The sequence below is a fragment of the Anomalospiza imberbis genome, chromosome 1, assembly GCF_031753505.1.
Source record: "Anomalospiza imberbis isolate Cuckoo-Finch-1a 21T00152 chromosome 1, ASM3175350v1, whole genome shotgun sequence".
Classification (NCBI taxonomy): domain Eukaryota; kingdom Metazoa; phylum Chordata; class Aves; order Passeriformes; family Viduidae; genus Anomalospiza; species Anomalospiza imberbis.
The window spans coordinates 49,186,244-49,239,189 of NC_089681.1; the positions used below are offsets into that span (position 1 = coordinate 49,186,244).

Consider the following 52,946-nt stretch of genomic DNA (forward strand, 5'->3'; position numbering starts at 1 on the left):
ATACCCAGAATCTGCCGCTGCCTGTGCTAGGATGGTTTAAGCCCTCATAATGCAGCGTAGCTGATACTTGTACACTGCTATAGGGCATTCCCTAAACTGTGTCACAGCAGGACGCAATCCCAGCACCTTGAGGACACCTTTAGATTTTCAGGGACATCTTCGCATTCATCTCCAGCTGTGTGGGTGGGTAAAGCTATGACCTTTTACAAGGAACCTCTATCTAAGATTCCCACCTTTGCTAAGGGAGATTTGACCCTTAATTTGCACTTCCTTGGTAATTGCTGTAATCAGGGTAGGTGGCTTGGTTCCTCCTAATGAGGGTATTTTCCTGGAGCTTTCAAGGTCGGATATTCACCCACCTGGGAAGACCACTGGGATGTAGCCCATCCATAGGGAAAGGGAGAATGGAACCTGAGTTTGTCTCTGCTCCAGTCAATGCTTGTATTAAATAATAATGTAAAAGCTGTAAGAGAATCGGGCACAAATGAATTCATAGGCCTGACGAGGGTTGGCTCCACACAGAGCAACCCAGCTTCAAAGGAAGGAGCAAGAGCTCTCCTCCAGAATACCTGAGCTTGCATTGTAAATGACACAGCATTTACATCTTTGGTGAGAATCAGCAGCAGCACACAGAAAAACCTGCACTGAAAGGAGCATTTCTCACTGTGGGTTTATGATTTGACTGTCACATCCAGGAGAATCCACAAGCTCAAATAGGAAGCATCTGTTAACTGAGAAAGCCTTTAAAAAATCCAGGACAGGTGCCTGTTTCACAGATCACAGTGCTACCTTTTAGACCTGTTTGGTAGGTAGTTTAGTAATGCAGTATATGAGAATTACAAGACTCTTAGACAATACAGTACCTGTTGGGCCAAGAGCTCTAATTTGACATCAAAAGAGGAAGAAACTCAGAAAGAAGAAACTCACCTTCTACCAGGTGAAGCTGTACAGGCAGATGTGTGTCTGACAGTACCTCAGCCAGGCATGAGCCCTGCTGTTCCTCAGGGACTGCAAATATCCAAACCAGATGAGTCTCCAGGGCAGCATCACTTGAGACAGGTGAGTTCCCAGAGGCAGGGCTTTAGCAGCCAGAACATCTGAAGCCAAGCCAGCATGCTGACAGCCAGAGAGACTTGCCTCTGGCCAAACATGGCAAGTGTATCCTAAAACCCCAATGTGACATATAAATCAGTCATATCCCCAGGAAGGACTGCAGCAAAGCAGGAATGCCAATTTTCACAGCAAAAAGTGTAAAAAAATTCTACCTCATTATTTTAATTTGCTATTAACACCTCTGGAGACAGCAAAGACATTTTTCTACTGTCCACTTTGAGAACACTCAAAGCTATGAGGGCTTTCTGTGGTATTCCACCACATTTCCTTTCAGCGTATACCAGGCTAGTTGCAGCAGCTTTGAGCACTGAGTGTCACTGAGACTCTAGGTGGTTTGGTGAAACCAACTGGCCCAACAAGAAAAATAAAAAATAATCAAGCAAGCTGGAGGTGGAAAGCATAAGAAAGCAACTTGAAACAACATGCCCATCACCACCCCATGCAGCTTTAAAATGTGCTGGGAATGCAAGGTAAAGAGCTCCCCACCTGCAATCAGGAGATTCAAATCAGGATTGAACTCTTTCCTGAGAATACAGCACGCATTTTTTTGCTGATTAGCTAAGTCCTTTTATTAGAGCTCGGTAGTGGTTATGGGTCTCTTTCACTAAAACTAGAAATGCATTTACAGTCTCAGCTTGGAGATGAGCACTCCACTGAGACTTGCTCAGCAGGTACAGGTCAGCTGCTGGTTGCTCCTGGATAATGGCACAGAGTTCCAATCATCCTGCTACCAGGAACACCTGGAGGCAGTCTCCTGTCATCACAAGATACTTGTGCTCCAGCCAATGTAACCTTTTTGCAATATACCCTGCAGACTTGGGATGCAGAACAGCAGCTCTGCCAATTTTTGTATATGGGAGACTTCAAACAACACCTTGTAATGTGTTACTGCATAAGCAGGTTTTGGCATTTAATTCACTGTCTTGTGAAAAAAAAAGGAATATTATTAACATTTTTCAGAAAAAACAGTGCATTTCAAAGTATGCTTTAGGTGTGCATGTCTATACATATATTCATGCATATATAAAAATAATCTCAAAGGGGGAAAGAAATATCCAGGAACATGAAGAAACTGTGTGACAGAAAACAACTGCAGATATGTCCAAATAAAGCCTACCTCTTGTGTAATGCCTTGATGCTCTTTTGCTTTCCAGGGAATACAGCAGCACTGCAAACCAAAATTTTTGCTCTCTTCTCCACTGCCTTTAGAACTGCAGTTTCTGGCTTCTCAGTCAAGCTTTCACGTGGATTTGAAATGATTTTTCAGTGTTAAGCACTGTTACATAGGCCTTGTAGTACATAGAAATTCTGCCAACACTGCTCTTGTCCATCTTAGTTGCTCAGTCGCTGCCCCAATTCCTGGCAAAGATGGTATTTCAGTTGCAAGGGACCTACAACAATCACCTACTCCAAGTGCCTGACCAACTCAGGGCTGGACAAAAGCTAAAGCATGTTGGTCAAAGGCATTATCCTTTGCCTTTAGTGCCTCTTAAACACTGACAGGATTGGGGATCCTGAGATGGCCCCTCCACTCCCCCAGCATGGAAGGGGCAGAGCCCACAGGGGCAGGATCTGGCATCTGCAGGGCTGAGCCTGCCACTGCTGCAGTGAGACTGTGCCTGCCTCACAAGCAGATGGAGCAAGGGCTGTCCGTGCCTGGGAGTGCTGAGCAGCTGCACAGACCACTCCTGGGCTGCATTCCCCTCCATCCATCCTGCTGGCATGGGCTATGTTTCCCAGTGACTGAGAGTGTGGGCAGCCAGTCATTCCCTGGCAGGACACCCTTCTGTGTGGTGCATCAAAGCAGCTTGAAGTTCAAGAGCATGGGGAATCCCGGGTGGCTTCCAGGGAAAAGGAAGTGTCCAATGCCATGTGGGTAGTGCACTTGGCTGCCTTACACACAAGAGATTCCATAAACGCTGTAGTTTTGGGGTCTTTGGGGGTTATTACTTGTTTGTTTGTTTGTTTGTTCATTCTTTTTTGTTTGTTTGTTCATTTTTACCAATCATTTCGCATTTGTCCTGGTTCTGGCTTGGACAGAGCAGTGTTTTGCAGCTGGATATGAAATGTACACTCTGCTGTTCCTATCACTGTTGTTACTGTTCCTTATTTCACTGCTGTTTCTAGTAAATTGTTCTTATCTCAACCTGTGATCTTTAGCTCTCTGTGCCTCCAGCTGTCATTTCCAGCCCTCCATGGGGGAAGGGAGGGAGCTGGAGGAAGGGTGAGAAAGCTCAGTGGTCTGAGGTATTTCAGCAGGAATACCACGACAACATTGCAGAGCAGAGCTGCCCAGCGCTCCTCTCCATCTAGATCTCTCTGCAAGGCCTTGTCCCTCAAGAGTGAACAGCATCTCCCACTTTGGCATTGTCAGCAAACTTGCAAAGGGTACATTTGGCTCCTGCATCCAGACCACTGACAAATATATTGAACAGAACTGGCCCTGGAACTGAGCCTTGAGGAACACCACCCACCACCAGCCAGAATTTCACTGGTGGTGAAATTCTTCCCTTTCACAACCCTTTGAGCCCTGCCCTTCAGCCAGTTCTAGGCTGAGGAGCTCATCCTGTTGCTTGTGATCACCAGAGCATGTACACAGGAAGTATCATCAGAGGTGGGGAATGCAAGATTAGAGACAGTAAGGCAGGAAGGTGAATTATAAAGAGATGGCAGAGAAAGTTTGGCTAAAAGACATGACCAGGAAGAACATGAAGTGTACCAGTGCTCAAGTGGGACAGAAACACCAGCAGGGATTAATTTAAGACAAAGGAAAGGAGGAAACACATTGCACAGGAGTGGCCACCTCTGCCAGGCAGAAGACCCTGACAAACCCTTGCAATGCCCAACAGTGAAACCTCTGAGCACACAGAGCACAGGGGACATCTGCCCAGAAAACCCTGCTGAGCTGACTCTGTGCTCAGCTCACCACTGGCACGAGAGCTCAGCTGGCAACAAGTGGGAACATACTCATACTTCCCACCACAACGGTGCAGGGCTGCAGGCCCTCAGTGCACCAACTGCATGACATAACTCCAGGCACACTGTTCTGCACAGAGAAAGTGCCTGTTCCTGGAAAGAGTGATCCTAGTCTTTACACATTGAAGCCAGCTGCTCCAAGACAGAAAAATCCATCCACCAAGAACAAGACCACCCTAGTAGGAGTGCATTACAGTTAAGATGGACACAAAAGAAACAATGCCAGCTCAGAAAAGTTTTTGCAACAGATCCAAACATTTGGCATACAGAGGACACACCACCCTTCTGTTGCTTGCGCTGGCAGAATCACTCACTGCAGCACCAAGGATGCAGGGGGACCCAGGTGTGAAAGATGGGCAGTGAGCAGACTGTGGTGGGAGGAATGAGTGCAGTGTGTCAGCAGAGTCGTGGGGGAAACTTGGTAGGAACACAGGAGGTGATAAAACAGCAGTAGCACCAATGACACCACAGAAGGACCAAAAGGCACAGCATCACTGACCTTTTCATGCAGATCCATCATAATGTGACTGAACAGTCAGGTTTTCTATGTAGGCTGCTAGTTGACTGCATTTACCAAGAGCAGCAAAAGCGACCAGGAAAATCAATTTCTACTGAAGGCTTGAGGCCCCTTTTCCAAGATGGCCTCACAATATTTGCTTCAAACCCTTTAACAACTGCTGTGGAAGACAATACTCTTTGCCTTGAAAGGGAAAAATTAACTTTGATGGCAACAGGATAAAACTCCAAATTAGGGCACATTTACAAGAGCTCAAACTGCAGTTACAACATTCTCTTCAAGGCAGCTTGTACATTCCCAAGTCATGCCTCTGTTACCTGATACTTTATATTACCAAGTGCATGTTTGCTTTTCATTATAGTTGTAACCCAGTATTGGTACTGGCACAGAAGTTAAGCTTGATGACAGCAATTTTGTATCAGCTGTATAAATACTCTGAAAAAAAGTAAATCAAGCCTGAAAGAAAGCAAATGTACTGTATCCTGAGAAGCCCAACTTGAATTCTATGTTAAACATAAATACAATTTTAATAGCCCCGTGTTTAGTCATTCAGCAGTACAATAAAGAATTACCAAATACAAAGTAAAGAGAAATTTCACTTAAATCTGTTTTTATTGTGATAACATTGTTCTGAACATCAATAAACATTGCACTGAAGTGTGGGTTGCTGCACCCAAGACAGTCCAGTCTTAACAAAAACCACTGTATTGGTATGAACACAGATTTGACATTTTAAACACACTACTTTTTTAGTGATTTGGTTGCTTAACGATCAAGTATTCCACATCTTCAAGATAAAAATGAAACAAATGACTGAAGAGAGTTTTCCCACCCTCAAAATAAACCAACATTTTACTTTAATCTGGAAGTAATTCCCACTGTAAAAGAGTCCCAAACAATTCCTTTCTATTTAGCAGATTTTAACTCTGGAAATTGAAATTTCTTCAGGCAAAAGTGACACTTTAAAGGCATCTCAAATTCGCCATCTTATCTGTGATGTTTCATAGGGAATTTGCATTACACTCATTTAAACAACTCATTCATGAGACAGCTTTTCCTAAAAGACTTGCATGAAATATTAACATGAAATCTCATCTCTTTTGCGTTTACCATAAACAGATTCAGAGTTTGCTTCAGAAGTCCCATAATGGAGTTGACGAAAGTGTTAAAACTTTTCTAGTTGAAAAGAAAAAAAACGGGTTTTGGAAGGCATATACTGATGACAGAAAGTTAAGAAGACATGAGCCAGGATTGCACATGCACTTGTATACTGTTGGGAATGAAAGCCCAATCTTTTGAAGTACAAACATGCTCGGTACAGTAAATAAATAAAAAACAATTAAATCCAGAAATGCATACCCTTTAAACTGCTGATCTTTAAATCATTATAGAAACAGGTAATGTCCAAGTCACTAACAAGTTTTGAATTGCAATGTTCCTTATTTACTCACAGACAGGTGTCATCGACTCAGCCTTTGAGGGGTTCCAACGCTAAGAGGATCTGCATCTTCAACAACACAGTCTTAACAGGGGTGTGCGTGTGCCCACAGCCAGGCACACTTAGAAGTTCCTCTTTCACAGAAAGAATGATGTAGCTTGCGCTAATTTTACATCAGTATAGCACAACTTGCTCTCAAACATTAGTTCCAGGGCACTTCTCTCCACTAAGGTAACAAAGGACAGGCTAATGCATAATTCTTATTTACCCCCTCCACATTGATATTGCAGCACAAGCCCACAGCTTGATAGCAACGAGATGTCTGCTCTAGAGTCAGTAAAGTGCCCAGCAGCCCCAAGAACACAGGTACACAACGACAGGCCCCATATTCTGTCCCTAAATGGGGCTAACAAACAATCTGAAAAGCTTCAAATACAAGCTGGAGTTAGAAAAACCAAACCCCCCTGCCCTACTCATATCAGAAAGACTCAACAGCATTTACATTTTATCAAAAAACAAATATCAAACTGTAGCTGTTACAGAGAAAAACAAATCTATTTTTTAAATTAAGCAACCTTTTGGACACTCCTACAATACAAAGTGACATGCTAGCAGAATGAGGAGCTTTCAACAAAACTCACAAAAGCCCCATTTTCATACCAGCTGAAAGTATATGTATTTGGAGATATACCTGATACTATTTTTCCACGCTTCTCATTTACTCAAGTCCCCACCTTGAAATCCACAGCTTATATTTATGACAGTCTGAAAAGTTGAAGGGAATTGAAGGAAAAAAAAAAGTGAAAAAAGAATATTAACCAAAAAAGACACAGCCAAACCATATAACAATGTGTCCCATTTGGGAACTCATCATGGTTTCATGAAGTGCTTTTATTTTTAGAAAAGCTGTGTCATACCAGGGCTACCAAGAGTAACCTTAAGCGTGGTAAAGGAAATTTTGACATCCACAAAAAGACTGTTTTAGGAAAGGCTGCTTCACTCCCCTTATGCAAAATAGAATCTTTAGATAGAATATTTAATCTTGTAATTAAAATACTTTATTACGTTGGATTCTTACTTATTCATTTTAAAGTATTTAAGTGACTTAAAAGCTCAAATCACATTGATATTCAAAGCACTTGGTGATCATGAAAATTTTAGTTTCTAATGAAATCTATGGGATAAAAGGTAAGAGAAAAGGGAAAACATACACAGAAGGATGTTTGCACGCATCTGACATTGAAAAAAACACAAGAAAAAAGCAGTAAAATATCCTTTGAGTTGAATCCTGTGAAAGGATTCAACTCTTTACTTAAAGACTGAGTAGACTGGTGACCAAGAACCATAGAAGTTATTGTGCTCACAGTACAAAAATGAGGATGGCTTTCAATTCACTGACATGCATGACACACTGTGACAGGTAAGTTTTTTTTATCCCACTCTCCTTCTCCTGCTCTGAAAGAGATTCCAGGTTGATTTTGCTTGTCTCCACTTTTTATCCAGTGTTTTATAAATATAGGAATCCACTAGAATTTTATAATGGGGGGGGGGAATAATTTCATTTATACAGTGATTTAAAAATGCTCCCCCCCCACAGGCAGCTCACCAATTGTCCAGAGTTAGCTGACGTTACATCAGAACTGAGGGTTAAGACAGCCTGACAATGGAGAAAAAATACTCCTGGAGGAGATGTAAAATTCTCTAAATGTATGCTTTTGCAGGTAGTAAAACCGAGTGATCCGGTGTTTAAATGATGTTTAAATTACTGTAGTCCTTAAGCCCTTTGGGCTGGTGGAATGATATATATGATATATTCTCACCAGAGTTTCATCCAAAAGAAATTAAATGCGCTAATTCAACTTAAAAAACAGCCACCTTTTCCTTCAAGTACTTTTGGAGAAAGAACAATTAGCTGCTTTTATAGTTGATAAACACCAGAACTGGAATGTAATTTGTTCATAGGCTCTAACTGGAACCTGAGGAATGACCAGCATGATGTTCGCAAATAACCCAAAACTTCTAAAAAAAAAAAAAAAAAAGGAAAAAAGTTTTATTCTACTCTGCAGCATTTAACCATTCTCACAGCTGGAACCTCACTACTGAGTTGCACTTTCTTCCAGCTACTGAAAACCTGCAATACAGAACTCTGTAAATACCTGCAGTAGACAATTAAAAAATTAAATACATTATTTTTTTTTTTAGTATTGCAATTCCCTGAATATAATCTATACATACATTTTACTGGCCTACACAGCGTACACACACATATGCATTATCTCTTTGCTGAAAAAGGAAATAAAAATGCCAGCTCCCCAACTCTTACAGAAATGTTCCAAGATTTTTCTTGATGAAAATTTAACATGGCACAGCACAGCCTGAAAACAACAAAAGCCATACAAGTGTCTGAAGACAATTTTCATTTTAACAAGCTCATGAAACAGTTTAAACATTGTGTGTAAAAAAAAGTATTAAGCAGAGTTAGTTTGAGAGTGATTTGTACAAGCCCAGTCTTGTAACAAAAGGCATATTCACATTTAAAGAGGGATTTTATGTCTTCAGAATCTGCCATGCTAGTAAGGTCTGTACATTTTCTGTATTCTAGCTGAGAAAGAACACAGGAGTCTTAGGCTCTGGCTCCTTTCAAAAATGGCCTAAATGCCCATCTGAACATTAAACCACATTTTTCATTAATAGGTCTGACATTCCATTTGGCAGTTTCCATACACTTTTTGGCTTAGTTTTAGAAAATATACTTAAGACAACTTAAAAAGGATAATCTATGTTTACAATAAGGTCTGTATTGATGAAAATGCAAAGTCATATTTTACCTCAGCATTTGGCTGCCCTGAAGCACTTGGGTACCACGACCAACAATGACAGGCCAATCTCAAGTGCCTTAGAACAGGTATATAGTAACAACCAATAAACAAACACACACAAAAATCCACACACCCTCCCACAAAAAATAAACAGTAGCTTTGCATTTTCTTTGTTTAAACCAATGAAATTAAAGTGATTTCTTTAGTAAGACTTGTGGTACCAATATATAAATTAGCATCCTCATTAATAAAGTCCTTCACATTTAAACTGAAGTTGAGTAGCTCAATATGAAATTCCATCTCTGGTGAGAAGTACTTTTCAGGCCAGGTCATCCATATTAAGGTCAGGGAGAGGCTCTCTCCAGTAGCAAAAAGAGCTGAATTCTGGGCACGGAAATGCAGAATTCTGTTCTTTATTAATCAGTGGGAACACATATTCCACAAGCTCACTTAGTCTGTAATACCTGTATTAAAGGAGAAGAAAGCCATTATTTAACAGTCTAGTTACTGTTCAGCTGTAGCCAAAAGCAGCTTTAGAAGTCCAGACCAGAAAGTTCTAGTCAATTAAGGTCCTACTACCACAAAAGCGATTGTCAACTCTATTTTTCCAATTTTTATTTTGAAAAGTTTCATTCAAGTATTGAAAGCTGTAAGTTCCCGGCAAATAAGGTTCTGCACATGTTACATGTAAAAGGAAATCATAGTCATAAATGCAATTATTTTATAATCCCATTTCTAAACACTTTCTTTAGCTGAAATAATAAAAATGGTCTTACGAAGATTTGTTTCCCTTAGTCTGTTCTTGGATCAGTTCACCCTTTGGATTCACAGTAAATATTCTGCAGTCTGGAACTCCCACTTGCATGTAGGCATATACATCCTGCAAAAGCACCAATACAAGTACATGCTTCAGCATTTCCTTATTGAATGTGATAACAAGCAATTTATTAAAGGAATGAGAAAAACTGATCCAAAAAGGCTACAGTGCCCCTTAAAAAAAAGTGCCCGAAAACAGTGAAAAAACTCCACCCCCAAAACATACACACACACTAAAAAAAATATTCCCCCTGCCCCCAAACACTTAACTCCCGTGCCCAAGCCTAGGACCACGAACATACACGAAGTCTAGACCACACAACACCACTCCCTGTGACAATACTCTTCTTACAATAACCCTCTTTCTTTCACTTAATTACAGAAGCACTTAGCTGCAGAGAGAATACAGGAACCATACAACAGGAAAAGGGATTGAAGACTGTAAAGCACTGAATTAATGCCCTTAGGTCACAAAGCAGTCAAAAATACTTTAAAAGAATTCAGAGAGGTAGTACATATTCAATAAACTGAGAATACCAATGCATCTTTGCAACCTTTCTCATATAAGCAGTTGTAGCAACTTTTATTTAAGGTATCTGCATGTGGCTTTTCCCAATCAAACCCATAAAAGCATCAGTGTCCCATTTCCATATTCAAATTTTCATAAACACAAAAAGAAAAGCCTATTTGTTTGCTTCTCAAGTACATGCATTTTAACCACTCAGTTAGAAAGGGGCACTTACATTTGGCCTGTTTCCAAAAGCAGCATAGAAAGGCTGTTTACTGGGAGCAAACAAGTTCTTGATATCATTCAAACATTCGATTTTGAACTTTTCAGGCTTCTTTTCTATGACTTCCCTAAAATAAAATTTCAACAGTCAAATTCTAAATCATGATTTGATAGAAGGTATCCTCCATTCCCCATTTATCTGGTATATATATTCTCATTGCTTCCTGTTGCTAGCACTGGTAGTTATATAGGCAGTGCTAAGTAGCTCTCCAAGAACAATACAAGAAACAATCAAACATTCCCTATTTTCCAACACCCACAGTAAAAAAAAAAAAAAAAAAAAAAAAAAAAAAAAAAAAAAAAAAAAAAAAACCAAAAAAAACCAAAAAAAAAAAAACAGGTGAATACTGTGCATAGGCTAAGTATAAATGGAAATGGAACTCCTAGCTGTGAATGCAGCTGTGAGCTGCTTTTTTGTAGCTGACTATCTGAATCAGAAGATCTAATCAAGTACACTTAAGTGTACTTGTTAAAACTCCTGTCTGACAAAAGTGCGTAAAGCCCATGACATTAATGGAAGTTGCTGTCATTGCAATCCGTGACAAAATAAAAAACAAATAAATAAAAAAACCCAACAAAATGCAAACAAACAAAATCCCCTCCACAAACAACCAATCCCAACAACTGTCCATTATTAGCTCCTCCCATCAAGAACAGGTAGACTATGGCTGGTCCAAAAGATCAACTGAGTTGAACCATACCTAAACTCCATACACTTTTTTTAAGCAGCTGTATATGGAGCAATCCCAACACCACAAGATCATTACACATGACAGTCTATATTCCCCAGATTTTTTTTCTTTTCTCTCTACCTTCTGTAGTGGCAGTGCACTGCAAACCTTGAAGATATGCTTGAAAAAGACAAAAATGTACTGATATAAACAGAATCTAAGAATCATCAGTCATGGACTAGATGAATAAAGAGAAGGGAATATGAGTTCCTCTTGGACTGATATGTTGTGTTTTGTAGCCACTTCTAACATGACCACAGGAACAGAAGTATGCAAGTGAAATTAAGACAAAACAAAGTTTTTAAATGACCACTAGAGGGACATCAAGTCTCAGTAGCAAATATAGTCCGGAGTGGAACGTTTTGTTACAGCTGCAATGCCAAATACTTTTAATCTTCTCTTTCTCTGAAATGGGGAGGAAACTGATACAAGAAATCCCACATGCTTACCTATGAAAGGCAGAAAACAAACTGCTGGGGGACAACATGAGAGGGCCCCTGGGGAGAATTGTTCCTTTGTCATTCACCCAGTGCAGGTATCCTCTGGTGATATCTGCCATCCCAATGGCACGGGCAGAACAGTACAGGAACTTGTAGCCATTTCTAGAAAATAAATTACCAACTTAGTCAATAATTCTGCTGAAGTTTCTTTGCAAAGGTAAGTACACAATTATAGCAATGTCCAGAGGTACCAGTTTAGGTACTGAATTGCTGCACAGCTCTGCACACACACAAGGAAAAGACTTTTCTATTGTTAAAAGAATCTACAAGGCATGTAGTAGTCTAATACACGAGTTAATCAAAACTGAGAAACAGGAAGTGCAAACAGAATAGGGATGGTGTAACTCAGAGGACACAATTAGATGGACTAGACAGTGTTTAAATAAGTGCCACATTGGTTTTATTCAGCTTCTTTCAGCCCAGCTGTAGGATGACAGCAATTATTTAAATTATCTGCATCACAAAATAATGGGTGCCAGATCTCCTGTCTTTTTCAGGTTGTTGGCAGATTTTGCAGTGCAGAATGAACAATGGATAACAACAAGCATTCATTAAATCCCTAAATTCTTCCTGCAGACTTTGTATGTTCATCTGTTACACAGATTTGTATACAGTTACTGCATGCACAAAAGGCTTGAGTGTTTATGTGCATTTCCAAATTCTTGATTCAATTTGGCAAATAATTCCAAAACTGCTCTTCTGTTAATGCACTGAATAAACAAAAAAACCCACCCCAAGCCACCCAAACAAAACCCAACAAAACACATGTTATCTCCCATGAAGCACAAGTGGCCAACAATAGATTCTAAGACCCCCAATATTTTTGTGGAAAGGAAGACTACTAAAAAACAAAGACAAAAAGTTTATTATTTTAATTTAATTCTGAAGTTTCTAACAGTTGATGGTCCTCAGTTAGCAAGTATTATTTCTGGCATCACTGTATTTTTGAAAAAAGTTGTTCCACAACATAAAATATAAGCTATGGAGCATTCACTTGGCTTTGGAAGCAAACCCATTAAACCAGAAAACACTAATGCATTGGAAGGACACTATCTAGTTTTAAATTTATGCCATATGATAGTTCTGATAGGCTTAGTGACCAACCTGAGTTGGTGGAAAACCGATATGCATGCTTGAGAAATTATTTCTATTATGGTTCTCCTTTGTATTCATGAAAATATTACACAACGTTTTTAAAAGCTAAAATGCAGAACCCCTCCTGAGAAGGGAGCTAGTAAAAGTGGTGGCTTGCATTCCTGTAAAAGTATGCATCGGTGGAAAGAACTTAGTTTCATTTGTGTATGACACAAGTTGCTCACTTCCCAGCATTTCGACCAGTACATTTTAATAAACTGTGTTATTTTTAACAACTATAAGACACCTATACATTAATTCCCATATTCCAGAAAATCCTAATTGTTTTATAGATTGCATACTCACTCATTTATGGAATGATAGAGTTTTGCAATGCCCTGATGAGTCCAGTCCTTGCCAAACTGAGGGAGTATATGTCCCAAAGCATCAGACCTATAAGGAGAATCAAAGGTACCTGACACATGGCATGAATTTTGTTAAAGACAACCACTAATGAACATACAATTTAGAAAGAATATTTACAGAAATATTTCTGCAGAAGGTCCTAACTATCTGAAAAGAGAATTAATAAATAGTCCAGACAGAGCAATTAGTGGGGTCATACAAGTCAGTTTCCAAGGTAACCTGTGGCTATTAAACCTGGAGAAGTCTAATAGAGGGAACAATCACATGGTAAATGTCATCATCTTGGCATTATTCTTTTAAAATACATTTTCTAGTTTTCTTCAAAGGCAAGTACAAATTAAAACCAAAGCAACATTATAAATGAACATCCTTTAATAGCTGTCTTAAATAAAGTTTCTTTACCTTGTTTTGAAAAGCAGGATAGGATAAACAGAGCAAGATTTTAAAAAAAAAAAGAAAGAAAACCCCCTAAGATACTTACTTGGTTATTGTTCCATCAATGTCTGATATTATGATTTTATCATTCCAGTTCCAGAGGTATATTGTTCCTGCACAACGGCAAGTCCCTTGATACTGTGTTGTAATGCTAAATACAACATCATTAGGGCCATCTCTGAGCTTCAACTTTGCCTGTAGAGTAAAAATAACTGAAAATGTAAGTTGTCCGCCCTCTAAAATTTATATGATTTTAGAATCACAAATGAGCTGCACAAAATGGCTCATATATTCTTCCTTGTCTATTTTGATTGACTCATCAAAAAGTGAACCATGGCTTAAGACAAGCAGTTTTGCTGTCCAAGTCTGTTGCAGCCTGGGTACGTGTGTATGTCCACAGTTCTTGTACTGCCAACAGCAGCAGGTATTTCACCCTCTGCCACTTTAATTCTTGCTACTACAGCAGACTTGTAGCACTGTCAAACTGAACTCCCAATTCACCATAGGATACAAACAGTATCTTCTACTTAGTGGATGCTTTCCTCAAAATTCTCTCTGATGAAAATAATACATTTAGACAGTAGCAGAACTAACTTTTAAATTAAGTTAGACCATGGTGAATAAACTGCACACCAATTTTAATGTATGCTATTACACACATGTGCAGATCCCAGGATATCCAAACTGCAGAAGCAAACAATGCCACTTTTCTGGCAACATTTTAATAGGAAGTTTCATTGTAGAACTTCATAAAAAATTACTATTTTTTAATCCAAACAGATTCCTAAAAAAACACTACAGAAAAAAATTATCAGAAATTCCCTGCCACTGCCTACCCTTGCACAGGAATACATGTTACATTTCTTTTTAAATAATTTTTTTTAAGGATTATTAATCATCCTACGCACAAGACACGCATGTCACTTACTATCTGGTCTGAAGACAGTCTAAGTGACTTCTTGTAAGATGTAACGTTGCCATGGGGTGGATGCTCTGCTGGGGCAGAATCCATTTTCAGGGATTCCTTCAACTCCTGGGATGCTTCATCACTAGAAGAATCATCCTCTGGAGGCCTAACGTGACATCAACCACAATAAATGTAAGCTACATAAAATTCTTCTTTAACGGAGTAAGATTCTTATGCCAGAGTAATTTCTGCTTATGCTGAGGATTTGCTGCTACCCAATAACACAAATTAAGGAAGTCCATGGTCTAGTGAATGCCCAGATAAATCCAGTACATGCCAGTAAGCAAGTAAGACTTGGAATGCCAGTACTGGTGGAGCTCTAAACATGACTATTCCCAACTGGCTCCACACACAATGCGTTTAGTAAAGACACAGTGTTAAGGTGGTCACTAATACTGTGTTTATGAATTAGGTAAACTGCAGATGAAAAGGGACACTGAATGGGTAGCAGAGCTTTGTTTTTAAAAAAAAGCTGCCTCAGTTACTACGGCACTTAAACTGTGGGTGTTAGTGGAGGAGCTCACCTTTTAAGGTTATTCACAGACTTATTTTCCTGCTCATTAGAGATTTCAAGATTAAAAGCAGCATTTAGTTTCTCTGAAGTATTAAATCACAACATATTTAGTTCTTTAAATCTTTAAGACATCAACATTTACAAGTACCTTTGCAAAATCATGCAAGAATATGCATATACATAATAAATACCCTAGAATGGGAGAGTTTTGTGCTAAGCGCTGTCTACCACAACTTGGGCAATATGTGCACTGTGATTAATACTACTTTATTGTTTCAGTTATTTAATGTTACAAAAAAATCCACATGGTTCAAATTATTAATACAATATTAGGCCTTCACAAAAGAAAAAAGTGTATTACAAAGTGTATCAGAAACAATATCACTGTATTTACAGAGCAGTGGCCTATTGATAAAGGTTACCATTTGTTCTGTCAGTTCTGTTATAAAAAATAAACACAACAGCATTTAGGAAATAATTGTAGTCTATTTGTAGTTCCAACGTTTGCTGCCACATTATTTTGCTGAATTGTTTGCTATACAAATCTGGTTCCTCTTCAGTAGCTTACAGGAAAATGTTTCTCCCCACAGTACATTACTACCGAATTCTTCATTCAAAAAAAGAAAAAAAAAAAGGGAAAAAAAGGCACTATTCAGTCCACAGGTAAGTCTTCAGACAGGAACACACCTACTATTAACTTGCTCTTTTATAGTTGCTGGCAGTTCATTCGCTCTCTGCGTCTCAGTTTTCCCCTCTTTTGCCTCTGGTATCTAAAACAACATGATAATAAGGAACATATAAGCTTTTTAAACAAATCCAAGTTAAAAACAGCTACCAAAATAGTACATAAACTATATTAAGTCTCAGAATCACTATTCTACATAATAATTTCTAAAATTTATTTTTTAAAAGGATGCTTATGAAGAAATTATCTATTAAAGCTTTTTCTTATTTCAGGAAACAAAACTATGTGTGCCAGAAACTGGGAACTGCTAGTTTAACATGATGAATTTAGCATTAAAAGGAGCTTATAAATAACTTTTTTGTGGGGAAGTAAGTTTAGGGCTTATATGCAAGGTTTGGAAAGCTTTAGTCTAAATTTAGTCTAAAATGGGGTGTCTCAGCTTAACTACTGTGCAGTGCAGCACCTACTTATTTGTGTGTACATTCCTAAAACATACTGCAGTAACTGAAGAGCAGCTCTGATAACTGCTTATGGCTTAGAATAAAGAATTTTAAGAATTATGTATAATAAATTTTGTTGACGCAACTAATAGCACCAGGCAATGGTGCAGTATTTGAGGCTAAATAAACAGATGCAGCTACAACTACTGCAACATCAGCTGGAAATCAGTGACACTGAACTATATGAGCAGTGTTTTGAGGTACTTCTGACAAATAACTATTTTTTTATCTTTTAACACCTAACAGAAAAAAAATTACAATAGGTCTCAGCCACCTGCTTAGTCATGCCTTCTTTCTTGCGCCAGAACCACCACCTTCCAGACTTCTTTGGCATCTTTTCTTTGACCCAAGACTCAACAGTAGCCTGAAAAATTAGACATGTTTTTAATTAGTATAGATAAACAGAGATAATCAGGTGTTACTACATACAGAATTTCAAAGAAAGTATGCATGGATCTGTTTACCTTAGGCAAACTCTTCTGAAACACCTGCAAACTCAGAATCATCGGAGCAGCCAATGCCCAGTTATAATACCTGTTTTAAAACATTTTATTGGTAAGATATTACAAAATCTACAGATCAATAAATATCACCATGATATTTATTTTATCAGCATGATATTTATCAGCATGCCCTTGTGTAGATGAAAACATGTATTTGCTGCCAACCACTAACACTAACATTTTCTTCAAGCAGAGTCATTTTAATATATGCAACTCAACATCAGTGACAATTAGAGAAAAAAAATCTCTTAAGCTAAAGCTAAATTTAATGCAAATCTTTGGTTCAAACAGATTCACACACAAACTGCAATGGAAGCTGAGAAACATGCTAATTTCAGAGACTAGATCTGAAATGGGATTTTCTATGACCTAATTACAAGACACAGCGAATTTACCTGTTATAAATCCGTATTACCAAATTAGGATTGTCTATGAGTCCAGGGTTTTCAGCAAATTCATGATAAGTAATAATATGTTCCATGAATTTTTCTGCAATAGAAAGAGATTTTTAACTAGAAAGTAATAACATAAAATCCCAAGATGTCTGATTAGTTTACATCTAGGAAAACCCTTTCTGTCATTTCAGAGTCTCTGCTGATCTTGCAGCATCACTAAAGATGTGCTAATTGAGGCCCACCTGTGTTGGGTTCTGTGACTGCCTCCTCCCTACAGAAAAAGCCTCGGACCAGTTTAACAATCACATTAAAAGGGCATTAAGAAATCAAAAGGGGAAGGATAAGGAGGAACTAATTCAGTTCAAAAGCTAGAAAAAGAAAGTTATACTTGTCTAGGCAAGTTTACTTCAAAAATATGATGGCAGGCAAGGGGCCTACATACTACACTAGAAGAAGCAGGGGAAGGATGATGCCAGCTTTTACGGTTTGAAAAACTACTACTATCACTAACTAGCATTTTCACAACTAATTTCTATATATGTTTGCAGAAATGCATGATTCAGTGTAAGATCCCTGCAATCAAGACATCCTTTTTTCCAATCAAATCCAGTATTACTACCATGTTACCACAAGAACAGTCCTGAGTCTTTACTAATAAGCACCTAAATGCCATTTAATGTATTAGAGACTGGATGAGCATTTAAAAAAGTAATGTTAAAACACTGCAGGATATGTCCTTATGCTTCTAAGAGCTCCCTCAAAAATACATACAACTTCCATAGTAAATAGACTAACGCATTAAGAGAGAAAAATCAGCTAGTAAAAATCTAGAGGTTAAAAATCATTTAGGACAGAAGTAGAGCAAAAATCACAGTCCAACACAAAGGGGTTTTTTAAGCACTTCAAAAAAACTGAAAAACAAGAAAAGTTGTCAGGCAATTAGAAAAAGATGAATTGTTAAGATTTACATAGGGCTAAGCAAGGACTGGCAACCAGAAATCAATGTAGCTGGTCAGATAAATAATATAGAATACAAAAAATGAGACAGAACGCTTCTCAAGACATCAAGTGTCCTTGATTAATGAGGTTCAATTCTGCTAGTTCTGCTTGGCAAATGCTTGAGAATCTTAGAAAAATGAAAGACTTTTTATCCTCTTATCTCAATGTGAGCATAAGTCAAAGTTTGTTAAGGAGGAAATCAGAGCATCCAAGCCACTTCATTTGTTTAGCTGCCTGAGTTCTATTCCTCTTTATGTTTTAGTCTTTCACATACCTTTAGAAATCTCTCCGTTTTCATTGAGACCTCCACAAAGTGAAAGTGTAACATCAGGCAAGTCCATTGCAGAATCAGACATGCACTCTGTACCACTATCAGCAGCAGCACTTCCCACTGACTGGGGTGACTGGGAACCAGAAAGGGTATCTGACTCTGTCCACTGCCTGAAGCCAGGATCAGAATCACTAAAGGAAAGTGAAAAGTTTTTTTTACTTGCAAAAAAATGTACAGATCTTAGGTTACAGAACATACTATATGATTACTCCCCCCCAAAAAAATCCTGCTTTTGAATTTTTACATCATTTCACAATATTAATTTAAAACCAACCTAACAAAAAACCCAGTCAACACACACCCACACCAACCCTTCATAATACTGCAGACTGTTTCCAGTTCTCCTAACATCCCCCTCAATTCGGCAATAATTGCATTTCTTGCCAAAATTGGATTTAAATGAAGAAAACATCCTCTATATAATACTGTACTCCTCAATCTTTACCAGAATGTTGCAAAGTAAGAAGGGAAAAAGGGCACTGCTTTTAGGGTTTTTAGAGCACTGTCTGTGGCAGAATGTACAACAGAAAAGAAAAATGATGTTTAAAAAACATCATTTAAACGTCATTTAAATCACATTGTCATTTAAGGCTGGAGTCACTAGTTCGATCCACTGAAAAGTTTATAATATGGCTGAAGAAGAGTACTGGTACAAAAGTAGTTTAAACATATTCCCCTCTATGTCTGCAGAACATACTGGTTCCACAAAGAGGAAAATTCTCAGTAGTCACTTCCCGTGTGATCTTTCAATGTGTTTCTTGTCAAATTAGAATTTTCACAATGAGATAAGTACTGAATACTTCACAAAAGCCTAAAAACCTGAAGTCCAATTCTTTTTATCAGAACTGGCACATAAATAATACATGTAATGACTCAGATCAGGCAACTGCAGAATTACTCTGATTTATAGCATTTTACTTCAAAATTACCTTTTGGGAAAGTAGAGTGCTGCAACTTCAGGTTCCAATGCCTTTAGGTCATCCAAGTAAATATCATCAGGGCCTTGATGATGACTTCGCTTGTGCACCCCTGTTAATTTTAACAGTTAAGAGATGAAGTTACCCAGACACATTAAATACAAGCATAATCATGAAAGATTCACACTTATTTGTATGATTTTTAAGTTCAAGAGTTTTCACTATAATTTTAGTCAGATAAAACTTTAAATAGGAAAAACTGAAAAGGCACATTTACATTTTTTCCACTATGACCTCAAGTTTGGTAGATCACACTGAGGGCAAGAATCAAGAGCTTTATTCCACACCTTTCTTTTTCGAAGGAGAGTCAGTTTTTGCTGTTGGTTTTGTTTCTGGTAAAGGATCCATCAATATTCTGGACTGAGGATCACCATCCAATGGCAACGGAACTTGCGGTTCAATGACTGCAGAAGCAAGAGAGTCTTTAACATCCATCTGCTTAAGGAGAGGATGAGTTCTTGGCTCAGGTTTCAGTACTGTACAGACAGAATCTTTCACATCATCATCGTCTTCAACTTCATCAGAGCTGAGGATAACCCTAAAATGAGTCTTCTCTGATGGAGTAATGGTAGCTGTTCTGCAGTGTTCCAGTTTTTCTTTCTTACTTATCTGAAAGACAAAAGTCTAGTCAATCCTTTCACTTCACCTGTTTGTTTTATTCCATTCTAACATTAAATTTGTACTTGTGGTACAAGTTCTCATCACACAAGGAAACCAGAAAATAACTTAAACAAGTACTGTAGCAACATGAAACACGTCTCACCATATTAGTAAAGTTCCCTGCAAAAGAATTTTCATAGGAGCTTATTTACAAGTTCAGTAAAGAAACTGGCATAGAGAAAGCACTGACTTGACCAAACCACAGCAAGGAGAAAGTGTAAGTGTGGATTTACCAGGGCCTCTGTTAGATATCAAATTTACTCTTATCAAAGCTACAGTTCCTCTAGAATGAAACAAAACATACTCTACAATAAAGAAAATTAATTTCTTAAATTGTTTCCTTCAGGTTCTAACTAAAAATTCAAGAATTTCAGAGTTTCACTGCTAGGTTTCCAGAGATTACTTTGTTGAGCAACTTTTGAACTCAACAAAGCTGACTCTCTGCCTGCCACAAGGGGCTGCTACTTCTCCATTTCAGCTGTATCTGAACAACAGCAGCAGATTTCCAATCCTCTCCTGAGACAGTCTTAAATATGCCAAAAGTCAGTTACAAATTTAGAGACAATAAAGACATTTACCTTGGTTGACTCTGGAAATCCTCCCCATGTCCATTCCATGTGAGATTCAGATCTGAGCAAACTCTCAGCAGGCTTAACTTCTAGTTCTGAATCACTTTTAGGGCAGACTTGCTCAGAGAAAGGGCTACCAAATCAAGAAGAATTAAAAAAAAAAAAAAGAAAAAAAGAAAATAAAAAGGAAAAAGTAAAAAAGAAAGCCAGTGTTTAAAATGCATTAATGCATTTGTTGTCCAGCTACTGTTGGTAGAGTTTTCAACAGCTTAACAGAGCTTCAATTATTTGGCAACATGGCAAGAAGCCCAGCAGGGTTTTCAAATGGTGAGAAATTAGGTTAAAACCAAAATCACATTAAAGACATTAAAGGACTTACATAGTGATCACACTAAACAGATTCCTGCACTGCATCTGCAGTGCAGGAATAGCTCTCCCCTCAGCCCACATTCCATTTTTCAAACAAAACAAGAACAAATCTAAAGAGTTTATCAAAAAGTAAGACAGAAAATAGTTTTGAGTTCCTTACCTCTGTAAAAATATAGCATTTCAGCTTGCTATGCAGAGACTTGAGTAATAAAAGTCTTGCAAACATAACTCACAAGTGCACAAAACAACATCAATTCCCAATGCAGGGAAAAAACCGTTCAGAAGATAACTTAGGAGGGGGAAAAGAGATTACTTGGAAACTTCCTTCAGATGTGTTTGGACTACATGACATTTAAAATCCATCCTATTTTTCCTACACTGGTTATTATTCATAAATCAGAAAGAGACTTCTAAAATTTACCTCAGTAGAGATTACTTTTAAGCCAGAGGAACACCCCACAAAACACTAGAAAGGAGTGATTTCAAAGTCATTTTGCACACAGGATGTTAGAGATTAAAGGAAACTCAAGGTTTTGTCTACCCTTCCTTGAATAAGGCAATTATATCGCATATTATGGAAATGCTGCTCTTTTTGCACTTTGACATTCATAAACATATTATGGTTTGGTTTATATAAACAAACCTCAGTATTTGAATTTGAACTGTAGGGACCAGAACTGGACACAGACCTCCATGTGTGGCCTGACCAGCACTAAGAGGAGAGGGATAATCACATCTCTGTCTCTGCCACTAATGCCCTGTGGATGCAGCCCAGGATCCAGTTTGCCTTTGCTGCTGCAGTTGTGCTTTGCTGCCTCAGGCTCAGCTTGTTGTCCCCCGGGTCAGCAAGGCTGCTCCCAACCACACAGATCCCAGCTTGTACTGGGCTTTTTGGTTGTGTCATCCCAGTACACAACTGCACACTTGTCTTTGCACTTGTTGCACTTGTAATTTGTGACTGGGTCCTAGACAATCTCTTTGAGGCACCCTCTCCCAGGAAAGGTTGGGCCAGATAAATTTTTGAGGTCACTCCCAATTTAGGTTGTTCAATGATTTAATACTGAAAAATTTAAAGTAACTCCCTACAGATATTTAATTTATGGAATTTTTTTTCCATACAAAATTCCTGCAAGGATTAGTTACCTAATTCACCACCATATATCAAACTTTCTGAAGGTTTGAGGAACTCAGGTTTTATAGTCTCATACAGGACGAAACTGTGATCACAATTCAGACTGCAAAAATAGACATTACATAGATCACAATCCAGACAGTAATAATCCCTCACATTGCTCTAAGAGGACACCACAAAAATCTAAGATATCAGGACATTTAAATATCTCTACAATGGTGAGTTGTCATCTCAGTTGACTTCCAGCCTTCATCACCCATGGACACAAAAAGAAAAGTGGTATTTTCCCCTCAGTTCACCATTAACAATGTCATACAGGAACGACACTTTCTGTACTGTTCTAAGGGCTTGTTTAAAGTGACACAATGATGAAAATACATGTATACCTTTGTCTTCAGGAAGAATATGAACTAACTTTCCCTACATGTCAAATAATTTATTCCACCTACACCTCAAGTCAACTGGAAGCTACGCACAACATTAACCTGTTTCTAAGCCTATTTCTTAATATTCAGGAGTTCCTGGAAAAGATTGAATATTTCAGGGCTTTTGGACCCTAAGTCTATTCTACTTCCCTCAAAGTACGTTTTTCACTGTTACTCTCAGGCAGAAGTCTTTAGCCAAAAGGCCCATGCTTGTAATAGTGACCTAGTTGTGCCAACATTGCCTGTTAAAACAGGAAGAATACTGATGGCATCAGGTATCAATTAGTTAATGGTTATGCTTTCCATCTTATTATACTGAGTAGGGCAAACAAATGTCCTCATGGAAAGGACTTGTGCTATTTTCTTCCTTGAGCTCCCAGCAAGGGTTCTGAAGAGTAAGACAATCAATTGAACTACAAGTTAGTTAGCTTCTTCAGATCTCCAAAAAGGAGGTTATTAAAACCTCCCATTTCTCTTCCTCTGTACGATAGCTACATGATAAAATCTTTCTTTGATAGCTTAGGAGAAGTAATTTAAAGAAAAAATTCTCTTCTCCTAGATGGCTTGTGTCAGAGAATCCCTGACCCAACATCTTCCCCAACGACAAAAAGGAAAATTGCCAATTTTTCTGTTGAACTGCAATCTGGACAGGGTAGCTTTTTGTTAAGAACAACCCCAGAACTGTGAAAAGCCTAGATACCTCACATGAGGCACAAACAAGTTATTAGAGCAGACTGGCTCCATAATACATAAATGAGAAAAGATGCATAAATTATCTCTCCCAGATATGACCTGCTAGTCTATGTTAGCTCAGATTTTTATAAAGTGAAAATGAGTATCAGCCTCCATGCTACAGTCATCTGGGTCATATAATCCACACAGCAACGTGTCAGTCCTAAGGGTCAAGCACTGTGACTGCTTTTCAGTCACAAACCACAAACCTTTGGGGAACACTTGAAGACTGCATCTCATTAAGTGTAATTGAGGATGTGGTTGTCAGCCCAAAATAAAAAAAGGAATGATAATGAGATTTCCTGTCCAGCTGCTTCTGTTCATTAAGAAGCTATGCACTGGGGGAAGTAGCAGGCACCAAGAATGGTGTGGTACATTCTGACTCCACTCCACTGAGGCCACAGCCCTGCAAACACCTGAACCAGAGAGATCATACACACTTCAAAAAATATTGGCTGAAGAGTTCAATATGGGTTGAAGTCTTCCATTCTTCACCACCTATTGATGCAGAAGGACAGGTGCCTGTGCACTGAGCAAGTAACAAGCAAAAATGGCCATCATGGAAGGCTGACCAGTAATTCTCATTGACCTTGTGAATGTACCTGCTATAAGGCAGATTCTTCCATCAAATTGAAAAGCAGTACAACTAGACACTTGCCAAAGAGTTCAGATTAATCAAGATACTACTTAGCATGTTATGTGAGACATATATGCCCTCTCCTGTATATCTAAGGCTCAGGAAAAGTCCAAAATTTACCTCAAATACTACCACATATGCACAAAATGCTTTCTTACGCATATAGAAACTGAGGTTAGAGTGCTGAAATCCAAAGTGTGAGCCTTGAAAAATTACCAGCTGAATGCAAGAGGAAGAGCATGAACATCAGAAACTGAAGAATGTACTTGAATGTAGATATAGAAGTGCCCTGGTCACTGAAAACTGACTGGCAATCTCTATTATGCCATTTTTAAGAATTCACAGTCAACTGATGAAGATTTCAGTATCTCTGGACAAAGAAAGATACCAGAACTCCAGCAAATCCCCTGTTCCAAAGGGGAATATGATTCAACTTTAGGATCTGGCTTTACCTTGAGCAATTTGGATTACTTCACACAGTAAAATGTACCTTAACATACCCATCACTTTTGTGCTGTGGCAGATCAAGTATTGCTTATGCTAGGGTGAATCATAGGGAACATACCAGCTTTCCATACCCTTCTCAGCTTGAGGGAATTTTATTAACTGTATTTCCTCTCTTTAACAGCAAAATAATACATTTTGTAAATTTCCCAAAGTTTCAAATTAGTATCGAGTGCTGCATTTGATGTCACAGAAGTTGGGCAAGTCTGATAGTTTTACAGATCAGGGGGAAAATGAATAAAAAGGCATAGTAATCTTTATTTATAATTACTCATCATTACACAAATGATGACATTACAAAGTGACTTACTTCTCCAGAGGGGACCAGTCTCCATCAGATAAGGGGTAATGGTCTTTCGAATGATAAATCAAAGATTCCTTTTGTTCTTCACCCTTTGGTGATGAATTTGAGGATCCTCTGTGGAGACACATAAGGTATTAAGTCAGCTATGTGAAATTGGAGTTACTAATTCAGTAAAAGAAACTACATAGATGTTATTAAAAAAAATCTAAGAGCAAAAGTAAGGAGTGCATGGCTTAAAGGATTTGTTGTTTGCAAGACACCTCTACATAACTTAAAAAGTATTTAAAAACTATTATTAATTCCTGAATATATTGCAAATTTGAAAATCTATTACTCCTGGAAGTTAATACTGAAGAAATCACAATAGCCTATATGATACTACACTACATGAGTAATGGTTAGTGATTTTACTCTACACAGGCAGACAATATTAACAAAACACAAAGATGAACATAAATTTTTACACTGTAAACTTTACAATGTGAATTTTACAATCACTGTAAAAGTTGAACTAGAAAGGTTAGTTTTGACGATGTACTTTTGACAAATTAAAACAGTAAGAAACCAGGGGTAGGTACTAGCATCACAACTTACCCAAGAGCTTACAGATTAACATCAACTACAACAAGGAGATAAAATAATGCACTTTTCTGAACAGTGAGGCTTGTTTTGCACTGGGAAGTGCAAATATTCAATATCTACATCAAAGACCCAAACCCAACCAACAGTAAGTTCAGTATGCCACTGAACAGGCATACACCCTATTTTACTCAGAAGTCCCCTTGAAATATTACCATCATAAAGTACTTCAGATCTTTTTACAGCTTTCTGAATTTAACTCAATAAATACCTATTCTCAGGATACAACTAACTTGTCTGAGGTTAGATCAAGGGCATCATGGCTATACAGTAGACAAGAATATAAGGAAGACATGACTAGAATTTGAGTGCAAAATGCAACAGAAATTATTTTAAGCCATTATTAGAAAGAAAAAACTACTTTTATTCCAGTGCACAGTTGCATGGATTTGTTTTGGAATGCTAATGCGCATTTCTCTTATGGAGGAAGAAAACATTCTGCTATTATCAAATGTGTAAATATTTAGAATTTGCATGCCTACTCAATTAGACACTAAGCAGTTACAATAATCTACCTCATTTGTACAAGTCTTTCATTTAAAAGACAGTGTGGGTAAATGCTGAACTCTAAAACTGTCTTTTTAGCTCCACTTCTTATTCCACAGTAGTATTCTTATGAAACCTGATTGATGATGCTGCCTGACTTAAGATGAGAACTGCAGAGACTGTACATAGTTTGTATTCATAAATTAAGCTAAATGTGACAGAAATATGTTTCATACGATCATTGTCAGCAATAATAAGTATCTCCAAAGAAGGGAAAAAAAAGTATGATTGAACAACTAAATAAAACAAAAAAAAAAAAATTAAAGAGGTACTCAATAGCTTTACTTCAGTGGGGAGGGAGGCAGGATGACACATGGGTGGTACTGAACAAATTTTATTGACTGGAAATTAGCAACAAGAAGGGTTCATACAAAGGATGCAAAAATCAATTTTAACTGATAAGTGGATAAACACAAAAGTTAAAAATCCAAACGCAAAGATTATTGAAAATACAAGGGGAAAATCAGTATGCATCAGCTTATAACTTCAATCTGCACCATCTACTCTAAGCTATTTATTTTGTGACATTTATAAATAGTACTACCATGTCTTCTCATTGTTGTCCACTTTACATATAGTCTAAATAAATACATACAATTGAGAGACAGATAACCACTTTACATATCTAAATCATAGCTGGAAAAGACAAAGAACATACTTTGAAAAAAGCTGATAAACACTTGGTAATAGATTTTCCCAAGGAACAGAAAACATCTTGTTTTTTGCTTTCTAAAAAATCCAAAGAGATAAGACATTATATACTGGCACCTGTGACTGAATTTTTGACCTTCCTGTTAAAACATCAGCCCCCCTTTTCCTTTCCTAGTTTCACTTTGAAACCTGAAGCCATGCCTAAGAACAGTTAATCTTATCTTTCTTTTTCCTTTTCAGAGCCACATATTTATAACTAAAAAAAAAAAAAAAAAAAAAAAAAAAAAAAAAAACACCCAAGAAACAACCAACCAAAACAACACAATCTCAAACAAAACTACTGATTCCACCTTATGTCCCCACAGGGTTTGAAAAGAAAACTTACAAACACTTTTTCACAACCTTTAGCTGGGAAGAAAACAAATGCATGCCTATTGAAAGGCATTTTATTTCCTGCCCTGGTAGCCCACTGAAATGAGTGTATATAAACTTGACTAACCAACACAGAGCCACAAACCTAATGTATTTGGGCTTTCACCATTACAATGTTATTTTTTTGTTTCAGTCCTGCATTTACTTGCTGTTCACAAGAAAACACCATTCTTTTACAAACATCTTCTTTTTGTTTTATAGAACCCTGTCTCAATGTATTTCTACTGCTGTTTCTGCTTATACATGTTAAAAAAAAGTTTAGAAATAAAAAGCCTTGCCAAACTTTCATTCTAAACAGTACAAAAAATAAAACCAGAGTAAACTTGATGAAAACACCATTTTTTATTCACCTCTAGACAAAGTAAGATAATTGCTAGAATAGCAATCTGAATCCTAAACACTAGATTAAAGCAGCCATTATTACAGCCATTACATGACACTCCTAAATACTTCATACATTTGTAATGACACATTAAATAAAGAATAAAAAATTATTGGGTTATATTTTCTCTCTTCCTGTACTTGAAAGTTATTTTTATTTTTGATGCTTTTACTATGACAAGTTTATTGTTGTCTTAATAACTGTACGCTAAAGACTAAGCAAAGGTCTTCCTTTTCTTAAACTGAAAAAAAATAAAAATTTCAAACCAAACAAAATGCCAAGACTTAAACAAAGAGGTGAATATCTAAATGACAATTCAGTGACATAAATATGACACTAACTAATAAAATAAGGCAAATTAGCTAAGAAACTCTATAAAACACTTTAAAATCCACATTTTGTTTGTTGTGCTTTATTGGTCATAAATATGATAACAGATTCATGTTCTCCTGTTGCACTAACCTTTTTGTCTGATACTTACTAAATCTGAGACTCCTATGAAGATCCATACTGAAGGAGTTTTTTCAGTTATATTTTATTCTCTTACACCAAAACATTCTTGCAATTCCCAGACCTGATCTTGAATTTATTCAGCCAGTATTACATTTAACAACAATGCTGCCCAGTGAAACACCTAGCTTTCTTTGAAAACCAAGTCCTGATGAGCAAGCTTTTCCTGGATTTGAAACATTTAAATGCTTGATAGCTTTCATCTATAACCTTCATCTTTCCTGTTACCCTATAGACCTCTTCAGCTTATTAATATGTGCTATCACCTTAGCCCAGGCTCCCCTTTACTAAGAGTTTATCCACCTCAAAATACAGGATTGATTGTTTTTTCTCTTCCCCCCCCACCTTCTCTTCACACACGTATAAAGAATTTTCTTTACTAACATGAAGGGACATTCATTTATATACTTTTCAGTTGCCATAGTAAACTTCAGGTTACAGATAAGCCAAATTCAGATGTGGTGTGCTACAGGCATTCCACACTGCAGTCTATCTAGAGGCTACCAGACATACCAGAAGATCACTCTGCCTCATCAGAGAAATTACACTGAAACTTTCTCAGTCACAACAGAGTATTGCAACATTTCTTCACCAGAATGCGCTTAACTGCATTTCATGCTCATTAAAAAATGGCCCAATTTTAAGGGGAATCTGTGAAGATTTGGAAGATACCTGTTTGGAATTTTGTTTGTTTCTTTGAGGAAAGGCCTAGGCAGAGCCTACCAAAACTTGTGCAATACTTGCATGGAGGAAATGAACAAGTCACCTTTTAAATGTTCAGTGATAACAGTGAAAACAGCAACTATCTAAGAGCTTACCTTAGGGGTTGTACAGTTTTCTCATCATCTGAGCTTATTTCCATCTCAAAAATGTCTTCAGTCCCAGCAGAAGAGATCTGATCTTCTTTCCTGCTATCTTGTTTGTATTTCTTTCTTCTTCTTTTTTTCTTTTTCACAGAACCTGGGGTGAATACAGTCTCTGTTTCCCCAGAATGTGGAATTTCTGAGTTTGCACATGTCCTCTCATTTTCTCCTGATTTCAAATGATTGTCAGTGTCTTTAAAAAACTGATCTTCAGTGGGTATCGGAGATGTTGCCAAATAAGCAGGAACTTTTTCCTGGGGAATAAAAAAGAAAAAAAAAAGAAAAAGCTATTTTTTCCCATTTTGTTTTGTGCACACAGGGTGGTTGTCAGCTACAGATTAATCCTTGTACCTATATTTAGACACAAAGCCATACAGATGCCCAGTGGTATGAAGCTGATATCTAGAAAGGAACCAAGTTCACCAAGAGTGATTACAAAAAATTCTGAAATATGCATGTTAGTATTCTTACAGTTTTCAGACACAAACAACTGATTTTTCCAGCAAAGCAAACATCCAGTCAGTGGAATGTTTTTGAAGTTATCTACCCTGAGCACACCAGTTCCAGGCTTATTAAATGTGTTAATAAAAAAAAGGCTAATTAAATCCACTGCTGTTTATTTTGAAACAGATTCATGGGAAGGTATAGGTTGAAAGGGACATCTGGACACCATCTGGTCTAATCTTCTGTCAAAAAGGGGCCTCAGGTTAGGTTATCCAGGGCCTTGTCACGCCAAAGGTTGAGTATTTCTAGTGAGGGAATCTATCACTTTTCTAGTCAACCTATTCCTACTTTTGTACAGAAGGATTTTCCTTGTATCTAGCTGATATTTTCCCCATGCCCTGTGCCCCATCTTATGATTAGACAGATTTGTGAAGAGAGCGTCTCTGTTCTGTAACTACCTTGTAGGTACTGCAAGACTGTGATTAAGATTCTCCTGAATCCTCTCTAGGCTCAATAGCAAAAGTTCCAGCAACTTTTTTTTCTATTTCAATTTCTCCAGCCCTCCACTGGGCTCTCTCCAACTTTCCATGTCTCTCCTGAACTGGGAAGGCCAGAGCTGTGTTCCAGATTTGATCTAAAACACCACAAGACTGAGGAGGACAACCCCACATCCCTTCACCTGCTGGTTGTGCTACTGCTGATGCTACCTGGGATGCATTTGCCGTCACTGCAGCCAGGTCACGCTGCTGGCCAGGTGATGCAGAGCTGCATTTCATCCAGTCAGATCCCAGCCTGCACTGCTGTGGGTGCCAGCCTGCACTTCCAAGCCTTATGTGAGACTGCATGTGCATCCTGGTTAAACCCTGGTGTAAATCTTGTTGGCCCAGTCTCCCAGCCTGCCAAGCTGGCTCTCTGTGGTGGCTCTTTTTCTGACCTGTCTACCCCTCCTCTCAGTTCAGTGTTACCCACAAAATTATAAAGGTGCCTTCAGTCATGTCATACATGTCAGACATTATTTATGTAAAGTATCTTTCAAAAAGAAAAAGTCAACTATAATTTACTCACCTCAAAACCAACATACAAACAACCAACCCTCAACTAATTACAACCCACTGCCCTTTGAAGGAAAAGCTTTAGCTATGGACTGCCTGAGGTTTATTTACATTGTAACAAGAAACTGAAAAGACACTAACACCTAGTCTGAAAGAAACACACTGTGAAGGGTCAAAGACAAGATGGAACAAAAGCAGAAGAGAATGGAATTTGCATAGCGAAGAGAAAAAGTTATGGAACTCAATTTCATGGTAGAGAATAGAAGTAATTACAAGATGTCTGTTATTTTACTCCTGTAGAATACTCTTGTGAAGAAGGTTAGTCAGAAACACTGAGACACAGCCAGAGCACTGAAACTACTTTAGCTGTGCTCAAAGTCTTATCTACTATTTAAAACTAAATTCAAATTTTCATTGAATTAAATGTTACAGAACAAATTTTGTTCACTGGCTGTAAAGTAGAGTGAAGTAGAGAAAGGAGAACAAAATACAGCCTTATACAACGGTGATGACACACAGATTTTGCATTGTGAAAAACCTTGAAATCAAATGCCAGCATCTAAACTGAAGTTAATATTCTGCACAATTAGTGATAAGTAACCAAGAATAATAAAAATAAATAAAAAAATAAACACTCAGTAAAAGTTAAAAGAAAACTGGCTGGAAATTGTCCTGATTTACATGGACAGTGGTATTTACCTGGTGAGTGGTATAATTACTTCTGATTGTCAAGATGTGAAAATTGCAAAGACTTATCCCTTTAAAGGACCTTTCTGAATCCCCCCAAAGGGGAAACAAAAGAAATCAATGAGAGGTTTATGAGTTATCCCATAAGCATACCTTCAAGAGGCAAATAAAGATGTTGATGAGTTGCAGAGGGAAAAAATGCCTAAAAGCAGTAAAAATAACTCAATTTTGTTTTGTAGCGAATTTGATCTATATTTTCAGCGTGAATTACCAGCTTTCAAGAACACATACAAAGATAAAGCACTCTTGTTATAAATCAAAATGTACTATGCAAGTGCAATAGCTCCTTTAAAACACTCCACTGGGGACAAAGGCAGTGGTTATCACCCTTGCTTTCTGAAAGTCTGAGACTGATCAGTTCCCATCAATGTCTGACATGGCCTAGATCTGTAAAAACTGCTTTCAGTTTTTATTTTAATCATGGTGTACACTGACACAGAACCCAACCTTCCTTTTGTGTAGGTGTTATGAATCCCTACCCCAAGTTCATTTGGGGTATTAACACCTATTTTTTCCTTACTCTTTAAATTGTATTTAACTCCTTTCAATATGAGAACTCCCTCTGATGCCCCAAAGGAAACAAGTAGCACCCTAAACTAAAAATTGGATCATTCTCATTTCCTTGAAAGACTGATTCCTAATAAACAGAAAATTAACACTTTTGCTTCTCGTGGACAAATTTTTTTCCTCTCTTCTCTGACTATTTTTCATTAAACCTTTTGTAGCCTTGTATTTAGAATTACTTTCCTTCAGACTTGCTGAAAAATGCCAACAGACTCAAAAGCCATGCTCAGAACTGACCAATACTGTGATTGCGTATATCCCATATCCTTAGGAAATCAGAGTAAAAATGAACCATTATTCCTGTTTTTCAGAGGCTCATTAGTTTCCAGTTGCAAAAGATTATTGGGAAATAAATTCACAAGTCCAAGATGTTATTGTTACCTGGTGAAAATTTCATAAATTGTGAAAAAATTGTGGAAAAATCGTGGAAAATCGTGGAAAACTAGGCTAGGATTTGTAAGGCAAATTAAAAATATGCCCAAAAAACAGACTACCTTTATTAGTAGAGGCACAAGCTGTAATAACTTAAAGCAAAAATTATTCTAAGATACATCAATCAGTATAACTGCATAACAAGAATGAATTAACTAAAACAAACAAAAAATACTTCAGCACATCTTCCAAATAATGCTCTAATTAATGAAAATAATTAGTTACTTTATTCTTACTGGCAGCAAAATTGTACAAAGCATCAAGCATCTTGGCAGCATATGAAAGAGATGTTAAGATTCAGTTACAGAAAATCTAGCTTTCACAGAAGTCAGGATATTGACAACACTAGGAAGCACTTTTAACCCATTACTGTGTTATTACTACATTGTAGCCATCAAGAAGCATAAAGTCCTTACATCTTCCTCCTCGGTTTCTTGCACAAAGAAAGCTTCTCCATTGTCACCCAATTTCATATGCAGATCAACAGCATCACCATTAATTTCTATATCAATCTGTGGAAAGAGACAATTTATTGTAAATAATTCATCACAGGGAAAGTGCTGACCTCATGGTCCACTTAGCTCTGAGAGTAAACTTTGTTTCACTGTATAATGGTGTCCCTTTCTCCTCTCTCTTTCTCACAAAAATCTGCCATAATGGTCTTTAATTTGCTCACCTGCAAAATACATGATACTCCTGGCAGAGAGACTAATACCCACAAGAAAAATAAGAAAAAAAAACTTGATATAAAGACTGAATCTTGTTCATACAGTTATTGATATAGTCTTCAATTTAATGGAAGAATGACTGTTCAGATGTTTAAATATCAGTCTGAAATGGAGCCTGCTATGAACCTGAATCCTGAACACCAGAAGTTCCACCTGGAGGCCTCTTGGAGGCAGGCTTTGTCTGAAAGTGATAAGAGACTTGCCACAATTATTTCTGCTACTCAAATTAGTGTTTCAGATTTTCCTGCTCATGAGTTAATGGGGGTATTACATAGGACCCCAACCCATCTGCAACCATAGTGTTTTCATCAGATAATAATGGTTTTATTGTGCTAAAAAGGTATTTTTGGCCAAGAAAACCCGGTATTAGTATTGGTAAATAACCAAATATGCATGAGGACTATACCCAAATCATTAAGATAATCACTTTTCTTCTTCTCCAAAATAACAGGCTGATTTTGATCTGAAAATCATATATATTTCACTACTGTTTAGTTCAAAAATATTTTATTGTATTTCCAATTCAGTAACATGAGTTTAAAAAAAACCTCACCTTTTCTTTATGCTGGTTTAGACATACAAACATCTCTAAGTTTAGTACCTATACCTCACACTGCTTTCTGGAGACATTCATATATACCTGAAGCTGAAGCACAGGCACACATACTTTGTGTTCCCACACATCTTGGGACTACAAATTGATCTTGGGCTCATAACATGCCAGAGAAAAATGCATCCACAATGCAGTAACAAACATTCAACTGACTATTGAGAGAATTGTGCGTACAGTAACTCCAAGGATGGAGAAAACAAGGAGTAGCAGTCATCTACAGAAGCAAAAGCTGAGAATTATACTGACAGTCTACCCACAAGTACCAAGAGTAGATGTTTCTACTATTCAACAGCTTTTTAGAGGTACTCAGAAGCTGAAAACCTCTCAAATTTGGTTCAGCTACGCACAAGTGTATAAAGACATTTAACAAAATCGAATTTCAGACACTCCTGTTGTAAGCATATCTCGCTTGTCTAGATGTCAGAAAAAGTACAGCTATACCACCTCTTTTGCACCCAGTTGAAAACTGTAATCTGTTACAAAATTATTTAAGGTACATAAATTCTTTGTCATCAGCAAGCTTGTTAAAATAAACACTAATAAATGGGAAATCAAACAAAAAATAAACACAAAACCTGCTACTATGACAAACATACAACTTGAATGCATATAAGTCCAACTACTGACCTTAAACAACAAAATGCCCTGACCTAACTACTCTTTCAGTTTCATTTTATTCTCTTTTTACAATCAAAATATAAAGATAGGGGTAGCTTCCTGCAATAACCATTTACTCCTTAAGAAAGCAGAATATAATCCTGAGGGTTTATGTCCTCTTTAAATCAATTTATCTTTTGGAGCACACCCACATGTCATACACAGTATTCCTTACTGACAGTAAAGTTCCCCTACAACAGCTCCATTTTCCAGCCAACCCAGTCCAACTCACTCTCTTAGCATGATTAACAAAGCCAGTGGGAAGAGGATGGAAGGACAATCTGCTTGGGTAGCACCACCATCTCAGAACGGCTGGATGGGAAATTGTACCAGGTTCTCTTTCAAACACACCCACATAGGAGCAAAGCGTCAGTCTCAGTTTTCAGTTGCTTGTGGATGTTAACAACTGCATTTTTTATTGTAAATCAGCCTTGAGCACAGCTAACAAGGAGCAATATTTATAATAGGTCACTAACTCTTAACATATGCTTTGTCCTTCAGACATTCCAAAAAGAGTTGCTTACATCAGGGATCAGTTAAATAGCATTAAGTATTTCTTTCCCAGCATATTTGGATAAATAAACAAATAGCTCCACATAAACATTTTTAAACTGTGAAGTCCATATATTGGTATTTGTCTTTCACAGCCTTTTTGCAGAGTCCTTAGATTACCACAAGAAATTCTGTTTTGCCTTCCAAAACCACCACCCTGTACAGCATTTATGAGTAACTGTTCTGGACTAAACCGGCCTGCTAACTGGGAATGTGGGGAGCTGGGGAAGGAAGGAAGGAAGAGGTGGGGGAAAAAAAAAGGAATTAACTGGTCCTCAAAACTTTGTTTTGACCCACTTTCTGAACTTACCACTTTTTCTTTAGAGCGCAGTACACCAAGCTTCCCAAAGCGGACATGGAAAGGAGAACACTGGTATGTCCCATCCTGCTGCCGCACCACAATGACATCAATGCATCCCGAAAGGGTTGCCTGATTAATGCCTTTGTACAGCTCCTTCACAGTAACCAGGACTTGTCCTGCAAGTTGCCCCACGTAGTTCATAGTCTGAGACTATGGGAGAGAAAGACAAAAAAAAGTAAGTAAATTTAAAACACAGTAGGTTTTATGAAATTAAATTTTTTAAAAAAATATATAGGCGAGCAATGCCATTTATCAATTACTCTATTGTAACAAGCTTTACACAAATCTTTTCAAGAATCAACAGGACTTTGAGACAATCCTTATATTACTAAAAGTATCCAGTTATAAAACCTATTCCTAATGCTTTATCAACTTGAATCTAAGACTAATTAAACACTTCAAAGAAAATTCTGAAGCATGTAATTTTTACACTTCAAAGCCTAAAATTAAGTAATGCTTAATAATTCAGATAAGCTAAAACGAAAAATTCATTCTCCAGAGGACTGCCTGTTTAATACAAACAATCTTATACAGAAAATAGAAATAACTGTAGGTAAGGATGCAAAAAAAATCTTACAAATCAGGAAAAGGCATGTAGAACATACTGCATGTAACTCTTCCTTTACAGCTCTGTATTTCAAAAAAAGCTGAGTCATCTTTGAGAAATTATCAAAGTATGTAATGGGAGAAAATAGATATATACATTAATAAGATAATGCTATAGTCAAACAGGATAATGAGCATAGAATCACTAATTGAAAATTCTGTTTAATCCATTAAAAATACTTCAGTAAATGAATGAATTCTGAATGACTGCAAGTCCTTCAGACTAAGAACATAATTTGAACTATGACTGCCAATAAGAAATGAAAGTCCAAAGATTTCTCAGAACATCTGAGTTTGAACAGGAAGAGGAGGGAAAACTGTGAAGATGTTCGGATAGAAACCTAAGTGCAACTCTTCCTCATTCTACCTACCATCTTCTGCCTCCCACGCAAAAGTCTGCTACAAGCTCATTTCAAAAACATCCAAGCAACTGCAGCCTCTGAAGTTAAGGATATTTAGGAGAACAAAGAACCACTGCCAACAAGCAAAACCCACAACACAGAACACATAAAAGAGCCTAAATTATATATATTTTAAAAAACTGTTTTGGGATATTATTTCTAGAAAAAATCTACAATTACTTTTTTTCTTATTTGCATTTCTATTACTCATTGAACAAGGTTTAGGATTCTTCTTAATATCTCTAAACAAAACCATACTGCCTTACAACAGTTCTTCCTACTCATACTGCTTTATTGTCTATATAATTAATCAGTAATTTCTCTTTTGAACCTCCAAAGTCTTCCTTACAGTAACACAGAGTGTCTTATACTCACACAAAAGTGACCATTTCTGTGGCATCTCTATACTGATATAATTGAAAACAGGTAAATCTAAAACTACTTTCACACAGCAGCCATGGAAATGTTTTTCTCCATCTCAGGCTTCTCATACATTACCAAATCTCATTAATGTTTTTTAAAAATAATTTCTTCCTTTTCACAAGACTTACAAAGGAAGGTGGAGGGTTTCCAATACAGATTTAACACTGTGTTGAAATTATCCACAGAATTACTATGCTAGGTAATGTGCTAGAAATTTTTTTTTCCTGTAACCTGTTGATGAAGACAAAAAGAACAGACTGTCATTGAGTGAGTAATGAGATCAGGAGGATGGACTCTCTATCAACATTAGCCATTAATTCAATTTCACCTGTAAGTAGCTTCACCTACATCTATAAAACTGATTGCTTGATAGTGAAGTAATAGCTCACTCCTGCTGAAGAGGGAAGGTCTCACTTCAACCTTTCCTCATCTGACCCTCTTAATGAGCTGATTTTAGCTCCCTGACACAGCTGGCAAAAGTCTACCATTTTTTGTTGTTTGTTTCAGCGAGTTGTAAGTAAGTTAGATTAGCTCATTAAGCAGAACATGACAAACACCTGAGTCATGAGGCCCTGAGCAGCACCAGAGAGCCAGGGAAGAAAAAAAAAAAAGGCAGGGAACTGAACATCTTTTTGACAAGTGAAGTATTTGCTGCATCTCATGGAACTGTAACTCAGCACAGAGACATTACAGTATCTCTGCTTTCCTGTTGAAGCAATTAGTCCTCACCTAATATGACAGCCATGTTTAAACTTAATCTCATGAAAAAAAAAAAAAAAAAAATCTTTAATGCATAATCATTATCATTCCTGGCTCTAACTTGGCCACTTCCAAGAGCTGTCTATGGTATCACAGCTATGTCTATGGTAGTTTAGAAAGAAAAGTTGTGTCACCAAGGAGACTGCATTTGTTAAAAGAAATGTCTGACACAATCAGGAGTAAGTCTTTAATAGGGTCCCCATTCCATGTATTTCATTTCAGTGAACAGGACTTGAGAAGTGGGCATTAGCAAGAAATTCTCTAGGATTTAAGCAGTGACTTAAAAGATCAAAATTTCACACCTTCTGCTAAGAACTGAGTTCAGATGATAAATAACCTCATTTTTCTCACATACTTGCTAACTTGACCATAGAAATTCACCACACAACCCACACAAGACCAAAGCATTCACCCATTTTACACATATTCTTGCTTTTCTGTAGCAAGAATATCCTGCAGCAATGTTCTCTCTTCTACAGGTATCAGTTTCATTTCTGTAGCTCACAGCACAGCCACTTTTATGAACATACATACACTGAACAACCTCTTACATTTGAAAGTTCATAGCTGGTTCACTCTTAGATGTGGAAAAGTTATGAACTTCTGTACCTACTGAGTATTAAGAACAATGCTTATAAGGAAAGTAGCTTTCTATGATCCAAGTCTTAATGTAAACGTTGTTTTGTACATTGCAAGTAAACCAAACTAGAAAAAGGTAATAAACTAATGCACATTATTGCTTACCAGGCTGCACTTCAGCTTTTAACATAATGGTTCACTTTGCAAGATAAACATGCTATATAAGAAGGTCCAAACTGTAGCAAGAAAATGATCACATAGAACTTAAGTGTCACTACATACCTGAAAAACATGCCATTTTATCTCAAATGCCACTAGAAGCCCAGCTGGGAGATTTTAACATTTGGGGGTTATATATGGGTTTGAGCTTTCCTTGGGTTTGTTTGTTATCCTTAAATGTTATGGTATATTGTTGAAAAGCTTGTGCTGAGCAAGTACAGAATCAGACTACGGTGAGAAAGGAACAGTGTAAAACGTTATTGTGTTAATTTTTGCAAATGCAATAGAAATATTCTGATCATGGCATAACCAAGTAAGACAAAATATTTCCTCAATAATACTCTTTATTTCATGCTTAGTAAACATTTCTTAAATGTCATTGCCTTGAAAGCAGAGAGCAGTATGCCTTCCTAACCTCCTGTAAGAGCCTAAAAAGCATGCTGATTGCCAGTTTTGAAATTCAGGACAAAAGCCTGATGGAAAAGACAGACTAAGAAAGGCAAGGCAGTAATACCTCACAATACTGTTAAGCTTTTATTTCTTTTGATATCCAGAATCTATACATTGCCTGATGCAGTGAAATTCCACAGCTCTGCATAAAAACTGAGGATAATGCAGCTCACTATGACTTACTCTTCTCAGACAGCAAATTAAAAGGCTACCGATACCTGAACTATATCAAAGCAGAAACATTCTTTGTGACTTTTGAAGCTCCAGAGAGACTGATTTTTTAATATTTACGCAATACTACCTAGTTTAAAAAAATTCTTACAGCTGCATATAATAATAGCACAAAGGTAAGTGCAACTGTAATTGGAATGGGAGAAAGAATCTCTAGGCCATATCATGAGAATTATGTTTTTTTCTGGCAAGAAGCCATTGCACTGCCAAAAGCAGAAACTGAAACTGCTTTGGTTTTTTAACTTACTTTTTCTGAGAGAGCATAATAGTAAATACAAAATGAGAAAAAATATCTGCTTCAGAAGTGCAATAACTAAAATGCTATGCCCTCCACTTATAAAATACTCAAATCAGTGCAACTAAAATTAATCCTGAATATGCTGATTGTTTCCTCATGTTACAGCAATGGCTCTCAGAAATAATAATTAACAGTACTCCACCTCAGAGTATCTGATATGCTTTATATGACAGACAAGACAAATTTTCAAAACTCATTACCAGGAAATGCTTACATTAGCAAAACCTGAGCAGGAGGTTTTGTGGGTAGGAATTATATCTCTGTACCATTAACAAAGATGTTATTTTAGTTGCCACTAGACCAATATGTTTTCTTTAACACTGTTTTTTTTTTTTTTTTTGTGTGTGTTATTTGGTAATATCCATATAGAGGTGCAAGATATAATCAAAAGTCTGTCAACAATAGGTATTTTCTGTGCATATGGAGAACTGCTTTACTAATGGTAAGCTGCATTTTTTGGGTTCTTATAGCCATTGCCTTTTATACAAGTGCACCCATATGAACATGCCTACTACAAGTGCCTAGTTCAACAAGAGAAAAAGAAGAGTGCAATTTTCACAAAGGCAAGATATCAGATTGCTCTAGAAGGCTACAACTTTAGACGGCATGAATTTTAACTATCACTGCAAAAAAAAACGTTACTTAGAAGCAGATCTTAGCTTCCAGTAGCGTAGATATTCATACACACTATTTATTTTGAGATACATTTAGAAGGTTAAAATATGTCTAATGCCACATGATGTAAACAGCAAAGACATTGTATTTGTGTCAAGAGATTAGGTAGAATAAAATAAAAACCATGCAGAGCAGTGGTTTACCTCAATTTAGCTCATTTTGCCTATATTTGCATACATATAAATTTAAGAGGAAGAAGCTTTCCTTAAGCAGAGAAAATCTTTAGCAAGCATTTTACTAGTTTCTATTTTGCACTCTGAAAAAACTGGGGGTAAAATGACCCTGTCAAACAGGACCACTGTAGCATCAGATCTACTCAACAAAAACATCTTTGTTCCCAATTAAAGATTTTAATTGGGGGTTTAGGATTGCTCCTAGTACTGCACAGAGCAGTTATGGAACAAAAACGGGAAACAAAGTAGGTCTGTTGAATGCCTAATTAAAGTCTTCCACATACTATTAAATATAGGCAGTCAATTTTTATCTATTTTAACTGTGTTATAGGAAATTATATACCCATATTTAGCAATAAATCTGTCAAACTCACCAAGATTCCAGAAGGAACCTTTTCATGGGCAGCAACATCACTTCTATTTGAGTCATCTTCAAGAACATCCTTTTCTGAGTTATGCATCTCAGAAAACAGAAAACTAACTTTCCACAATACAGGTAAATGAAAAAATTACAGCCATAAGAAAAGGTTGTAGCAGCATTTCTTCTCTTCTCACAGAAGCAGAAGAACTATGTAAACTTTCTGGTCTCTTAGAGGAAACTGCTTGGTATACATTCCCACGCAGAATTACGAGTAAAAAGGAAGTGCTTCTTTAAGAAAGCTCACACAGAAACTCCCTCACCAATAGCCTTTGCTTGACATGTCCCAGCCCCCTTGCGCTCTCCGAGATAAGTGAGAACATGGCCTGACTTTGCCATATGTTTGCACTGATAGGTGATGATCTTGGTTTGCATCATGTCACGTGACTGCAGCTGAAGCTCCCACAAAAACAGGGATTTAGTTAATGATTCTTAGCAAAGTCTACATTAGCTCACTCGGAGGCTTTTCACCCACTGTTGCAACTCCAGCACTGGCAGCAGCACTCCAAGTACTGGTTCAGCCTAAGTCAAGACTGCCTGCTGACTCTCCATGTGCTGCTCCCTCTGCTGATGGCGTCACTGGGGCAGCCAGTCATGTTTGATACAGCAAATTTCACAACATTTCAGGGTCTGCTATTCGTGAACTTTTCTCCCTCCTTCTTGAAATTGAAATTACATAATAATAGCAAAGAGACAACTGACCTGATGTCAAGTTTATACTAAACCATACAAAACCAACACACACCAAGATAAGCATTTGTTTTCCTGTGGAAATTTTCTTGCCTTCTTCAAACAGAATTGTAAAGCACTACAATGTGAGTATGTGGACAAAACATACAAGCTTTTTTAATAACTAGCTCCATGACTCAGAATAAGAATTGATTTTTCATCTGAGGAATTCTGAAATGCCATTACCTATCTAAATAAAGTAACGGATAGGTGAAATAACTTGAGGAAGAGCAGTAGTTTAAGGAACCAATTCTGTGCCAGAATGCGAGAGACATTCTCTGAGGACCATCAATATTCCCTCAACACAGACAAGTTCTCACTACCCTAAACCCATGCACCTCCTTTCCACCCTCATGGGGTTGGGGTTATTGTGTGTCTGCTCAGAAGACTCTGGAGGATTGCTTCTTGAATTACAAGCTTAAAAAAACAAATTTATCCAGGATCCTACTACTATTCCTCCTCTAAGTTTTGTAAATCATGTAAAAGACTGATGGAAGGACAGTGAACCAAATTATAGGATGCAGCCAAATAGCTTGTAGGTTTCCAAAATAATTAATGAACTACACTCAAGTCCAAAACTGCATCAGTGTCAATGACAAAATCCTAAATAGAGTGTTGAGATTGCTATGTCTGCAGTAAGGTTGTAATAAACTGCTACCATCTCTGAGCCCTTTTCTATACATTGAATAGTTCACCTGGCTCTTACAGGAAAAAACGAATGAGTTTTTTAGCAAACATGACAAGTATTTTCCTAGAATATTAAGAACTACTAGACACACTCCATTTCTCCTTCCTTTTCATCATTCCTTTATCCTGTATGTTCCATTAAAATACAGAATAAAACATAGTTATGAGCAAAATGGAAGCTAAATTCATAAGCCAGTGCTTCTTTTCCAACACTACTGACTTCATTTTATGTTGGGATTTTTTTCTGTGATATCTCTACTATTTCAATATCGTTCAGTATTTCAGATGGACATTATTTTCTTCAAAGCTTATAAGAGTGTTTTAGACAACAGCTTTTCTGGAATACAGATAAAATTGTGTCACTGTAGTAAGGTAAGACTTAGGCAGGTAATAAGCTTTGCACATTTTGTTAGCTCTCTTGCCTTTTATTTCTCAGTATTAACAAGGTATGTAAAATATAATTCCTGCTGAGTAAGTTTCAGCACTAGGTTATGTACTTATAAGTTGCACAGGAAAATCAGCTTTTATTTTGAAAAGCAAATACCTCAAATTTGGAAGTGTTAGAAGCAATGTTTCCCATGCAACCTTAATGAAGCTCTTTGGTGTAGGTAGGTTTTCCTGTGGGGTAGTCTCAGAAAGCACTTAGGAGTTTTCTCACTTGACTCACACAAGTTAATAACGCTGACAAAGATCATTCACCATCCTATGTTCTGTCTTTGACCTGTTCTTTGTGAGTCTACACATTTTATCCTGTTGCTCAATAGTCAAAATCCCTGATGGGAAGTATGATTCCATTTTTAAAACATAGTTTTCTGCAGGAATTGTGATAATATATTCAATTGCATTTCATTTAGTTTTATAGCATCTCAGAGATGCAGCATTTTTTTCACCTATGCAATGAAAACTTCAGGACCAATTAAGAACTAAACATGCAGGGGGGTTTAGCACATTTAGAACTTGATTTTTCAGGTTTTCCCTCTTTTACCTCTTTGCACATTGCCTCAATAAGCTACTTTTGCAGTTGTAAATCAGATTTCTTTTTAATGACCATCTGTGACATGCAAAAGTCGGACTGCCTGTGAAAATGACATTTAAGTGAATATTGGATTGTACTGTATAGGAACTGTAGAACAAACGCCACCAGAAAACAGCTATAGGACATTCCCCCAACTTTTAGCAGTGCATACCATTCTGAGTTCTGTAAGGAAGGAAGCACAAATCCTATAGACATAGCTTCTATCAGCACACTATCCCAATTCACTCAGGGATCAGAATAAGTATGCCAAGACAAATGAATGGACCAAATCCTTCTCTAATTAACATACCCTAATGGATATGACAAGTATGGGACAACCTTTGTTCGTGTTCCAATTGTCTCCTTCACCCCACCTTGCCACACATAATTTTACCTACTATTAACCAAGAATGAAACACCACAGTTCTCAATGTCAGGATGGGGTGTGACAGTTCTTAGTCTCACACCCCATCCTGACACTGGAAAAGGTCCTTTCTCCACAAAGCTCAACTCCAGTTCCAAAATTCCAACACCTCTCAATTTTCACGCACTTTTACACTTTGCTTATTATGTGCAAAAAAAAAAAAAAAAGTGGAGGAGTTCCCACTTCTCCTACAAAATTACACAAATCAGACTGGGTCTGAAAACACTCTTCTGTGCCCTAGTTCTTGGTCCCAGCCCTGGTTTGAAGCATCTGCTTACTGAGACTGGAAATAAAGCTCTGCTCATTCCAGAATGTGCTAAAAAACATTTAGCACAACATCTCTGATACTTTTAAGTGCAAAATCTTCCCATTCTCTATATTAACCTAATTCAAAGATTATTAACTTTGCTAAAATAAAATAAATTTTACATGACTAACAGAAAACATACTGAATGAAGATTATCTGCCTGAGATGCCTCCTGACAGGGACACATGAATTTGTCTAAAAGAAAACAGCTAGAGTTTGTGCTCTAACAGAATGGAAAAATACCATCAAGTGTCACTTTTCATTAAAAAAAAATAATACACTTGCTAAGATTTTCCATACAAAAACTGAAGGTACTTAAAATATAACATGGAATTACATTTTTAACATTAGCAAGTTACATGCAACTAAAAAATAAATTCTGTTCAACAACGTTGAAAAATACTACTAGGCAGTACTACCTGCTTTTACCTGCAATTCCCAGCTGTCCAAAAAATAAAGAAAAAAAAAAAAAGAAAAAGCTCTACCACAAGTAATAATAGCAGGTACAAAAATTCAAGCAGTTGACAGATGTTAGAGAAACACTAGTGACACAAAAGTAATGTATTGTTGACTAAACTGGTGGTTAAAAAATAAAATCAAATTCATTTTGCACCTATGATGCAAATGCCTTCAAGATCTCCTGTCAGGTAGAATCAAGAGCCATTTAAAACAAAATATTTTGCAGTGCAACTTAACTACTTTTTATCATTGGGGAAAAAATAGCAAGAAAGGAAATCCACAGTTTATTTGGAGTTAGTGCTTTTGTAATTGTGTCAACAGTTTTATCTGTACGATCTGCTATGATTCATCTGACTTCAGTGTTACAGTATCTGTCCTTGTACTAATTTGAGCATTTTCTTTTTTTAAAAAGTTATCCTTTTTTTCTGTTTACAAAGGAACATCAGTGAGGACAAAGAATACTTTAAAAGTTCATAAATTGAGTTTTACGAGCAAAATGATCAGTTTAATCAAAAACTTAAGTTACACATACACAAAATGTTCTTATGCATGTGAAGACCTTAACTTCATTCAAGGTACTGGAAAAAGTACCTGGCTAATCCAAGAGTGCAGCCCTTTGGAATCTGCATGGGCATATCCCCTGCCACAGTCGACATATTTCCAGCAACACAGACTTTTCTAAGGCCACATCATCCTTGGCTGAACTTATTTCCAAACACATAACACAGAAACCAATGTTTCAAAACTGAAATTCTATCAATCTCATTTTTGGATGAAATGAGAGAAAGCAGATGAAGCTTTTCCTGTATGTTTCTACAAAGCACTAAGCATTTCCTTAATAAGCAATCCAGCAAGCCCTTATCTTTGTTTCCTCTTTTAAACAACATTTCTTTGCAGGTACTTATCTGCCCCAGGTGTATTTAAATTTTCTTGCAACCTCCCAGGGTTTTGAAGTCAAAGCAAAAAAAAACAGTCATGTGTGCATGCACGAAATCTAACTAATCTATCTATTCATGGTAAATAATTTGGTTACAGTTAGAATGAATACACAAATATAAGATTTGAGACTAGTACAAACCTTCAGGTTGACAAGAACAGAAATAATACTTTTTCTGAGAAATACATATATGGAATACTTAAAGAGCTCTAAATATTGCATCTATAAACAAGATACATTTTTTTCCCCACTTGATAAGACTCTCCATATTGCTGAACTCATGAACATATACCAAAATAAAGCAATATCCCTAAATTTAATTTGCATATAAGACTTGGCTATATTACTAACAAGTTGGGTAAAAATGCTAGTCTTAGAGAATTCCCACAAAGATATATTTACATGAGATGTTGGGAAGAGAAAAATTAGATACAGCTGAGCAAAGTGGCATATGCTTACTCTTTCAGCAAAGCCAATCCACTGCATTATTGAGTTGTAATGACCACAGAGGTCACATCTGGCTGAGGGATCTACTTGCCCCTAGCACTGAGTGTGTCTGCACTGTCCATACAGGACACAACACACCTGTGTAGTGGCCTCACAAGAGTTCTTGTTTGTGTTAACAAGCATACTTTTTCCTTCAGGGAATGAATGCCTTTAAGTCACCACTAAGTACTTTTCTTCTTTAATTCACTGTATTTCAGTTCACATCACGAACTAAATTCTAGTTAGCTGAGGGAGAGTCAATTACTTCCATTTCTAATGGAGTCACAGCTACAATTCATTACCCAAAGCACATATTTGAAAGACTCTTGAAAAGAATCCCCTACACATTTCCTTTAAAAGGCTTTTCACAACCATCAATTCAGAAGAAGTGTATTTCCTGAGGAGACAGTTATGCAGTCTAAAAAAAGACAAGTAAACCTAGAGACACAGCCTAAGACCAGCTTAGCCGGCTTCAGCCACATACACCAAGAATATGTCACCCAGTATACTGCAGACTTCTATATTATTACTTTACGTATTTACACTTCATGTACTGAACTTCAGCACTTTGGATAAAGAAATGGGCCGATTCATCAGCTAAAAATCTCACTGCATACAGAAGCAATGAGGAAGTGCCCTAAGTCTTGGGAAAATAAGTGACTCAGGACAACTTCTGACAACTACTGTCAAATTACATTAGTGCAAAGGTGAAAGAAATGGATTAAAATATTTAGCTAGGAAGGGGAAGCATCCTTTCTTTGATAATTCTCTTGAAATATAAATACAAGAAAAAAATCTCCAAAAAGTGCGCTTAAGCTTTGTCCTCAAGCATAAAGACAATCTGACTTGACTGAGCATGACAATTTCATATTAAATCAGTCAGCCTGCCCAAACTGAAATGCAAGCACTAATATAACTACCAAGATGAGAGAGCAGCCAGGCAGATTAAATGCATTATTAAGTGCCACATTCTTTGCAAAAGCAGCAATATTTTTACTATGCTTAAAGTGGATAATTCTATTTATAATTTAAAAAAACCCCTATGTAACAGTGAGATATGTCCAGAGATGACTTCTTTGTATTACTGTAGAACCTTAAATTGTAACTTCAACAAGATCATAAAGAAGGTTCTCCAGATACAAAATTCACTGGGATACAGTATGCTACTATGCTATGTCCTCAGAATGTGCCCAGTATGGGATGAAGACATCTGATATATACACTTTAGACTTGTATTTGATCACAAACATACCACACACTGTTGTGTATATGCCTGCAAGCTCCGTCACTGTGGATATCCTTAACATACAGCACTGAATCTCACACCAAAAACGGTCCTTTCACCCCTTTTCAGACAGCTACATAAGAACGTATTGCTACATCATAACCAATGATTAAAAGTTATTTCATAAATAATCCAAAGCTATTAAAAAAATCCAATTTGTTATAATTCTAACTTAAGCACAGATTCTGTGTTCACACAGAGATCGTGAAAAACTGTTTTCCTGTATGCTTTGATCTTATACTTAAACGATGCAAGAGTGGAAAACAAAAAATTGTGATCTAGACTATTAACCATGTGACCATTTTCCAGGAAGAGAAGCAACAGCTGCAAATAAATTAACCTCTGGTTTTGACAAAGGTTCCCAAAGTGGCTTTAAACAAAATCCTTCCACCTCTGTCTGATCTAGGTTGCAAATTCTCTGAGGCAGAGACCAAGTCATACAGCATGCAATGCAAAAAAGGGCTGCTCGGGGCCTCAAGGTACACAAGGGGGTGTCAAGTGCCCTACGTGCAGTTTGGATTTCCCCTTAACTGATCAAGGCTTTACACCAGTGGATGGAAACGCTAGAGGCAGAAGGAAAGGACATAAAATTCACTGCACTGCAAACCTGAAACATTTTATGTGGAGGTCTTCCAAGTAAACAAAAAAAAAAATAAAAAAAAAAAAAATAATTACACTTACTTTTGCAACAACCCAAAATATCAAGTATCAAGAAAGAGATGAAGTATTAAGCACCAAGAATAAGTTCAAACACCATCTCTGTTAGAGGCCAGAAGCATACCAGGCAAACTTTCTGATATGCTTAACTGAAAAGTTATGATACAAATTTAAAAATCAATACTGTAATTCCTGACGAGAGCTCTTCAGCACTATCCTAGTTATTGCTACTGCAACTAAAAATGATACCATATAATATAGCATTTCAGTCAAAGTTCCTGGCATCCTGAGATTATTTAGAAACCTTTTACCTTTAGCATATCTCTTTAATAGTCTATTATATAACAGTAATATACTTTTACGGAGCACCTCACTTTACACCGCTCATGTAAAGAGATCTTCCTTGATTTTTTTTCAAGGGATGGCAAAACTCTTTACATTCCTGTATGTTCTGGGATGCAAAGGAACTATAGCAGGGGCTAGGAGAGAAGGAACAACTTTGAGCCCTGGCTGGAGCTAGCTGCCTAGTATGTATACAAAAAAAGTTGGTTATGTATCCACAAAGTGACAGACATTCCCACACTTAAAAAAAAAAAAAAAAAAAAAAAAAAAAAAAAAAAAAAAAAGAAGGCAAATGCACATAACCCTACATTTTTTTTTCTATTTTGCAAACATTAAATGCTCAGTATGCAAAATTGTCCCAAAAATGCTTATGAAGTAAAAAAAAAAAAAAAAAAAAAAACCTACCAATCAAAGGAAACTAGAATAATTCCCAAGGAGTTGTACTTCAGTGATGCTTGTGGGTTCCTTACAACCTGGGATATTCTGTGACTCTAAGGACTAAATTTTATAAGGTTGTCTGTCGTCTTCCCTGACAGTATCCTGTGTAATCCCACATATCAATACGGTATACTGCTAACAAATACTTTCTTGTAACAACAGCAGAATTTTGTTTAGCGTGGGGGGGGGGAAGGAAAGGTAACCAGATGATGGGCATGTACAAAGTGCAGCCACAACACAGGTATAATTATGACATCATTTTTCTGGATGGAAATGCACAGGTTTAAACAGCATACTGCCCTACTCTATCACAAAACCATTGATGCCTCCTACATGTACTCAGTAAGCACTTCAGGAGAAGAAAAACGTAGTTCACACAAATTATACCAGTCGCACGCTTGGCAAGACCCCAAAGAGAAGCACACAAAAAACTGCGGGCAGTGTAGCTCCACTTCAGACTCCCCACACCAGACGGACAAACAGGGGAGGCAGAGGCGGAGCGCCCCGCCGGAGCGAGAGTTCAGTGCCCGAGTTTGAGGGGAAGGCGCTGGGCGGCGAGGCGAGGCGAGGCGAGGGGAGGCACGTATCCCGGTGTGCCAGAGCGGCACCGCCAAGCGCGCCGGGAGCACCGGCGCTCCCGCCACCCCCGTGCTGCGGCGGGGCGGCAGCGCCGAGCGCCACCCCCACCCCGCTCTGCCGAGCCGCGCACCGGGCAGCCGGGGCACGGCAGGGAATGATTCCCTTCGCTCCGCCGGCTTGGGCTGCCCAGAATTGCGGGCAGCGTCCGGAGCGCTGGCAGTGCCGGCCGGGCGGCCCCGCTTCGCAGCGACGGCTCCGGGGAGGTTCTCATGGTTCACTGCGGGGAGCGAGCCCGGGCTGGCAGCCGGGGCAAGGCCTGCGCCGCCCTCCCTTCCTCCCGCTCCCCCTCCTTCCCTCCCTGCCCGGTGGCCGCCCGGGCTCGGCCGGCGCCGCCGCTTGTCCCCGGCACGCAGGCAGGGACACCTCGCGCCGAGCCGACCCGGCGACATCGGCCCTTTCCCGCTTACCTCGAGCGAGGCCCGGCGGGAGCCGGCGCCAGCCGAGGAAGGACGGACGGTGGCTGGATGGCGGGATGGAGGGAAGGACGGGAGCGGGAGCCGCGGGAGCCGCGCCCGGGCGGGTGCGAACTGCGCCAAGCGGCGGCCGTTGGCGCAGCGCGTGCACGCCCGCGCGCGCTCCCGCTGGCGGCGGGGGCGCGCCTGGCCCGGGGCGCCACGTGACCTTGGAGCGGCGCCGGGTAGGAGGGGGAAGGAGGGGAGGTGGCGCGCGGCGCGCGTGCGCGCGGCGGCGGCGCGGGAGCGGCGGGCGCGGCCCCGGCAGCGCGTAGCGCATCCCGGAGCCTCCCGGCGCGGTCCCGCCCGGCCCCTCGGGAGCAGCTGTCCACAGCCGTGGTCTGAGCCGGGGCTCAGGGTTAGCGCCTCGAGACAGCGCGGCGGAAAAGACGCGCTGCCTTCACGGTGTTTGCCACTTCATACGTCCCTCACTGCATCCTTCTTCTGAAAGTTACCGGCCCACCCACAGGAGGAGGGAAAATATTTTTTTTCGTATACATATACATATCTTTATACATACATATACAAGTCAAATATACATTCTGCCGTAGTATATCTACATCTGTCTATCTAGATCTATATTATCTGTATCTATAGATCTATATCTATGTGATCTATGTGATCTATATCTATCTATATCTCATAGTCTCAGGCTGCACCAGATGAAGTTTCAGATGGACATTAGAAGGATTTTTTCAGAGGAAAAGTGGTTAGACATTGGAATGGCATGCCCAGGGAGGTGGTAGCATCACCATCCCTGGAGATGCTTAAGGAAAGACTGGACCGTGGCACTCAGTGCCATCCGTGGTCTGGTTGACACAGTGATGTTTGGTCATAGGTTGTAGGCGATGATCTCAGAGGTCTTTTCCAGCATAATTAATTCAGTGATTCTGTTATATATATATATATATATATATATATATATACATACATATATATATACATACATATATTTTGTAATGAAAGTGTAGAATTGCAAAATCAATACATGTCCAGCAGGCTACGTATGCATTTCAGGACAGCAGTTTCATTTGCCCATTGCTTTTATGATTCACACCACTGCTTGCTGAAGTTGGTTTGATGATGTGTTATTATTTACCTGAGTCACGCTATTGCCCAGAGGCTCCAGATGATGCTGTGGTAAAACCATGGTAAAATTCTCACTTCAAACAACTTGCACCATTAAAAAGAGAAAAGAAAAGGAGGAGCAGCATAATTGGTAATACAATTTGGGTTTTGCAAATGTGAATTAAATGTTTTATCACTACCCATGTTGCTTCTTTATTTTATTGTACTTCCATTTGTCTACCAACTACTACTTCATCCACCAGTCTGTTGACAAAAGTTTTGTTAAAAGTGGGTCGTTGCCCCACTTGGTGTTAGAGCCATTTTAGGTTTTCACATAGGTTTCATGTAGTTGTCACATAATGAAAATTCAGGCTGGTCGGCAGAGTATTCAGGGCAACTGACAAAAAGACATGCTAGCATGTAAAGTAATAGACAAAATTTATTCTGATAGTCCATGTATTTCTTAAAAGACGCCTGACAATCTTTTCTTACCAGTCCTACAAAGAGATAGGATCTGTTTATTCATCTGTACCTCCTGGGACAAGCTGCCTAAAAGATTATAGCCAGTGAGTTTGCTTATTTGTAGATAATATATTTAAATCCATTTGAACATGGAACTAAAACAAATCTATCCCTACATAACATGCAGGCTGGGTCTTCAAGGAAAGTGGTTCATGGAAGAAGGCACAAACACAGAATTACATGGATAGGGTGACTATACTATAGATATGTAAAAAGGAAGGTCAGATTTCATGCCTGCCCATTTTGATTATGTCATTGTCATGTTAGGAATTCTGAGTCAATCTTGGAACACTTTCCGGGACCCAGGAAACATGGAAGCAACAAAGAGTAATGGAGCAATTTTCCACCCTTCAGCGCAACCATTTTTCAGCTGCAGCAGTTTTCTGAGAGGCCTCCTGTTTGAGTATGGCATTGCAATAATAATTACCTAGCCACATTAGCATAACATCTGTCGCAAGCGCACAGTCTGCAGATCCTTTCCTTGCTTTGCTGAGTTCCTTATTTGGCATCTTAGTCTCACAGTTTGTGAGGGTAATGTCTTCAGCAATTGTTCTAACAGAGTATTTTCATTTGTGTTTCTGTGATCTTATCTTTGCTGGTAGAAACAAGAAGTTATTTTTATAGTAGATGGGATTCTCCTTTTCAACACCAGGCAGCCCTGTTCACAGGGAGATAAGAGGTAGGGGCTAAATCTGTCATATGTCCTCAAATATGGACATTAAGCTAAATCCTATTATAAAAATAAGCCAGAAAAATCTTTACTTGAAAAGGGGTAACAAATGGGTAGATCATACTTTTCTGTTTCAAACCTGGAATAGGTGCTTCTGAGTAAAGAGCATTTATTTGAAAAGACAGTGTCTTCCCTTTAGGTAACATTTACCATTCCAAAATTATCACCTCTACACTCTCAGGACTACTGAAGTAGACATCCCTCAGTATTCTCCTTTTGTATTCTTTACTCTTTTGCACTTACACATAGAAGATTACAATCAAGCTGTAGAATGGCTTGCATTTTCCACAGCTGTATCTATCAAGTGGGATTGATTTCTGTTGTATGTGGAGTGGTGTAGACAGGAGCTCTCTACATTGAGGCACCTTTTGTGGTTCTTGTTGAACCACAGCTCACTGTTGGTTAATCCAGGGCCTTCAGGGCACAGGTAACCTGCTACCTCATTTGTGTTTATTTTGCCTTTTTCACCACAAATGTCACTATTATTTCCCCCATCCGGGAGAGGGGAGGACATGTTGAGAGCAGCTGCTTACTGGTGTGGTTATTTTGGTGGAGAGGAAGCCATTTGAATGTATGTTACCCAGTGCCATATGTAAAGCAGTGGCTTTCTGGCTCTTCAGCTGAGGATCAGGTCTGGCAGCAGCAGTGTGTGAGAGAGCCTTCACAGTGTTTGCCACTTCATACGTCCCTCACTGCATCCTTCTTCTGAAAGTTACTGGCCCACCCACAGGAGGAGGGAAAATATTTTTTTTCATATACATATACATATCTTCATACATCCAGACATATACAAGTCATATATGCATTCTGCAGTAGTATATCTATCGCAAAAGGCAGAAAAAGAACTGGCATTAGTGATGAGTTATAGTTTTGTCATTTTACCTTTTTGTATGCATACAACACTCAGAAAGAAACCACTTTCTGGAGCAGTCATTTAATCCCGGGGACGCCAGTTGCCGGAACTCACCCCCAGTTGGGGTGAGCCTGGAAAGGTGGAAAAGTCTCTCCTCCAACCCATGTCTCCAAAGAAAGACTCAGTAGTCTTCAGCCATCCGGTCTCAAGGTAGTTTATTGTATGTTATCTAAAAGATTTTCCCTTGAACTGCTGCGGTCCGTTCAGCAGTCAGGCAAGGGCACACTCCAACACCCAGGGGGCTGGTGACCTCTTTTATATCATATATGACATATTAGATGTTTACAGTTTTTCCCCAATGCCCATCACCTATATTGAACAATGACTTCCTACTCTAAACCAATCTGTGAGTGCCAACATCACCAAGAACATGGAGGTTAGGAAGAAGAAGGAAAAAGAGACAGGGCACACCCAAGTCCCTCCATCTTAGAACTTCTGACCCCCATGTACAAAACTCAGACCCCTCTGTTCAAGGCCTAAAACCCCCCTGTACAGCACTCAAAAATTCTTCCTCTCACTTTGTGACTACTTCTACTATAATATCTAAACTTTTGTGATTTCTTGTTCTTCCTGCAAAGTTGGTAAATTGTTCCATGGATCAGGTTCAAAGCCA

General features: G+C 38.1%; 1 protein-coding gene across 3 annotated transcripts; it reads right to left on the reverse strand.

The window, feature by feature from the left end:
• Window positions 1-5,205: 5,205 nt before the first annotated feature.
• On the reverse strand, window positions 5,206-49,222 carry LPIN2 (lipin 2). Of its 3 annotated transcripts, none has more exons than XM_068191289.1 (20): window positions 49,056-49,222; window positions 34,961-35,161; window positions 32,517-32,612; window positions 28,817-29,115; window positions 24,845-24,952; window positions 20,745-20,868; window positions 19,794-20,115; window positions 19,459-19,558; window positions 18,473-18,660; window positions 17,200-17,293; window positions 16,766-16,835; window positions 16,576-16,665; window positions 15,804-15,886; window positions 14,564-14,708; window positions 13,682-13,830; window positions 13,141-13,227; window positions 11,650-11,802; window positions 10,423-10,537; window positions 9,640-9,743; window positions 5,206-9,327 (listed from the first exon to the last, which is right to left on the reverse strand). In XM_068191289.1, exons 2-20 carry the CDS (start codon window positions 35,150-35,152, stop codon window positions 9,183-9,185), a joined length of 2,664 nt encoding a protein of 887 aa, XP_068047390.1. In that variant the 5' UTR covers window positions 35,153-35,161; window positions 49,056-49,222; the 3' UTR covers window positions 5,206-9,182. The 3 variants fall into 3 exon arrangements, with proteins under 3 accessions (XP_068047390.1, XP_068047380.1, XP_068047398.1); XM_068191279.1 differs by lacking the exon at window positions 49,056-49,222 and adding an exon at window positions 40,200-40,541; XM_068191297.1 differs by lacking the exons at window positions 5,206-9,327; window positions 49,056-49,222 and adding an exon at window positions 40,200-40,541 and having other exon boundaries at window positions 9,636-9,743.
• Between the last annotated feature and the right edge of the window lie 3,724 nt (window positions 49,223-52,946).

Bases quoted from the DNA above. Each gene is read 5' to 3' on its own strand.
- LPIN2 (XM_068191279.1), bottom strand. From the start codon at position 40,286: ATGCATAACTCAGAAAAGGATGTTCTTGAAGATGACTCAAATAGAAGT. The intron at 20,116-20,744 runs GTAAATGTCTTT...TTTGTCTTTCAG, and splicing joins GATTTCCAGAGTCAACCAAG to ATAAGTAAGAAAGAAAAACT. The intron at 13,228-13,681 runs GTAAGTATCTTA...TTCTCCTTATAG, and splicing joins ATTGATGGAACAATAACCAA to GTCTGATGCTTTGGGACATA.